Consider the following 72,089-nt stretch of genomic DNA (forward strand, 5'->3'; position numbering starts at 1 on the left):
CCTTGTTATATCACCACATTAAATGCTGTTTAATTCAATGCACCTATATACTTGGTAAAAGGTGGAAGGCTGATATGTCTCCAACGTATCTATAATTTTTGATGGTTTCATGCTATTATCTTGTCAAACTTTGGATGTTTTGCATGCCTTTTATATCTTTTTTGGGACTAACTTATTAACTCAGTGCCAAGTGCCAGTTCCTGCTTTTCCATGTTTTTGACCCCTTTCAGAGGAGATTTTGAAACAGAGTCCAAACGGAATAAAATCCTCGAAAAGAATTTTTCCGTAACGGAAGAAGATCAGGAGACTTGAGAGCCAAGGCAGGGGGCCCAGGGGCCCCACAAGCCCTCACCCCGCGGCCAGGGGGGGAGGCCACGGCCCACATGCTTGTGGGCCCCCTGGACGCCCTCTGCCCTAGGGGTTGCGCCTATATATTCCCTAAAAATCCCTAAAAAATCAGGAGATCATCGAAAATACTTTTCCGCCACCGCAAGCTTCTGTCTCCGCAAGATCCCATCTGGGGCACGTTCTGGTGCCCTGCGGGAGGGGGGATTCATACACGGAGGGCTTCTTCATCAACACCATGACCTCTCCGATGATGCGTGAGTAGTTCACCATAGACCTACGGGTCCATAGCTAGTAACTAGATGGCTTCTTCTCTCTCTTGGATCTTCAATACAAAGTTCTCCATGATATTCATGGAGATCTATCCGATGTAATCTTCTTTTGCGGTGTGTTTGTCGAGATCTGATGAATTGTGGATTTATGATCAGATTATCTATGAATCTTATTTGAGTTTCTTCTGATCTCTCTTATGCATGATTTCATATCCTTGTAATTCTCTTCGAGTTGTGGGTTTTGTCTGGGCAACTAGCTCTATGATTCTTGCAATGGAAGAAGTGCTTGGTTTTGGGTTCATACCGTGCGGTGACCTCATCCAGTGACAGAAGGGGTAGTGAGGCAGGCTTCGTGTTGTTGCCATCAAGGGTAAAAAGATGAGGTTTTAATCATTGGTTTGAGATTATCCCTCTACATCATGTCATCTTGCTTAAGGCGTTACTCTGTTTGTCATGAACTCAATACACTAGATGTGTGGAGTAATAGTAGTAGATGCAAAAAGTATCGGTCTACTTGTCTCGGACGTGATGCCTATATGTATGATCATTGCCTTAGATATCGTCATGACTTTGCGCGGTTCTATCAATTGCTCGACACTAATTTGTTCACCCACCGTGATATTTGCTATTTTGAGAGAAGCCTCTAGTGAAAACTATGGCCCCCAGGGTCTACTCCACACCATATTTTCAGCCTTACACTTTTTACTTCGTTGCACTTTCCGCCTTCAGATCTCACTTTTCAAACAATCTTGAAGGGATTGACAACCCCTTTTAAGCGTTGGGTGCAAGCTTGTTTGTGTTTGCGCAGGTACTCTGGACTTGACGAGACCCTCCTTCTGGATCGATACCTTGGTTCTCAAACTAAGGGAAATACTTATTGCTCGTGTGCTGCATCACCCTTTCCTCTTCAAGGGAAAAACCGACGCAAGCCCAATCTCTATCAACGTGTCAACTTCTGGCGCTGTTTTCTGGGGCAGTAGCAGAAGAATTTCTAGCGCCGTTGCCGAGGAGGAAGATCAAGTCAAGAACTCATCCAAGTAGAACTCATCTCTTGCATTTACTTTGTTTTCCAGTTGCCTCTCATTTTCCTCTCCCCCACTTCACAATTTGTCTTTTTCGTTTGCCTTTTCGTTCGCCCTTTTTCCTCGCTTGCTCTTTGTTTGCTTGTGTGCTTGCTTGCTTGCTGAAGTCACCATGAATGAAAACACCAAACTTTGTGACTTCTCGAATACTAATAATAATGATTTTATTAGTACTCCGATTGCTCCCACCACTAGTGCGGAGTCGTACGAAATCAATGCCGCTTTGCTGAATCTTGTTATGAAAGAGCAATTCTCCGGCCTTCCTAGTGAAGATGCCGCATCCCATCTCAATACCTTCATTGAGCTTTGCGATATGCAAAAGCAAAGTGATGTGGATAATGACGTGATTAAATTGAAGCCTTTTTCCTGTCTCGTTGCGAGATCGCGCAAAAACTTGGTTTTCTTCTTTGCCCAAAAATAGTATCGATTCTTGGGATAAGTGCAAAGATGCTTATATATCCAAGTATTTTCCGCCGGCTAAGATTATCTCTCTCCGTAATGATATCATGAATTTCAAGCAACTTGACAATGAACATGGTGCACAATCTTGGGAGAGAATGAAATTACTGATTAGAAATTGTCCCGCTCATGGCTTGAGTCTTTGGATGATTATTCAAATCTTTTACGCTGGCTTGAATTTCGCTTCTAGAAATATCTTGGACTCCGCCTCAGGTGGAACGTTCGTGGAAATCACGTTAGGGGAAACCATAAAGCTCCTAGACAACATCATGACAAACTATTCTTAGTGGCACACTGAAAGGTCACCTACTAGTAAGAAGGTACACGCTATAGAAGAAATTAACTCGTTGAGTGCTAAGATGGATGGGTTAATGAATTTGGTTGCTAGTAGAAGTGCTCCTTTGGATCCTAAGGATATGCCCTTGTCTTCTTTGATTGAGAGTAGCAACGCTAGCTTGGACGTTAATTTTGTTGGTAGGAATAACTTTGGCAACAACAATGCTTTTAGAGGAAACTACGTCCCTAGGCTTTTTCCTAGTAACTCCTCTAATAATTTTGGCAACTCCTACAACAATACTCATGGAAATTACAATAAATTACCCTCTGATCTAGAGAGTAATATCAAAGAGTTCATCAACTCTCAAAAGATTTTCAATGCGTCCATAGAGGAAAAGCTACTCAAAATTGACGATTTGGCTAAGAGCGTTGATAGAATGTCTAGTGATGTTGATGCTTTGAAAGTTAGATGTGCTCCTCCCAAAATTAACATGGATGAAACTTTGAAAGCTATGCGTGTTTTCATGATTGAGAGCCAAGAAAGAACCGCCCAAATTCGTGATAGACATGAATGGCTTAAAAAGGCGTGTTCTCGTGATGAGAATCACGAAGATCTTAAAGTGCTTGGTGTGACTCCCATTGAATCTTTGTTTTCTTGTGTCAAACCTAATGATTATGGGGCTGGATATGAATCCACTTTGGTTGAAAAGTGCCCCAATGATTCGGAGTCCATCTATCTTGATGCTAAAAGCATTGAAAGTGGAGTAGAAGATGTTAAAACTTTGAGTAGTAATGAAATTACTACCGTGGATTTCAAGGAATTCAATTATGATAGTTGCTCCTTGATTGAATGCATTTCTTTGATGCAATCCATGTTAAACTCTCCACACGCTTATAGCCAAAACAAGGCCTTTACCGATCATATCGTCGAAGCTATGATAAAATCTCTTGAAGAGAAACTTGAATTGGAAGTCTCTATCCCTAGAAAGCTTCATGATGAGTGGGAACCTACCATCAAGATCAAAATCAAAAACTATGAGTGCAATGCTTTGTGTGATTTGGGCGCTATTGTTTCTGTGATTCCAAAGTCTTTATGTGATGTTCTGGGTTTTAATGAGATTGAAGAGTGTTCTCTTAATTTGCATCTTGTTGATTATACTGTCAAGAAACCCATGGGAAGGATCAGTGATGTTCTTATTATTGCAAATAGGAACTATGCACCCGTGGATTTTATTGTGCTTGACATTGATTGCAATCCTACATGCTCTATTATTCTTGGTAGACCTTTCCTAAGGACTATCGGTGCTATCATCGATATGAAGGAAGGGAATATTAGATTTCAATTTCCTTTAAGGAAGGGCACGGAACACTTTCCTAGAAATAAAATAAGATTGCCTTATGAATCCATGATGAGGGCCACTTATGGTTTGAGCACCAAAGACGACGATACGTGATTCTATCGCTTTTATGCCTAGTTAAGGGCGTTAAACAATAGCGCTTGTTGGGAGGCAACCCAATGAATTTATCTTTTTCTTTCTGTTTTGTTGCGTCCACAACTTCACAGTTCTGTTGTGATTGTGTTTTTTGTGTTTGAGCCAAGAAAAACCTTTATGACTAGTCTTCGTAATTGTTGTTTGATCCTGCTAAAAAAAGACAGAAACTTTTCGCTCACGAGATAATTTTTCATTTTTATTCAGAAAGAGCTTTTGAGTTTATTCTTTTTGCTGCTGGTTGATATGCCTGTTGCCCAGGCCGTCGTAATTGTTCAGATTTTTTGAGGTACCAGAAGTATACGAAGTATACAGATTGCTACAGACTGGTCTGTTTTTGACAGATTCTGTTTTTTTTGTTGAGTTGGTTGCTTGTTTTGATGAAACTATGGTTACTATCGGGGGGTACTAGCCATGGAAAAGTGAGAATATAGTATCCCAACACAAATATAGATAGAATTAAAGTTTTCTACAGTACCAAAACAAGTGGTAGTTTGTTTTCTTGTGCTAATGTTATCACGAGTTTCTGTTTAAGTTTTGTGTTGTGAAGTTTTCAAGTTTTGGGTGATGTTCTCATGGACAAAGAGATAAGGAGTGGAAAGAGCTCAAGCTTGGGAATGCCAAAGGCATCCCAAGCCAACTTCAAGGACACCAAAAAGCCTAAGCTTGGGGATGCCTCGGGAAGGCATCCCCTCTTTCGTCTTCAATCCATCGGTAACATTACTTGGAGCTATATTTCTATTCACCACATGATATGTGTTTTGCTTGGAGCGTCTTATATCTTAGGAGTCTTTTCTTTTTGTTGTGTCGCAATCATCCTTGCTGCACACCTTTTTGAGAGAGAGAGACATGCACTCATCGTGATATTGCTAGAATTCTCATAGTGCTTCACTTATATCTTTTGAGCTAGATACTTTTGCTCTATGTTCTTCACTTATATCTTTTAGAGCACGGCGGTGCGTGACTTGGTAGTTGGCTTATGCTATGAAAGTAGTCCCAAAGGTGCTAGGTACCCAAAGAGGATACAAAAACCTCCATCTTCATGTGCATTGAGTAGAAAGAGAAGTCTTGATTCCTCTCAATTAAGTTTTGAGACGTGGATTCGGTAATATTAAGAGTTATGTTAGTAAGGTGTTGTGAATCTAGAAATACTTGTGTTGAAGTTAGTGATTCCCGTAGCATGCACGTATGGTGAACCGCTATGTTAGGAAGTCGGAGCATAATTGATCTATTGATTGTCATCCTTTGTCTTGAGGTCGGGATCGCGTGATGGTTAACACCTACCAACCCTTCCCCTAGGAGTATGCGTTTAGCACTTTGTTTCGATTACTAATAAAAACTTTCGCAACAAGTATGTGAGTTCTTCATGACTAATGTGAGTCCATGGTATAGATGCACTTTCACCTTCCACCATTGCTAGCCTCTCTAGTGCCGCGCAATTCTCGCCGGTGCACAAACCCACCATATGCCTTCCTCAAAACAACCACCATACCTACCTACTATGGCATTTTCATAGCCATTCCAAGATATATTGCCATGCAACTCCCACCGTTCCGTCTCATGACTTGTGCCATCACTCTCATATTGCCATTGCATGATCGTAAGATAGCTAGCGAGATGTTTCAACGTCATACGCCATGCTAGATCGTTGCACATCCCGGTACATTACCGAAGGCATTTCCTATAGAGTCGTCATCATTTTGAGCTGTGAGTAAATAAAAGTGTGATGATCGTCATTATTAGAGCATTGTCCCATGTGAGGAAATAAAATAAAAAAAGAGGCCAAAGAGCCCAAAAATAAAAAAAGAGAAAAAAAGATGCCTTAGAGCCCAATTGAAAAAAAGAAGAGAGATAAAGAGAGAAGGGACAATGCTACTATCTTCTTCCACACTTGTCCTCCATAATAGCACCTTGTTCTTCATGATTGAGAGCTTCTTGCTTTGTCACTACCATATGCTAGTGGGAATTTTCATTATATAACTTGGCTTGTATATTCCAATGATGGGCTTCCTCAAAATTGCCCTAGGTCTTCGTGAGCAAGCAAGTTGGATGCACACCCACTAGTTTTCCTTTTGAGCTTTCACATACTTATAGCTCTAGTGCATCTCTTGTATGGCAATCCCTACTCATTCACATTGATATCTATTAATGGGCATCTCCATAGCCTTTTGATATGCCGAGTCAATGTGACCATCTCTTCCTTTTTGTCTCACAACCACCACCACACTCTATTCCACCTATAGTGCTATATCCATGGATCACGCTCATGTATTGCGTGATAGTTATAAAAAGTTTGAGAAAGTAAGAGTGCTAAAACAATTACTTGGCCAATACCGGGGTTGTGCATGATTTACATTAGTTGTGTGAGGATGATGGGGCATAGCCAGACTATATGATTTTGTAGGGATAACTTTCCTTGGCCATGTTATTTTGAAAGTTCATGATTACTTTGCTAGTTTGCTTGAAGTATTATCACTTTCATGTCAATAGCAAACTATTGTTTTGAATCTTACGGATCTGAACATTCATGTCACGTGAAAGAAGTTGCAAAGGACAACTATGCTAGGTAGCATTCCACATCAAAAATTCATTCTTTATCACTTCCCTACTCGAGGACGAGCATGAGTTAAGCTTGGCGATGCTTGATACGTTTCCAACGTACCTATAATTTTTGATGATTTCATGCTATTATCTTGTCAAACTTTGGATGTTTTGCATGCCTTTTATATATTTTTTGGGACTAACTTATTAACTCAGTGCCAAGTGCTAGTTCTTGATTTTTCCATGTTTTTGACCCCTTTCAGAGGAGATTTTGAAATGGAGTCCAAACGAAATAAAATTCCCGAAAAGAATTTTTCCGTAATGGAAGAAGATCAGGAGACTTGAGAGCCAAGGCAGGGGGCCCCAGGGGCCCCACAAGCCCTCACCCCACGGCCAGGGGGGAGGCCGCGGCCCACAGGTTTGTGTGCCCCCTGGACGCCCTCTGTCCTAGGGGTTGCGCCTATATATTCCCTAAAAATCCCAAAAAAATCAGGAGATCATCGAAAGTACTTTTCCGCCGCCGCAAGCTTCTGTCTCCGCAAGATCCCATCAGGGGCACGTTCTGGTGCCCTGCCGGAGGGGGGATTCGGACACGGAGGGCTTCTTCATCAACACCATGACCTCTCTTTGATGCGTGAGTAGTTCACCATAGACCTACGGGTCCATAGCTAAGAACTAGATGGCTTCTTCTCTCTATTGGATCTTCAATACAAAGTTCTCCATGATCTTCATGGAGATCTATCCGATGTAATCTTCTTTTGCGGTGTGTTTGTCGAGATCCTATGAATTGTGGATTTATGATCAGATTATCTATGAATCTTATTTGAGTTTCTTCTGATCTCTCTTATGCATGATTTCATATCCTTGTAATTCTCTTCGAGTTGTGGGTTTTGTCTGGCCAACTAGATCTATGATTCTTACAATGGGGGAAGTGCTTGGTTTTGGGTTCATACCGTGCAGTGACCTCACCCAGTGCCAGAAGGGGTAGCAAGACACGCATCGTGTTGTTGCCATCAAGGGTAAAACGATGGGGTTTTCATCATTGGTTTGAGATTATCCCTCTACATCATGTCATCTTGCTTAAGGTGTTACTCAATTCATCATGAACTCAATACACTAGATGCATGCTGGATAGCGATCAAGGTGTGGAGTAATATAGTAGATGCAGAAAGTATCGGTCTACTTGTCTCGGACGTGATGCCTATATGTATGATCATTGCCTTAGATATTGTCATGACTTTGCGCGGTTCTATCAATTGCTCGATAGTAATTTGTTCACCCACCGTGATATTTACTATTTTGAGAGAAGCCTCTAGTGAAAACTATGTCCCCAGGGTCTACTCCACACCATATTTTTAGCCTTACACTTTTTACTTCGTTGCACTTTCCGCCTTGAGATCTCACTTTGCAAACAATCTTGAAGGGATTGACAACCCCTTTTAAGCGTTGGGTGCAAGCTTGTTTGTGTTTGCGCAGTTACTCTGGACTTGACGAGACCCTTCTTCTGGATCGATACCTTGGTTCTCAAACCGAGGGAAATACTTACTGCTCCTATGCTGCATCACCCTTTTCTCTTCGAGGGAAAAACCAACGCAAGCCGAGTCTCGATCAACGGGTCAACTTCTGGCGCCGTTGTCTGGGGCCGTAGCAAAGGCTCGGCCTTTCTAGCCTAGTGTTTTGTTCCACCTTTGCCCCCTTAGTTTCAGCTACCGGTGTTATGTTCCATAATTGAGCGCTCCTAACACAATCAGGGTTGTTATGGGGACCCCCTTGATAATTCGTTTTAGATTAAGGCTGGTCTGGCAAGGCCCAACTTGGTTCTATATTTTCCCAACATAATAATTCTGTTAATACTGAAATGCATATGGAGTTAGCGCTATCCGAGGAGTAATTCAACATAATACATGGGGGGCCAGTGCTGATGGTGTTGGTCCCAAATGGTCTGCCTGTGAGGCCACCGCGAGGAAACTCGAGGTCTGGTTCTTGTAGCTAGTACCATCCGGTCGTGTCCTGAGAATGAGATACGCGGCTCCTATTGGGTTCGTCGACACGTCGGGTGGCCTTGCTGGATTAGTATTACCTTTGACGAAATATCTTGTGCATCGGAATTCTGGTGATGCTTTGGGTAATCTCAGAGTGGAGGTTTTCCACTAAGGAGTCTGACGAGATTGTGATGACGCACAAGTGTAGGGGATCTATCGTAGTCCTTTCGATAAGTAAGAGTGTCGAACCCAATGAGGAGCAGAAGGAACTGACAAGTGGTTTTCCGCAAGGTATTCTCTGCAGGCACTTAAATTATCGGTAACTGATAGTTGTGTGATAAGATAATTCATAGCGAGTAGCAAGTAACAGTAGTAACAAAGGTGCAGCAAAGTGGCCCAATCCCTTTTGTTTCAAGGGACAAGCCTGGACGAACTCTTATATGAGGTGAAGCGCTCCCGAGGACACATAGGAATTTCTGTCAAGCTAGTTTTCATCATGTTCATATGATTCGCGTTCGCTACTTTGATAGTTTGATATGTGGGTGGACCGGTGCTTGGGTGCTTCCCTTACTTGGACAAACATCACACTTATGATTAACCCCTCTCGCAAGCATCCGCAACTACGAAAGAAGAATTAAGACAAGGTCTAACCATAGCATTAAACTAGTGGATCCAAATCAGCCCCTTACGAAGCAACACATAAACTAGGGTTTAAGCTTCTGTCACTCTAGCAACCCATCATCTACTTATTACTTCCCAATGCCTTCTTCTAGGCCCAAATAATGGTGAAGTGTTATGTAGTCGACGTTCACATGACACCACTAGAGGAAAGACAATATACACCCATCAAAATATCAACGAATACCAAATTCACATTACTACTTATAGCAAGACTTATCCCATGTCCTCAGGAACAAACGTAACTACTCACAAAGCAAAATTATGTTAATGACCAGAGAGGTATTGAATAGCATTAAGGATCTGAACATATGATCTTCCACCGAGTAATCCGACTAGCATCAACTACAAAGAGTAATTAACACTACTAGCAACCTTACAAGTACCAATCGGAGTCGCGAGACGGAGATTGGTTACAAGAGATGAACTAGGGTTTGGAGATGAGATGGTGCCGATGAAGATGTTGATGGAGATGAGTCCCCTCCGATGAGAGGAGTGTTGGTGATCACGATGGCGATGATTTCCCCCTCCGGGAGGGATGTTTCCCGGCAGGACGGCCCTGCCGGAGCTCTAGATTGGTTCTGCTCAAGTTCCGCCTCGTGGCGGCGGTGATTCCTCCTGAAAGCCTTCTCCTTATTTTTTCTAGGACGAAACCCTCCTTATAACAGAAGATGGGAGCCAAAGGGGTAACAGGGAGCCCACAAGTCACCCAGGCGCGACCAGGGGGGGTAGGCCGCGCGAGGCAGGCTTGTGGCCTCCTGGTGGCTCCCCTCCAGTACTTCTTCCGCCCATTATTTTTTATATATTCCAAAAAAAATTCCTCGTTGATTGTCACGGCTTTGGGAGTTGTGCAGAATAGGTATCTCAAACTTGCTCCTTTTCCAGCCCAGAATTCCAGCTGCCGGCATTCTCCCTCTTCATGTAAACCTTATAAAATAAGAGACAAAATGCATAAGTATTGTAGCAAAATGTGTAATAACAGCCCATAATGCGATAACTATCAACATAAAAGCATGATGCAAAATGGACGTATCAGATCGCGAGTTTCGTGATCGAGGATTTCTATGCGGCTTGTGGTAATTAGTGATGGACTAGTTGGAGCACCCCTGCAGGGTTAAATCTTTCGGAAAGCCGTGCCCGCGGTTATGTGGCAACGTGGAAACTTTGTTTAACACTGGTTCTGGATAACTTGAAGTTAACTTAATTAAAATATGCCAGCTGAGTGCGTAACCGTGACTGTCTCTTTCGTGAGCTCCTTCTCCGATCGAGGACACGGTGGGGTTATGTTGACGTAAGTAGGTGTTCAGGCTCATTCATTTGATCATCAGTAGTCCACGTCCGCTATGCGTAGATCTTCCCCCGCTTTATTCTTGTACTCGTAAGTTAGCCACCTCATATTATGCTTAGTCGCTTGCTGCAGCCTCACCACTTAACCATACCTCACCTATTAAGCTTTGCTAGTCTTGATACCTTTGGAAATGAGATTGCTGAGTCCCCTGTGGCTCACAGATTACTACAACACCAGTTGCAGGTACAGGTAAAGGTTACTTGACGCGAGCGCGTTGATTGTTCATTTGGAGTTGCTTCTTCTTCTTCTTCTTCATCGATCTAGGATGGGTTCGAGGCCGGCAACCTGGGATAGCAAGGATGGACGTCGTTTTCTTTTCTTGTTTGTTTTCGTCCGTAGTCGGACCCTGCTCTTCTCCGTGATATTTATGTATTGTACTGATGTGACTCTGATGTAGCTTGTGGCAAGTGTAAGCCAATTCCATATATCTCATCTTTTCAGTACATGTACTTGTAACGATATCCATTCTTGCGAAAGACGAGATGCGCTTCTATCCCTCACGAGGCCCTCGTGCCAAATTGAGGATAGGATCGCATCTTGGGCATTACATGCTATGTGGGTGAAATGATGATACCATGCTAACTTTCAACATTTTCAGAGTTCATTTGTAGTACTTTTCAATTTCAGGGTCAATTAGCTCAAAAAAATAAGTTAATGCACAAAAATACCAAATGAAGTTAGAAATTGTTGAAAATTTATGATGTGCCTTTGAATGGTGGATTTTCAACACACAAAAAGTATGGAGTTCAAATAAGTTCAAAAAATGAAATCCCTTTGTAACAGATGAGTTCTCGTTCGAAATTGTGATACTTCGAAAGAGATTGTCCGTTTCGTACACGAAGTGCATCCAGTTTTTGTCGTAACCCTCTCAACTTTATAGCACATGATATGTGGGTGAAATGATGATACCATGCCAACTTTCAACATTTTCAGAGTTCATTTGTAGTACTTTTCAATTTCACGGTCAATTAGCTCAAAAAACAAGAAAAAGTAAATGCACGAAAAATATCAAATGAAGTGAGAAATTGTTGAAAATTTATGATGTCAACTAAAAAGAATCAACTAAAACATTAACTTAAAAGAATGAACTAAAATTATCAAAGTGTTTTATTTGTTAAAAAGAATGAACTAAAACATTAACAAAAAGAAACAAAAAAATATCAACTAAAAATAATCTTCATAAAGTTTTTTTGTTAAAATCTTTATAGAAAACTAAAATAAAAGAGAGAAAAAAAACTTTAATAGCAAAGAATTAAAATATAAACTGGGACGAAAAATTATTAAAGTAAAAAATGCAGCCTATTGGGCCATCACGGCGTGCATACGACTAGAAACCCTACACGAAAGGTGGGCGAGGATGCAGGCCCGCGGGCCCAATAGGCCCAACAGGCAGAGAGAGGAGAGTTAGGCCCATAGGCATGCTTTAGAGAGGAGCTCAAATGAGCTGCCGCGACGGTGCTTATAAACAACAGCGAGCGCCCCTCACTTGGCGAGGTGGGACTAATGTTTGCCCTGCCCCGCGCCGCAGCTAGCCCACGTCTTTAGTCTCGGGTTGGGGCTAGAATTGGTACTAAAGACCCCCCTTTAGCCCCGGGTCTAGCCCCAACCCAGTACTAAAGGCCCTTTTTAGTCCCGGTTCTAGCCCCAACCGGGACTAAAGGTCCTACTATATAAGCGGGAGTTACGATTTTCATGAATCCATCGCCTTCTTCCTCTGCCCCCGACGCCTCCAGGCTCTGCTCTCGTCGTCGTCGTTGTCGCCACCTACAGGCTGCTTGTCATCGTCGTCGTTGCCGTCGCAACCTGCAGGCCGCCCTTCGATGCAATCACCGATGCGCCCCCTGACGCCCTCCTACGCAAGCATCCCCTGCGCCCCCTCCCCCACAACTTCGATCGTCCCTTCCCCATCGCCGGCGCCACCACCGCGCCGCCCCAACCCACCGTGGCGCCACCCCCTCCCCCATCGTAAGTTATTTTTAGCCTTTTTTCATTTCATTGCATATACATATATATATTAATTAGGTTAATTTAGTTAGTTTAGTGCTAAATATATGTGTTAGTTAGTGTTAAATAGGTTAGTTTAGGGCTCTTTTGTTAATTAGTGTTAGTTTAGGTCAAATAGGTTAGTTTAGGGCTCTGTTAATTAGTTTAGGTCATTTGATTAATTTAGTTAGTTAGGTCATTAGGTTAATTTAATTAGTTAGTTTAGTGCTAAATAGGTTATTGTTAGTTTAGGTTAAGTAAGTTATTAGTGCAAAAAAGAAGATTTTGGTTAGGTTTTGATTTTGGTTAGGTTATTGTTAGTTTAGGTTAAGTAGGTATTAGTGAAAAAGTTTGTTATGTATTTGCAATCAATTAGTATATATATGTAGACAATAGATTCTCTTCGTTCTTCAATAAGAATTGGATTTATCAAGAATGCCACATTATGTATGTGCACAAGTTGATTCAATTTTTTTGTATCTCATCTATGTAACCTAGCTAGCTAGCTAGCTTCTATATGTCACGTTGTGTGTCAAAGTATTGAAGAAATCCATGGCTTCATTATTACCTGGTGGTAACAAACACATGACGCTATGAAGCTCTCGAAAGTTGTTTTGGAACCGAGTTCCTGATAGAATAGTTCGTTTTTTGGTACGAAGTTCAGCAAAGTCCTTCCAAATAGCGATATTTGGATGACTCTTTCTGAACAGCGTACCAAAAAGCTAATTATCCTATTCGGTATTCCGTTACAAAACAACTTTGTAAAGCTTCATAGCATCATGCGCCTATTACTACTAGGTAATGATGAAGTAATGCTTTTCTTGAATCCTTTGACAGTAGACAATGTGACATATAGAAGAGTTGATGAGATCAGGAAAAATATGGATCATTTCTACACATCCAGAATGTCACCATTTTCTTAAACCCCTTAAATGTTAAGAGAATCCGTTAGACATATTTTAGAGTATAGATTCACTCATTTTGCTCCATATGTAAAGTTTAGAAAAGTTTATTAAATAGTAGGACATACGTTGCCCGGCCCGCATCCTCGTCGTTGACTCGGTGGCGACCACCTGCTTGATAGGCGCCAGCATGTGCGGGACTAGGCTCCGCCGGGCTGGCACTGAGAGGAGTTACCTTCTGGGGCGCGCAGCTTGGTGAGGAAGCGGGCTCCCGTTGTCGACCCGGAGCTTCTTTGGTGGCGGTCGCGTGGGCCACTTTTGGTGCTTAGGGTGCCGACCCCCGAGGAGGAGGTACGTCGCCGTGTTAGGGAGGAGGACGAGCACGTCCGTCGCTACATGGAGGCGTTGGATGCCAGGTTCTCTAGTACCTGACAGGTTCTTTAGGGATCTCACCCGAGCTATGATCTGGTGATGGTCCCTGCTCTTTGGGTGTCCACCGCCCGCGCATCAGTACAACGACGGCTTTTTTTGGTTGATAAGTTATATATTATTCGATGTATTACTGTATTCGAGAGATGTATTATTTATGTATTCCAGATTATATATTCGATAATATTAAGTGGATTATTCGATGATGCATTAATTAAGTGGACTATTCGGTGTATATAAGCGGGAGTTTTAGTTGTTAGTTAATTTAGTTTTTTATGTTTAATTCATTTGTAGATACTATGGATCCAATACATGGCAGAGACGAATATCAGGAAGACGTGATGCATGGTGTCATCCGTGGGGATGATATTTTAGTTGGCGATCTCGATGTTACCAATCAGTTTCTGAACGAGTCCGGCGAGGGAGATGAGTCTCTCAACACACGAGGTAGACGCCCACGCCTCGGGCGAGGGAGGAATCGGCGGCTCCAATGAGGAAGAAGCTGACCGCTCCGTCGACGTGCATATATATATATATATATATATATATATATATATATATATATATATATATATATATATATATATATATATAATGAATTAATCCTCTGCTATATAGATATATTAACACTCTTTCTTTTAGCCCTCCGGATCAAGCAAAACTTCAGTACGGACGAAATGAGGCCCAACCAAGAAGCTGGATGACAGTGAGAGATACATGATCGAAACAATCTCAAATGTCGGGCAACCAATTGCTCCCACAAATGTAAAGCAGAAGTTTGCTAAAGCATGCAGAGTTGTTGTTAGGGACCACATCCCTATCACCACTCAAGAATGGATTAAGCCAAGGGAGGAAGAAGTCTCATATGTCGGCACAGCAGCCAAAGAAAACCTTTGGAGAAAGCTCATACTTAATTTCACCCTGCCGGCGTGAGAGGTGGATCCAGATGAGGAGGAGCCAAATGAGGAGGAAATGAAGAGGCGAAAAGAGGCCCTAGAGAAAAAAGTCAAGGAGTGGGATCTTAAGAAGATGGCCGATCTATTTAGGGGATGGAAAAAAAGATTGCACCAGGAATTTATCTTGAAAGATAAGACTCCAGATTTCGATCACGGCTATGAGAAGATAAAAGAGTACTCGACCGAATTTGTGGCATACAAGAAATCGGAGGACGCCTTGAAAAATTCTGCAATAAATAAGATGAATGCAGTTAAGAAGAAGTACCACCATATTATGGGGCCTGGTGGCTACGGTGGTAACATGGCTAAGTGGGAAGCACTTGAGGCATCATTTCTGGAAAAAAATCACTCCAGAGCCCTTAATATGGCTCGAACGGGGAAGAAACTGGTTTTACGGGCTTGGGGGCTTGTTGGACAAAGAAGGGAAGACAATATATAACCAAAGACAGAAGGATAATCCCCTGGCCATGGAGGACATTAGACGTGCAGTACAGGATGTTGAAGAGGGACGGTTCGTTCCCGATAGAGAGAATGACGAGCTCACATGCGCCCTTGGGAATGATGACCACAAAGGGTGAGCACGAGGCTTACCAGGCTCCCCGCCGTGGATGCTTGCGTTTTCCGAGGAAAGGAAGATATTTCCCGATAGAAGCCATCAGAGGAGAAAGGAAAAGGAGGTAGCTGAGAAAGCGGTTGAGGCAGACCGGCTGCGTAATCTAGAATAAGTAGTAAAGCGGCTGTAGCAGGATCAAATCGACAGACAACAAGGTAGCGGCCAATCTCAGCGGCTCATGATAGAAGCTGCATCGAATCTGAAAAGCAGTGTCGCTTCCACGCAACTCCAGGATGATGGTGATGATGCACTGATGACGGATCCTCCTCGTCGCTACCCAGTGGATGATGTCACAGAGAGCACACCTTGTGAGCTAAAGGTGAAAGTTGCTAACTTAAGGTTGACGGTGGCAGTTGGCATGGCCGTACCAATTGGACATAATCCAACTTGACATTGCTCTCCGGTTCCAGAAGAGTACGTTGTCATCGCGGTGGATAAAGTGATGAAAGATGGAGAAATTGCTCTCCCGACTTGATATTGCTCTCCTCGTCGCGGTGGATGAAGTGATGAAAGATGGACATAATCCAACTTGACATTACTCTCCCGACGCTCCCGATCTCGGAAGCGCTGCGGCGGCGGAACAATGGAGAAATTCGCGATTCTAGAAGTTTTTTAAGGGTTTCCTCTCGGGACTCTAAATATAGGGCAAAGAAGGGCACCGGAGGAGGTGGGACCCACCCAGACGGCCTCCCGGCACGGCCTAGGGCCTGGTCGCGCCATCAGGTCGCCTGGGAGGCCCCTGGCCCATCTTCCGTGATCCGAAGCTTCTTTTTCACTGATTTTTTGTATATTTTTTCTGGAATTTTTCGGGCTTCGAAAAATTGGGTGAAAGCCCCTGCAAAATAGACATCAGCAGACAGAAACTGGCACTGGGTGCACTGAGTTAGTAGGTTAGTCCAAATATGTGTAAAATGATATAGAAGTGTAGCAAAACATATAACAATGTCACCTAAAAGATCATGGAACAAGCAGAAATTATAGATACGTTTGGGATGTATCACATAACAAGTTCTACCTAGCACTATGATAACCCACAAGTATAGGGGATCGCAATAGTTTTCGAGGGTAGAGTATTCAACCCAAATTTGTTGATTCGACAAAAGGGGAAGCCAAAGAATATTCTCGAGTATTAGCAGCTGAGTTGTCAATTCAACCACACCTGAAAGACTTAGTATCTGCAGCAAAGTTTCAGTAGCAAAGTAGTGTGATAGTAACGGTAGCAGCGGTAACAGTATCAGTAGTGACAACAGTAGCGGTAACAGTAGCAGTAGTGACAACAGTAGCGGTAACAGTAACTTAGCAAGGACCAGTAGGAAAAGACTCGTAGGCATTGGATCGGTGATGGATAATTATGTTGGATGACATTCATCATGTAACAGTTATGTAACTAGCTCCAGTTCGTCAATGAAATGTAGGCATGTATTCCGTATATAGTCATACATGCTTATGGAAAAGAACTTGCATGACATCTATTGTCCATCCCTCCCGTGGCAGCGGGGTCCTAATGGAAACTAAGGGATATTAAGGTCTCCTTTTAATAGAGAACTAGGACAAAGCATTAGCACATAGTGAATACATGAACTCCTCATACTATGGTCATCTTCGGGAGTGGTTCCGGCTATTGTCACTCCAGGGTTGCCAGGTCATAAAACATAGTAGGTGGCTACAACTTGTAAGATAGGATCAAGAACACACATATATTGATGGAAACATAATAGGTTCAGATCTGAAATCATGGCACTCGGGCCCTAGTGACAAGCATTAAGCATAGCAAAGTAGTAGCAACATCAATCTTAGAACATAGTGGATACTAGGGATCAAACCCCATCAAAACTAACTCGATTACATGATAGATCTCATCCAGCCCATCACCGTCCAGCAAGCCTACGATGAGATTACTCACGAACGGTGAAGAGCATCATGGAATTGGCGATGACGACGGCGTCAATTTCCCCTCTTCGGAGCCCAGAACGGACTCCAGATTTACCCTCCAGAGGAAGAGCAGGTGGTGGCGGCGGCTCCGTATCGTAAAACATGATGAACTCTTCTCTCTTAATTTTTTCCGGGCGAGAGAGAATATATAGAGCTGGAGTTGGAGGCTGTGGAGCCACGAGGGCCTCACAAGCCTGCTAGGCGCGGCCACGGGGGGGGGGGGGGGGGGAGGGGGGGCGCCTCCTGGGCTCTTAGGCTCCTTGCTTCGTCCTTCGAGGTAATTCTTGCGCCAGTATTTTTTATATATTCCACAAAAAATGCTCGTAAATTTCCAGGTCATTTCGAGAACTTTTATTTCTGTGCAAAAACAACACCATGGCAATTCTGCTGAAAATAGCGTCAGTCCGGGTTAGTTCCATTCAAATCATGCAAATTAGAGTCCAAAACAAGGGCAAAAGAGTTTGGAAAAGTAGATACGATGGAGACATATCAACTCCCCCAAGCTTAAAGCCTTGCTTGTCCCCAAGAAATTCAGTTGACAAACTGAAAGAGACAAAAGAAAAACTTTTACGACCTCTGTTTGATCTTGTTGTTGTAATTATGTCTAACTCATATTCAGATTTTCAGCAAGATCATAAGCTAACCACATAAGCAATGACATTTAGGTCTCATGACGTACTCATAGCAATGGCATAATCAACTAGCGAGCAATAATAATAAGTTTCAAACGTCAACACTTCAATCAAAACAATCATGAAACAATATGAACATATGGTATCTCGCTAGCTCTTTCTGAGACCGCAAAACATAAATGCAGAGCATCTTCAAAGACCAAGGGCTGACTGAACATTGTAATTTATGGCAAAGAAGATCCAGTCACAGTCATACTCAATATCAATTAATAGCAAAGCATAAAAATGGCAGAGGTGCTCTCTAACTGGTGCTTTTAATAAGAAGAGGATGACTCAACAGAAATGTAAATAGATAGGCCCTTCGCAGAGGGAAGCATTGATTTGCAGAGGTGCCAGAGCTCAAGCTTTTAAAACAGAGATAAATAATTTTGGGTGGTATGATTTTATTGTCAACGGGATGACCAAGAGTTTTCAACATCTTCCATGCTACGCACATTATAGGCGGTTCCCAAACAGAAAAGTAAAGTTTTGACTCCCCACCACCGATCAATCACACTCCACGACTAGCCAAATCCTCGGGTGCCGTCCATACTAACAACAATCCAGGGGGAGTTTTGTTTGCAATTATATTTTTGATTTGAGCATGGAACTGGGCATTCCAATTACCGACCCCTTTCTCGTGAGTGATAGTGAATAAACATGCATCGAGGATAAGACGCCTCGCATGGAAGATACTGACCGCCCCTTGTCACCACATGAGCGGTTCGGGCATACAAAACAAATTATTACTTGAAGATTTAGAGAGTGGCACATGCAAATTTACTTGGAACGGCAGGTAGATACCGCATATAGGTAGGTATGGTGGACTCATATGGAAAACTTTGGGTTTATGGAAGTGGATGCACAAGCAGTATTCCCACTTAGTACAAGTGACGGCTAGCACAATACTGGGAAGCGACCAACTAGAGAGCGACAACAGTCATCATTATTGAGTGTAAGCATGAGTAGGATATAAATCACCATAAACATGAATATCGTAGAGGCTATGTTGATCTTGTTTCAACTACATGCGTGAACATGTGCCAAGTCAAGCCACTTGAATCATTCTAAGGAGGATACCATCCGATCATACTACATCATAATCATCTTGAAATTCATGTTGGCAATCAAGACAAACCATTACAAGCTCCTAGCTAACTAAGCATGGCATCATAAACTATGTTCTCTAAGTTGTCATTGCAAACATGTTTCTTTCATAACAATGCTGAATTAGGAACGATGAGCTAGCCATATTTACAAAAAAAATAGGTCGAGTTCATACCAACTTTTCCAGGCTCAGTCACTTCATCATATATCGTCATTATTGCCTTTCACTTGCACGACCGAATGATGTGAATAATAATGAGAGTGTTCGTGCATTGGACTAAGCTGGAATCTGCAAGCAAACACAAAGGAGAAGACAAAGTAATGTGGCTCTTTGACGGATAAACAATTATGCATGTGAGAGCCACTAAACATTTTAATCATGGTCTTCTACCTTGACCCAAAGAAAAAGAAAACTATTTACACGGGAAAGCTCCCAACAAGCAAAAGAAGAACGAGAAATCTTTTTGAGTTTTCTTTTTAAAAACCACTAAGCAAGCTGGAAATCAAACTTACAACTAATTTTTTTTGTTTTTTTGTTTTTCACAAACTAGACAAACACACGAGAAGAAAGTGAGAAAAATAAATAAACTAGCATGGATGATACAGTGGCAAAGTGTGAACACCGACTATCAAAGTGAATGTGTGAGCATGAATATAAAGTCGGTGAGAAACACGTACTGCCCCAAGCTTAGGCTTTTGGCCTAAGTTGGTCTACTCCCAAGGCTGGTCCGGGCGATATCCAAAATCATAATGGGGGTTGTATGGGAACGCGGCAGGTACCGCCTGAATAGCTGCCTCACGGAGGCGAGCAGCCTTCGCCTCCCTCTCATACTCCTGTGCCTCTCCTTTGGTTATGTAATATCTCTGTTTTACCTGAAAGTCAAAGAAGGCAGGAGCAGGAAGGGTAATATGGAAAACACGATGTCGGTTAAATATTAACCGGTATAGGAGGGATTCATTATCCCTCTCAAGGAACTGATAACGTGTCATAGCGGCGCGATCAAGGAAAGGTGTATGGAGCGGGGGATCTCCTGTGCGGATGGGTATTCCAAGAAAATTTGCTATGCGAGTGGCATAGATCCAACCAAAGAAATCCCCTTCATTAGCATTATTATTTAGCCTTCTCGCAATTATAGCTCCCATGTTGAAACTTCTATCACCCATTACTACGCTCTTAAGAATAATAAGGTCAGGTGCGCAGAGGTGACAATGCTCGATCTTGCCGTTAATGCATCTACCTATGAAGAGGGCAAAGTAATGTAAGGCAGGGAAATTAATGCTCCCCATGGTAGCCTGCTTAATATCTCTAGTTTCTCCAACAGTTATACTAGAAATAAAATCTCTAACCGAAGACTTAGGAGGATTATTGGGACTACCCCAATCAGGTATCTTGCAAATTCTATTAAAATCGTCTAAATCCATGGTATACGATTTTTCATAAAGATCAAACAGTATGGATGAGTCACGGCCAACTGAAAATTTGAATCTACAAACAAAAGAGGCAGTGAGTGAAGTATACTGTTCACATTTGTTGGAGAGGAATTCTTTGAGCCCGGCGTTGTGAACAAATGTATCAAACTCGTCCTTGAAACCTGCATCAATCATGAATTCATCGGAAGGCCATTCACATGGTTGTACCTGTGCGTTCCTCGGCTGATAAGGATCGGGCTCCCGAATCGAGAGACGGGGACCCCTTTTGCTTGAGGAACCACCATGATAGTTTCTCCTGAACATCTTCTTTTTCTCAAATTTTTAGTGACTCAAAAGAAAAGTGAACAAGTCTCAACAAAACTCATAGCAACTACTCCTACAAGTGCCTAGAGGCCATATCATTCATCAAAACTACTTGGGACCAACTAAAATTAACATGCAAAGCTCAAGAACAGGGTCACCAAGACAGCAAAAGTATGCAACGAATAAAGCACTAGAACAAAAACTAATTGGACCAATGGAGGAGTCACATACCAAGGAACAATAATTCCCCAAAACAGTTTGGTGAATGGGGCTTTGCCCAAGGAGATCAAAAAATACTGCAAGAAGAGCAAGCACACGGGTTTGAGCTGTGGAATGATTTTTTCTAGAGGTAGAAGAAGGAGATGGGAGCTGGAATAAGTGGAGGGGGCCACATGGGGCCCACAAGCCTGCCAGGCGTGGCCAGGGGGGTGGCCTGTTGGGGAACATCGCATGGGAAATAAACATTTTCCTACGCACACACAATTCCTATCATGGTGATGTTCATCTACGAGATGAGATTCAGATCTACATACCCTTGTAGATGACACAACAGGAAGCGTTAGGAAACGCGGTTGATGTAGTGGAACGTCCTCACGTCCCTCGATCGCCCCGCGAACCGTCCCACAAACCGTCCCGCAATCTGTCCCATGATCCGCTCCGATCTGGTGCCGAACGAACGGCACGTCCGCGTTCAGCACACGTACAACTCGACGATGATCTTGGCCTTCTTGATCCAGCAAGAGATATGGAGAGGTAGATGAGTTCTCCGGCAGCGTGATGGCGCTCCGGAGGTTGGTGGTGATCTATCTCAGCAGGGCTCCTCCCGAGCTCCGCAGAAATACGATCTAGAGGAAAAACCGTGGAGGTATGTGGTCGGGCTGCCATGGCAAAGTTGTCTCAAATCAGCCCTAATACCTCAGTATATATAGGAGGTAGGGGGAGGGCCTTGCCTTGAGGCTCAAGAGAGCCCCAAGGGGTCGGCCGAAGGGGGGAGGAGGAGTCCTCCTCCAATCCTAGTCCAACTAGGATTGCAAGGTGGAGTCCTTCCCTTCCTTCCCACTTCCCCCTTTTTTCTTTTTCCTTTGATTTTTCTTCTCCTGCGCATAGGGCCTCTTGGGCTGTCCCACCAGCCCACTAAGGGTTGGTGCGGCACCCCTAAGGCCTATGGGCTTCCCCCGGGTGGGTTGGCCCCCCCGGTGAACATCCGGAACCCATTCGTCACTCCCCGTACATTCCAGGTAATGTCGAAAACTTTCCGGTAATCAAATGAGGTCATCCTATATATCAATCTTCGTCTCCGGACCATTCTTGAAACCCTCGTGAGGTCCGTGATCTCATCCGGGATTCTGAACAACATTTGGCAACCAACCATATGACTCAAATACGCATAAAACAACGCCGAACCTTAAGTGTGCAAACCCTGCGGGTTCGAGAACTATGTAGACATGATCCGAGGGACTCCTCGGTCAACATCCAATAGCGGGACCTGGATGCCCATATTGGATCCTACATATTCTATGAAGATCTTATCGATTGAACCTTAGTGTCAAGGATTCATATAATCCCGTATGTCATTCCCTTTGTCCTTCGGTATGTTACTTGCCCGAGATTCGATCGTCGGTATCCGCATACCTATTTCAATCTCGCTTACCGACAAGTCTCTTTACTCGTTTTGTAATACAAGATCCCGTGACATACACTAAGTCACATTGCTTGCAAGGCTTGTGTGTGATGTTGTATTACCGAGTGGGCCCCGAGATACCTCTCCATCACACGGAGTGACAAATCCCAGTCTTGATCCATACTAACTCAACGGACACCTTCGGAGATACCTGTAGAACATATTTATAGCCACCCAGTTACGTTGTGACGTTTGATACACACAAGGTATTCCTCCGGTGCCAGTGAGTTATATGATCTCATGGTCATAGGAACAAATACTTGACACACAGAAAACTATAGCAATAAAACGACATGATCAATATGCTACGTTCATAGTTTGGGTCTTGTCCATCACATGATTCTCCTAATGATGTGATCCTATTATCAAGTAACAACACTTTCCTATGGTCAGGAAACCTTGACCATCTTTGATCAACGAGCTAGTCAACTAGAGGCTTACTAGGGACAATGTTTTGTCTATGTATCCACATAAGTATTGTGTTTCCAATCAATACAATTATAGCATGGATAATAAACTATTATCATGAACAAGGAAATATAACAATAACTAATTTATTATTGCCTCTAGGGCATATTTCCAACAGTCTCCCACTTGCACTAGATCAATAATCTAGTTCACATCACCATGTGATTTCAACGAATCCAACACCCATATAGTTCTGGGGTCTGATCACGTCTTGCTCGTGAGAGAGGTTTTAGTCAACGGTTCTGAAACTTTCAGATCCGTGTGTGCTTTACAAATCTTTATGTCATCTTATATATGCTGCTACTACGTGCTATTTGGAAATACTCCAAATATCTACTCTACTATACGAATCCTGTTTACTACTCATAGTTATTCGGATTAGTGTCAAAGCTTGCATCGACGTAACCCTTTACGACAAATTTTCAACCACCTCCATAATCAAGATAAATTCCTTAGTCCATTACTTACTAAGGATAACTTTGACCGTTGTTCAGTGATTCAAGCCTGGATCACTCTCTGTACCTCTTAACAGACTTATGGCAAGGCACACACCAGGTGCGGTACACAACATGTCATACTGTAGAGTCTATGGATAAGGCATAGGGGACGACCTTCATACTTTCTCTTTCTTCTGCCGTGGTCGGGCTTTTGAGTCTTACTCATATTCACACCTTACAACACTGCCAAGAACTCTTTCTTTGCTGGTCTATTTTGAACTCCTTCAAAAACTTGTCAAGGCATGTATTTCATTTGAAAGTTATGTTTAGCATTTTGATCTATCTCCATAGATCTTCGTGCTCAATGTTCAAGTATCTCTATCCAGGTCTTCCTTTGAAAAGCTCCTTCAAACAACCTTTTATGCTTCATAGAAATTCTACATTACGTCTGATCAACAATATGTCAACCACATATACTTATCAGAAATTCTATAGTGCTCCCACTCACTTCTTTGGAAATACAGGTTTCTCATAAACCTTGTACAAAACCCAAAATCTTTGATCATCTCATCAAAGTGTATATCCCAACTCCGAGATGCTTGCACGAGTCCATTGAAGGATCACTGGAGCTTGCATACTTGTTAGTATCCTTAGGATCGACAAAACATTCTGATTGTATCACATACAATATTTCCTCAAGGAAACCGTCAAGGAAACAATGTTTTGACTTCCTGTGTGCAATATTTCACAAATAATGCAGCAACTACTAACATAATTCCAACAGACTTTTAGCATTGCTACGAGTGAGAAAGTCACATCATAGTCAACTCTTTGATCTTGTCGAAAACATCTTTGCGACAAGTCGAGCTTTTCTTAATAGTGACTTATCACCATCATCATCTGTCTTCTTTTTAAAGATCCATCTTTACTTAATAGTCTTACTACCATCAAGCAGTTCTTCCAAAGTCTACACTTTGTTTTATACACGGATTCTCTCTCGGATTTTATGGCCTCCAGCCATTTGTCGGCATCCGGGCCCACCATTGCTTCTCCATAACTCGTAGGTTCATTGTTGTTCAACAACATGTCCTCCAAGACAGGGTTACCGTACCACTCAGTAGTAGTACGCGACCTTGTCGACCTACGAGGTCTGTAGTAACTTGATCTGATGCTCAATGATCACTATCATCAGCTTCCACTTCAATTGGTGTAGGTGTCACATGAACAACTTCATGTGCCCTGCTACACACTAGTTGAAGTTATGGTTCAATAACCTCATCAAGTTCTATCACCCTCCCACTCAATTCTTTCGAGAGAAACCTTTCCTCGAGAAAGGACCTGTTTCTAGAAAGAAACACTTTGCTTCCGGATCCGAGATAGGAGATGTACCCAACTGTTTTGGATATCCTATGAAGATGCATTTATCCTCTTTGGGTTCGAGCTTATCAGACTGAAACTTTTTCACATAAGTGTCGCAGCCCCAAACTTTCAAGAAACAACAACTTAGATTTCTCTAAACCTCAGTCTATACTGTGTCATCTCAACGGAATTACGCGGTGCCCTATTTAAAATGAATGCGGTTGTCTCTAATGCATAACCCATAAATGATAGTGGTAATTCGATAAGAGACATCATACCATGTACAATATCAAATAGGTCGCGGCTATGACACCATCACACCATGGTGTTCTAGGTGGCATGAATTGCGAAACAACTTCCACATTTGTCTTAACTGTGTACCAAAACTCGCAACTCAGATATTCATCTCTATGATCATATCATAGACAGTTTATCCTCTTGTTATGACGAACTTCACTCTGAAACATAATTGAACTTTTTCAATATTTCAGACTTGTGATTCATTAAGTAAATACTCCTGTATCTACTCAAATCGTCATTGAAGTAAGAACATAATGATATCCACTGCGTGCCTCAGCACCCATTGGACTGCATATATCAAAATGTATTACTTCCAACAAGTTACTATCTTGTCTCATCTCAATGAAAACAAGGCCTTGCTCATGTGGTATGATTTGCATGTCACAAGTGATTCAAAATCAAGTGAGTATAAAGATCCATCAGTATAGAGCCTCTTCATGCAATTTATACCAACATGACTCAAGCGGCAGTGCCACAAGTAAGTGGTAATATCATCATTACTTTGTATCTTTTGGCACCAATATCATGAACATGTGTAACACTACGATCGAGATTCAATAAACCATTGAAGGTGATTATTCAAGCAAATAGAGTAACCGTTATTCTCTTTAAATGAATAATCGTATTGCAATAAACACGATCCAATCAGGTTCATGCTTAACGCAAGCACCAAATAACCATAATTTAGGTTTAACACCAGTCCCGATGGTAGAGGGAGCGTGCGACGTTTGACCATATCAACCTTGGAAACACTTCCAACACGTATCGTCACCTCGACTTTAGCTAGTCTCCGTTTATTCCGTAGCTTTCATTTCGTGTTACTAATCACTTAGCAACCGAACCGGTATCCAATACCCTCGCGCTAATAGGAGTACTAGCAAAGTACACATCAACATCATGTATATCAAATATACTTCTTTCGACTTTGCCAGCCTTCTTACGTACCAAGCATCTAGGGTAGCTCCGCCTCAGTGACCCTTCCCCTCATAACAGAAGCACTTAGTCTCGGGTTTGGGTTTAATCTTGGGTCTCTTCATTAGTGCAGCAACTGTTTTGCCGTTTCACGAAGTATCCCTTCTAGCCCTTGCCTTTCTTGAAACTTAGTGGTTTTACTAACCATCAACTATTGATGCTCCTTTTGATTTCTACTTTCGCAGTGTCAAACATCGCGAATCGCTCAAGGATCATTGTATCTATCCTTGATATGTTACAATTCATCACGAAGCTCTCACAGCTTGGTGGCAGTGACTTTGGAGAACCATCACTATCTCATCTGGAAGATTAACTCCCACTTGATTCAAGCGATTGTCGTACTCAGACAATCTGAGCACACGCTCAACGATTGAGCTTTCCTCCTTTTCTTCGTGGACAAAGAATCTTGTCGGAGGTCTCATACCTCTTAACAAGGGCACAAGCATGAAATCACAATTTCATCTCTTTAGAACATCTCTTATGTTCCGTGACGTTTTCAAAATGTCTTCGGCGCCTTGCTTCTAAGCCATTAAGTATTTTGCACTGAACTATTGCGTAGTCATTAGAAACGTGTATGTCGGATGTTCACAACATCCACAGACGACGCTCGAGGTGCTGCACACCGAGTGGTGCATTAAGGACATAAGTCTTCTGCGCAGCAATAAGGACAATCCTCAGTTTTACGGACTCAGTCCGCAAAGTTGCTACTATCAACTTTCAACTAAATTTTCTCTAGGAACATCTAAAAGTAGTAGAGCTATAGCGCAAGCTACATCGTAATTCGCAAAGACCATTAGACTATGTTCATGATAATTAGTTCAATTAATCATATTACTTAAGAACTCCCACTCAAAAAGTACATCTCTCTAGTCATTTGAGTGGTACATGATCCAAATCCACTATCTCAAGTCCGATCATCATGTGAGTCGAGAATAGTTTCAGTGGTAAGCATCTCTATGATAATCATATGAACTATATGATTATTCTCGACCTTTCGGTCTCTTGTGTTCCGAAGCCATGTCTATACATGCTAGGCTCGTCAAGTTTAACCCGAGTGTTCAGCGTGTGCAACTGTTTTGCACCCGTTGTATGTGAACGTTGAGTCTATCACACCCGATCATCACGTGGTGTCTCGAAATGATGAACTATAGCAATGGTGCACAGTCGGGGAGAACACAATTTCGTCTTGAAATTTTAGTGAGAGATCACCTCATAATGCTACCGTCGTTCTAAGCAAAATAAGGTGCATAAAAGGATTAACATCACATGCAATTCATAAGTGACATGATATGGCCATCATTATGTGCTTCTTGATCTCCATCACCAAAGCACCGGCATGATCTTCTTGTCACTGGCGCCACACCATGATCTCCATCAACGTGTCGCCATCGGGGTTGTCGTGCTACTTATGCTATTACTACTAAAGCTACTTCCTAGCAATATAGTAAACGCATCTGCAAACACAAACATTAGTTTAAAGACAACCCTATGGCTCCTGCCGGTTGCCGTACCATCGACGTGCAAGTCGATATTAACTATTACAACATGATCATATCATACATCCAATATGTCACATCACGTCATTGGCCATATCACATCACAAGCATACCCTGCAAAAACAAGTTAGACATCCTCTAATTGTTGTTGCATGTTTTACGTGGTTGCCATGGGTATCTAGTTGGATCGCATCTTACTTACGCAAACACCACAACGGAGATGTATGAATTTCTATTTAACCTCTCTCCAAGGACCTCTTCGGTTAAATCTGATTCAACTAAAGTTGGGGAAACCGACACTCGCCAGTCATCTTTGAGCAACGGGGTTGCTCGTAGCGATGAAACCAGTCTCTCGTAAGCGTACGAGTAATGTCGGTCCGAGCCGCTTCGATCCAACAATACCGCGGAATCAAGAAAATACTAAGGAGGGCAGCAAATCGCACATCACCGCAAACAAAAACCTTTGTGTTCTACTCGAGATAACATCTACACATGAACCTAGCTCATGATGCCATTGTTGAGGAACGTCGCATGGGAAACAAAAATTTTCCTACGCACACGCAATTCCTATCATGGTGATGTTCATCTACGAGAGGAGATTCAGATCTACATACCCTTGTAGATCGCACAGAAGGAAGTGTTAAGAAACGTGGTTGATGTAGTGGAACGTCCTCACATCCCTCGATCCGCCCCGCAAACCGTCCCACGAACCGTCCCGTGATCCGTCCCACGATCCGCTCCGATCTAGTGCCGAACGGACGGCACCTCCGCGTTCAGCACACGTACAACTCGACGATGATCTCGGCCTTCTTGATCCAGGAAGAGAGACGGAGAGGTAGATGAGTTCTCCGGCAGCGTGACGGCGCTCCAGAGGTTGGTGGTGATCTATCTCACCAGGGCTCCGCCCGAGCTCCGTAGAAATACGATCTAGAGGAAAAACCGTGGACGTATGTGGTCGGGCTGCCGTGGCAAAGTTGTCTCAAATCAGCCCTAATACCTCAGGATATATAGGAGGGAGGGGGAGGGCCTTGCCTTGAGGCTCAAGAGAGCCCCAAGGGGTCGGCCGAAGGGGGGGGGGGAGAACGAGTCCTCCTCCAATCCTAGTCCAACTAGGATTGGAAGGTGGAGTCCTTCCCTTCCTTCCCACTTCCCCCTTTTTTTCTTTTTCCTTTGATTTTTTCTTCTCCTGCGCATAGGGCCTCTTGGGCTGTCCCACCAGCCCACTAAGGGTTGGTGCGGCACCCCTAAGGCCTATGGGCTTCCCCCGGGTGGGTTGGCCCCCCCGGTGAACATCCGGAACCCATTCGTCACTCCCGGTACATTCCCGGTAATGCCGAAAACTTTCCGGTGATCAATTGAGGTCATCCTATATATCAATCTTCGTCTCCGGACCATTCCGGAAAACCTCGTGACGTCCGTGATCTCATCCGGGACTCCGAACAACATTCGGTAACCAACCATATAACTCAAATACGCATAAAACAACACTGAACCTTAAGTGTGCAAACCCTGCGGCTTTGAGAACTATGTAGACATGACCCGAGTGACTCCTCGGTCAATATCCAATAGCGGGACCTGGATGCCCATATTGGATCCTACATATTCTACGAAGATCTTATCGATTGAACCTTAGTGTCAAGGATTCATATAATCCCGTATGTCATTCCCTTTGTCCTTCGGTATATTACTTGCCCGAGATTCGATCGTCGGTATCCGCATACCTATTTCAATCTCGTTTACCAGCAAGTCTCTTTACTCGTTTCGTAATACAAGATCCCATGACATACACTAAGTCACATTGCTTGCAAGGCTTGTGTGTGATGTTGCATTACCGAGTGGGCCTCGAGATACCTCTCCGTCACACGGAGTGACAAATCCCAGTCTTGATCCATACTAACTCAACGGACTCCTTCGAAGATACCTGTAGAGCATCTTTAGAGCCACCCAGTTATTTTGTGACGTTTGATACGCACAAGGTATTCCTCCGGTGCCAGTGAGTTATATGATCTCATGGTCATAGGAACAAATACTTGACACGCAGAAAACTATAGCAACAAAACAACACGATCAATATGCTACGTTCATAGTTTGGGTCTTGTCCATCACATGATTCTCCTAATGATGTGATCCCGTTATCAAGTAACAACACTTGCCTATGGTCAGGAAACCTTGACCATCTTTGATCAACGAGCTAGTCAACTAGAGGCTTACTAGGGACAGTGTTTTGTCTATGTATCCACACAAGTATTGTGTTTCCAATCAATACAATTATAGCATGGATAATAAACGATTATCATGAACAAGGCAATAGAATAATAACTAATTTATTATTGCCTCTAGGGCATATTTTCAACATGGCCGCGCCTCCTGGGATTGTGGCCCACTAGTGCATCCCCCTGACTAGCTCTCTATCTCAGAATTTTTCAAAAATTCCAGAAAATTCAAACTTGAATTTCAAGGCCTTTGAAGAGATTTTATTTTCGGAACACTTTTCTAAGGGACGGAAAAAGTAGAAAACAGGAAAAATAAAGCTAAATTAATCATCTTTCTTCTAAACAATAGAAAGTAAAAGTTTGGAACAGAAGGTTGTGACTCCTAGATTCATCCATCTCATGGACATCAAAAGAAATCTGTCAATGAGGTTGATCAAGTCTCCTTCACAACTTTTTTTGAATCACATAGAACCGGAGAATTTTCGAATAATCACTAGGTTACCTCAACGGGGATGTGCATATCCCCAACAAGTAAATCATACTTCATCTTGATAGTAGGTATAGGGCATTCAAAGCTTCCAATAAGAATTTATGAAGTTTTTTCAATAGCATTGATGCAATGTACTCGATATTGTTTCTTCGGAAAGTGCACCTTGTGCTCATTACCATTAACATGGAAAGTGACATTGCCTTTGTTGCAATCAATAACATCCCCTACAGTGTTTAAAAAGGGTCTTCCAACGATGACCACCATGGCATCATCCTCGGGAATATCCAGAATAACAAAGTCCGTTAAGATAGTAACGTTAGCAACCACAACAGGCACATCCTCACAAATGCCGATAAGAAAAGCAGTTGATTTGTCGGCCATTTGCAAAGACATTTCAGTGGGTGTCAACTTATCCAATTCAAGTCTATGATAAAGAGAGAGAGGCATAACACTAACACCAGCTCCAAGATCGCATAAAGCGGTTCTAACATAATTTCCTTTCATGGAGCAAGGTAGAGTGGGCACTCCGGGATCACCTAGTTTCTTAGGAGTCCCACCCTTGAAGGTGTAATTGGCAAGCATGGTGGAAATCTCAACCTCAGGTATCTTCCTTTTATTAGTCACAATATCTTTCATGTACTTAGCATAAGGAGACATTTTGAGCATATCTGTCAAACGCATTTGCAGAAAGACATGTCTAATCATTTCAACAAAGCGCTCAAAATCCTCATCATCCTTTTTCTTGGATGGTTTGGGAGGAAAGGGCATGGGTTTCTGAACCCATGGTTCTCTTTCTTTACCATGCTTCCTAGCAATAAAGTCGTTCTTATCATATCTCCTGTTCTTAGGTTGTGGGTTATCAAGATCAACAACAAGTTCAATCTCCACATCCTTATCATTACTAGGTTGAGCATCATCCTGAACACCACTATCAATATTGTGTTCCGGCATCAGAAACAGAGACATCATTTGGATTCTCAGGTGTAACAGCAACAGGTTTGCTAGCATGCAAGTTCCTATCATCTTTGTTTTTCTTCCTATTACCAGGATGAATAGGTGCCTTAGTGTTAACTCCTTGAGAATCTTGTTCAATTCTCTTAGGATGGCCCTCGGGATACAAAGGTTCCTGAGTCATTCTACCACCTCTAGTGACGACTCTAACAGAATTGTCATTCAACTCATTGAGCAAGTCATTTTGAGCCTTAAGTACTTGTTCTACTTGAGTAGTGACCATAGATGCGTGTTTACTCAAAATCTTAAGATCATTGACATTTCTATCCACACAAGCACTTATATGATTAATCATGCGAGCATTTTGTTCAAATTCTCTTCTAACATAATCATTGAAACTTTGTTGTTTGGCAACGAAGTTATCAAATTCATCTAAGCATAAGCTAGCAGGTTTATCATAAGGAATATCACTCTCATTGAATCTACGAAGAGAATTTACCTCTACTACCTGTGTCGGGTTATCAAGACCATGTATTTCTTCAATAGGTGGTAGATTCTTAACATCTTCAGATTTAATACCTTTCTCTTGCATAGATTTCTTGGCTTCTTGCGTAACTTCAGGACTGAGGAATAGAATACCTCTTTTCTTCAGAGTTGGCTTCGGAGGTGGTTCGGGAATAGTCCAAGCATTATCATTGCTCAAGATATTATTCAATAGAATCTCAGCTTGTTGCATAGTTCGTTCCCTGAAAACACAACCAACACAACTATCTAGGTGGTCCCTAGAAGCATCGGTTAGTCCATTATAAAAGGTATCAAGGATTTCATTTTTCTCAAGAGGGTGATCAGGCAAAGCATTCAGTAACTGGACAAGCCTCCCCCAAGCTTGTGGGAGACTCTCTTCTTCAACTTGCACAAAGTTATATATATCGTGCAAGGCAACTTGTTTCTTATGTGCAGGAAAATATTTCTCAAAGAGGTAGTATATCATATCCCGGGGACTACGCACACAACGAGGAGCAAGAGAAGTAAACCAAGTCTTAGCATCACCCTTTAGTGAGAAAGGAAACAACTTAAGGATATAGTAATGGCGAATTTTTTCCTCATTCGTGAATAGAGTGGCTATATCATTCAGCTTAGTAAGATGTGCTACAACCGTTTCAGACTCATAACCATGAAAAGGATCAGATTCAACCAAAGTGATCAACTCAGGATCAATAGAGAATTCATGATCCTTATCGGTGACAAAGATGGGTGAAGTAGCAAACTTAGGATCGTATTTCATTCTAGCATTCAGAGATTTTTTGTTTCCACTTGCGTAATAAATTCTCAAGATCATAGCTATCCTTACAAGCAAGAAAGTCTTCAGCTACCTCTCCCTCCATAACATAACCCTCAGGTATATTAGGCAATTCATATCTAGGAGAGCTAGTTCTAACAGGTGGAACAACAGGTTCTACTTCAATAATTTCATCAGTTTCAGAAGTATCATCACATTCAGCAGCAACTCTAGCAATTTGTGCATCAAGAAATTCACCAAGTGGCAAAGCAGTATCAAGCAAAGCATCATCATAAGCATCATGGATAGCAGAAGTAGCATCATCAAGTACATGCGACATATCAGAATTTCTAGTAGGTGGTGGTGTTGCAAACTTACTCATAACTGAAGGTGAATCAACAAACAGCTATGCTGGATGGCAGTTCCTTACCTGTCCTCGTAGTTGGAGGAAAGACTTTAGTTTTTGGATCTCTTGGATTCCTCATAGTGATCAACAAACATAAATCCCAAGTGACTCAGAGAATAGAGCTATGCTTCCCCGGCAACGGCGCCAGAAAATAGTCTTGATAACCCACAAGTATAGGGGATCGCAACAGTTTTCGAGGGTAGAGTATTCAACCCAAATTTGTTGATTCGACACAAGGGGAAGCCAAAGAATATTCTCGAGTATTAGCAGTTGAGTTGTCAATTCAACCACACCAGAAAGACATAGTATCTGCAGCAAAGTTTCAGTAGCAAAGTAGTGTGATAGTAACGGCAGCAGCGGTAACAGTAGCAGTAGTGACAACAGTAGCGATAACAGTAGCAGTAGTGACAGCAATAGCGATAACAGTAACATAGCAAGGACCAGTAAGAAAATACTCGTAGGCATTGGATCGGTGATGGATAATTATGTCAGATGACAATCATCATGTAACAGTTATAACATGGGGAGATATGTAACTAGCTCTAGTTCGTCAATGTAATGTAGGCATGTATTCCATATATAGTCATACGTGCTTATGGAAAAGAACTTGCATGACATCTATTGTCCATCCCTCTCGTGGCAGCGGGGTCCTAATGGAAACTAAGGGATATTAAGGTCTCCTTTTAATAGAGAACCGGAACAAAGCATTAGCACATAGTGAATACATGAACTCCTCATACTATGGTCATCTCCGGGAATGGTTCCGGCTATTGTCACTCCGGGGTTGCCAGGTCATAACACATAGTAGGTGACTACAACTTGCAAGATAGGATCAAGAACACACATATATTGATGAAAACATAATAGGTCAAGATCTGAAATCATGGCACTCGGTCCCTAGTGACAAGCAATAAGCATATCAAAGTAGTAGGAACATCAATCTTAGAACATAATGGATACTAGGGATCAAACCCCATCAAAACTAACTCAATTACATGATAGGTCTCATCCAAACCATCACTGTACAGCAAGCCTACAATGAGATTACTCATGAACGGTGAAGAGCATCATGGAATTGGCGATGAAGGATGGTTGGTGATGACAACAGCGTCGATTTCCCCTCTCCGGAGCCCAGAACGGACTCCAGATCTGCCCTCTAGAGGAAGAACGGGTGGTGGCGGCGGCTCCGTATCGTAAAACGCGATGAACTCTTCTCTCTTAAATTTTTCCGGGCGAGAGAGAATATATAGAGCTGGAGTTGGAGGCTGCGGAGCTGATACGTCTCCCTCGTATCTATAATGTTTGATTGTTTCATGCCAATATTCTACAACTTTCATATACTCTTGGCAACTTTTTATACTATTTTTCGGACTAACATATTGATGTAGTGACCAGTGCCAGTTCCTATTTGTTGCATGATTTTTTGTTTCGCAGAATATCCATACCAAACGAAGTCCAAACGCAATAAAAAACCTACGGGTTTTTTTTGGAATATTTATGATTTTTGGGAAGAAGAATCAACGCGAAATGATGCCCGAGGGGGTCACAAGCCGAGGAGGCGCCCCCCTAGGGCGCGGCTGGCAGTCTTGTGACCAATCCCTAAGGAGGTTGGGGCCCTTATTTCACCGCAAGAAAGCTAATATCCGGAAGAAAACCGTGTTAATATTTAAGCCCAATCGGAGTTACGGATCTCCGGGAATTTAAGAAACGGTGAAAGGCAGAATCTGGGAGCGCAGAAACAGAAGGACACAGAGAGGGAGATCCAATCTCGGAGGGGCTCTCGCCCCTCCGCTGCCATGGAGACCATGGACCAGAGGGGAAACCCTTCTCCCATCTATGGAGGAGGTCAAGGAAGAAGAATAAGAAGGGGGGCTCTCTCCCGCTCTCTCCCGACGGCGCCGAAACGCCGCCCAGGACATCATCGTGTGACGCTGATCTACACCAACACCTCCGTCATCTTCACCAACACCTCCATCACCTTCCCCCATCTATATTCAGCGGTCCACTCTCCCGCAACCCGTTGTACCCTCTACTTGAACATGGTGCTTTATGCTTCATATTTTTATCCAATGATGTGTTGCCATCCTATGATGTCTGAGTAGATTTTCATTGTCCTATCGGTGATTGATGAATTGCTATGATTGGTTTAATTTGCTTGTGGTTATGTTGCTGTCCTTTGGTGCCCATCATATGAGCGTGTGCGTGGATCACACCATAGGGTTAGTAATATGTTGATAGGAATATGTATTGGAGGGCAAGGGTGGCAGAAGCTTCAGCCTAGCATAGAAATTGATGCATACGAGATTGAAGGGGGACCAATATATCTTATTGCTATGGTTGGGTTTTACCTTAATGAACGATAGTAGTTGCAGATGCTTGCTAATAGTTACAATCATAAGTGCATAGAATTCCAAGTAAGGGATGACATGCTAGCAGTGGCCTCTCCCACATAAAACTTGCTATCGGTCTAGTAACGTAGCCAATTGCTTAGGGACAATTCCGCAACTCCTACCACCACTTTTCCACACTCGTCAAAATAACATAATTGTTTCTTTATCTAACCAGCCTCTAGTTTTTAGTTACGTGTTCTTTCTTATCTTGCAAACCTATCCTATCACTCCTATAAAGTACTTCTAGTTTCATACTTGTTCTAAGTAAAGCGAACGTAAAGTGTGCGTAGAGTTGTATCAGTGGTTGATGACCCACAAGTATAGTGGATCTATCGTAGTCCTTTCGATAAGTAAGAGTGTCGAACCCAACGAGGAGCAGAAGGATCTGACAAGTGGTTTTCAGCAAAGTAATATCTGCAAGCACTGAAATTATCGGTAACAAGTAGTTGTGTGATAAGATGATTCGTAGCAAGTAGCAAGTAAGAAAAGTAACAACGGTGCAGCAAAGTGGCCCGATCCCTTTTGTAGCAAGGGACAAGCCTGGACAAAGTCTTATAGGAGGTAAAGCGCTCCCGAGGACACATGGGAAATTCTGTCAAGCTAGTTTTCATCATGTTCATATGATTCGCGTTCGCTACTTTGATAGTTTGATATGTGGGTGGACCGACGCTTGGGTACTGCCCTTACTTGGACAAGCATCCCACTTATGAACCATAGCATTAAACTAGTGGATCCAAATCAGCCCCTTACGAAGCAACGGATAAACTAGGGTTTAAGCTTCTGTCACTCTAGCAACCCATCATCTACTTACTACTTCCCAATGCCTTCCTCTAGGCCCAAATAATGGTGAAGTGTTATGTAGTCGACGTTCACATAACACCACTAGAGGAAAAACAACATACAACACATCAAAATATCGAACGAATACCAAATTCACATGACTGCTTATAGGAAGACTTATCCCATGTCCTTGCTACTGCGACAACAGACCTTCCCTGGTACGGCGCCAGGACTCCTGCTGCTACGGCTACGCCTTTAGGGACTTCCTTGGAAAATATGCAAAGGATTTCCCCGCGGCCTTGGAGCCTTGCGTTGGTGTTACCTTGAAGAGGAAAGGGTGATGTAGCACAGCGGCGGTAAGTATTTCCCTCAGTTTTGAGAACCAAGGTATCGAACCAATGGAAGATCTCGTCAAGTCTCAAGTACCTGCACAAACACAAAGAGCTTCCACCCAACGCTATGAAGGGGTTGTCAATCCCTTATAGATTGTTTGCAAAGTGAGAACTGAAAGCAACAAAGTAAACAAGCAAAGTAAAATTGAAAGTTGAAATGATAGTTGTGAATAGACCCGGGGGCCGTAGTGTTCACTAGTGGCTTCTCTCATGAAAGCAAGTAGACGGTGGGTGAACGAATTACTGTCGAGCAATTGATAGAACCGCGCAAAGTCGTGACTTTATCTAAGGGAATGATTATATCTATAGGCATCACGTCCAAAACAAGTAGACCGATACTTTCTGCATCTACTACTATTACTCCACACGTCGACCGCTATCCAACATCCATCTAGTGTATTAAGTCCAAAAGAACAGAGTAACGCCTTAAGCAAGATGACATGATGTAGATGGACAATCTCATATCTACGATAAAAGCCCATCTTGTTACCCTTGATGGCAACAACACGATGCGTGCCTTGCTGCCCCTTCTGTCACTGGGAAAGGTCACCACACGGTATGAACCCAAAACCAAGCACTTCTCCCATTGCAAGAATCATAGATCTAGTTGGCCAAACAAAACACAAGACTCGGAGAGACTTACAAGGATATCAAATCATGCATATAAGAAATCAACAAAGACTCAAATATAATTCATAGACAATATGATCACAAATCCACAATTCATCGTATCTCGACAAACACACCGCCAAAGAGGATTACATCGGATAGATCTCCATGAAGATCATGGATAACTTTGTATTGAAGATCCAAGAGAGAGAAGAAGCCATCTAGATACTAACTACGGACCCGTAGGTCTGAAGTGGACTACTCACGAGTCATTGGAGAGGCGATGATGTTGATGTACAAGCCCTCCAACTCCAAAGTCCCCTCCGGCAGGGCACCGGGAAGGGTCTCCAGATGAGATCTCGCGGAAACGGAAGCTTGCGGCGGCGGAAAAGTGTTTTTGTGGATGCCCTGATTTTTTCTGGATTTTTATGGAATTTATAGGCCAAAGTCCTTGGGCAGGGGAGCGCCAGGGGGGCCACAAGTTTGGTTGCCGCGACCTCCCCCCTGGCTGCGACAACAGTGCTTGTGTGCTCCCTGAGAGCCCACTGCCTTGGCCCTCAAGCCTCCCGATCTTCTTCCGTTCTGGAAAATATTATTTCAGGGATTTTATTCCGTTTGGACTCCGTTCCAAAATCAGATCTGAAAAGAGTAAAAAACACAGAAAAACAGGAACTGGCGCTTGTCACTGAATTAATAAGTTAGTCCCAAAAAAGATATTAAAGGTAAACAAAACATCCAAAGATGACAAGATAACAACGTGAAACCATCAAAAATTATAGATACGTTTGAGACGTATCAAGCATCCCCAAGCTTAACTCCTGCTCGTCCTCGAGTAGGGAAGTGATAAAGAATGCATTTTTGATGCTTTCATCCTACCTAGCATAGATGTCCTTTGTAACTCCTCTTATGTGACATGAATGTTCAGATCCATTAGATTCGAAACAATAGTTGCTATCGACGTGGAGACAATGATAATTTAACCAAACTAGCAAGGTAATCATGAACTTTCAAAATAAGAAGGCCAAAAGAAAGTTATCCCTACAAAATCATATAGTCTCGCTATGCTCTATCATCCTGGCACAACGAATTTAAATCATGCACAACCCCGGTATTGGCCAAGTAATTGTTTTCACACCTTTACTTTCTCAAACTTTTTCAACTCTCACGCAATACATGAGCGTGAGCCATGGTTTTAGCACTATAAGTGGTGTGGAGTGTGGTGAGGTTGCAAGACAAACAAGGAGAAGATGGTCACATTGACTAGGCATATCAATGAGCTATGGAGATGCTCATCAATAGATATCAACGTGAATGAGTAGGGATTGCCATACAAATGATGCACTAGAGCTAAGAGTATGTGAAAGCTCTTAAAGAAAACTAGTGGGTGTGCATCCAACTTGCTTGCTCACGAAGACCTAAGGCAAATTTGAGGAAGCCTATCATTGAAATATACATGCCAAGTTATATAATGAGAATTTCCCACTAGCTATATGGTGGTGAGAAAACGAGAGACTCTCAATCATGAAGATCATGGTGCTTAATATGCACAAGTGTGGAAATGTGGTAGCATTGTCCCTTCTCTCTTTTTCTCTCATTTTTTTGGTGGGCTCTTTGGCCTCTTTTTTTGGCGGGCATCTTTGGCCTCTTTTTCTACATGGGCTTTGCTGGCCTCTTTTATTTCCTCACATGGGACAATGCTCCATCAATGATGATCATCACACTTACAACTCAAAACTTAGAGCAATGATGACTATATATGGAATGCCTTCGGTAGTGTACCGTGACAATGATCTAGCATGGCATAGACATCAATGGGAACATCATGCTAGCTATCTTACGATCATGCAATGGCAATGTAGAAGTGGTGGCACATGTCATGGTGGTAGTCGTATGGCAATATATCTCGGAATAGCTTTGAAAAAGCCATAGTATGTAGGTATGGTAGCTGTTTTGAGGGAGGCTAATGGTGGGTTTTGTGCACCGGCGAAAATTGCACGACACTAAAGAAGATAGTGATGGTGGAAGGTGAAAGTGCATATAAACCATGGACTCAACATTAGTCAAGAAGAACTCATATACTTGTTGCAAAAGTTTTAGTTGTAATCGAAACAAAGCAATCAACGCATACTCCTAGGGGAAGGGTTGGTAGGTATAAACCATCGCGCGATCCCGACCGCCACACAAAGGATGACAATCAATAGACTAATCATGCTCAGACTTCATCGCATAGCGGTTCACCATACATGCATGATACGGGAATCACTAACTTCAACAGAAGTATTTCTAGATCCACAACACCTTACTAATATAACTTCAAATATTACCATAACCACAACTCAAAACTAATTGAGATGAATCAAACTTCTCTAACTATTCAATGCACATGAAGGTGGAAGTTTTCATATCCCTTTGGATAACTACCCCTTTTGAGACTACTTTCATAGCATAGATCAACTACCAAGCCACGCACCGCCGTGCTCTAAAATATATAAGTGAAGCACATAGAGCAAAAGCAACTAGCTCAAAATATATAAGTGAAGCACATGTGAGCTGAATTGTCTAACCAAAGGATATAGGTGAAGCTCGACAAAATCACGGTGAGTGCATGTCTCTCTCTCTAGGTGTGCAGCAAGGATGATTGTGACATAACAAAAATAAAAGACTCCTACGATACAAGACGCTCCAAGGAAAACTCATAACATGTGGTGAATAAAAATATAGCCCCCAGTAACGTTACCGATGGATTGAAGACGAAAAAGAGGGGATGCCTTCCCGGGGCATCCCCAAGCTTAGGCTTTTACGGCGTCCTTGAATCAACTTGGGGTGCCTTGGGCATCCCCAAGCTTGAGCTCTTTCCACTCTTTATCTTTTTGTCCATAAGAACTTCACCCAGAACTTGAAAACTTCACAACACGAAACTTAAACAGAAACTCATGATAACATTAGTATAAGAAAGCAAACCACCACTTCCTTAGGTACTGTAGCAAACTTAAATTCTACTTATGTTGATGTTGGGTTACTGTATTTTCAATCTTCCATGGCTAATACCCCCCGATACTATCCATAGTTTCATCAAAATAAGCAACCAACTCAACAAAAACAGAATCTGTTAACAGCAGACCAGTCTGTAGCAATCTGTATACTTCGTATAATTATGGTACTTCACAAATTATGAAAAATTACGACAGTCTGAATAATTTGCGTAGCAATTATCAGAAAAAATAATCAACTCAAAAGCTCTTACAGAAAAAAAAATGAAAATTCTTTTCGTGAGCAGAAATTTTCTGTCTTTTCCAGCATGACCAAACGATCATCCCCAAGACTAATCATAACGGTTTTGCTTGGCACAAACGCAAAAAGAAACACAAAAAATCACAATCATAACAGAATTATGAAAGTGTGGAAAACACAAAACAGAAAGAAAAAGGATATATTCGTTGGGTTGCCTCCCAACAAGCGCTATTGTTTAACGCCCTTACCTAGGCATAATGTGATATAATCTAAGTCTAACATACTTCCTATGCATAGGCATTTTATAGGGAAACAAATTGTCAAGACAAGCAATAGTTTCCAAATGCAAGGAAGAAGAAAGAGACAATAGCAATCTCAACATAACGAGAGATAATTTGGTAACAAGAAAGTTTCTACCAAAATATTTTCCTCTCTCATGGCAATTACATGTGGGATCATAATCAAATTCAACAATGTAACTATCACAAAGGATATTCTTTTCATGATCCACATGCATGCAAAGTTGACGCTCTTCAAAATAGTGGGATTGTCATCAACCAAAGTCATGACTTCTCCAATCCCACTTTCAATATTTTTGCAAATATCATAATCATCATGAGGCTTGAACAAATTTTCAAGATCATAAGAAAGATCATCACCCCAATCATGATTATTGCAACAACTAGGGGACATAGCAAAACTAGCATCTCCAAGCTTAGGGTTTTGCATATTTTTAGCATGATTGTCACTAATAGGATTTATAGTGAAACCATTGCAATCATGCTTTTCATTCAAGGTTCCCTCGTGAATCACTTCATAAATTTCTTCCTCACAATTTTCAGATTCACGCATCTCAAGCAAAACTCCATAAAGATATTCAAGTGCACTCAACTAACTAGCAATTGTATCAACATAATTGGATCTTTTGAAGAGATTAGCAAGTGGATGAGGATCCATATCACTAGATTTTCAGCAAGCGAAGATGCAAGCATATTGAAGGTACATGGCACACAAGCTAACAGAAAGCAAGCGAGAGAAAAGGGCGAACGAAAAAGGCAAATGAAAAAAGGCAAAGGAGAAAGGCAAAAAGGCAAAAGAAAAAGGCAAGGGAGAAAGGAAAATGAAAACGACAAATGTGAAGTGGGGGAGAGGAAAACGAGAGGCAAGTGGCAAAAAAGGTAAATGCAAGAGATGAGTTTGTGACACCTACTTGGATAGATCTCCTCCCCGCGCAAAAAATAAGCATGTTGACGAGACACTATTCTTGACTTGATCCTCCCCGGCCACGGCGCAAGAAATCCTTCTGCTACTGCGACAACAGACCTTCCCTGGTACGGCGCCAGGACTCCTGCTGCTACGGCTACGCCTTTAGGGACTTCCTTGGAAAATATGCAAAGGATTTCCCCGCGGCCTTGGAGCCTTGCGTTGGTGTTACCTTGAAGAGGAAAGGGTGATGTAGCACAGCGGCGGTAAGTATTTCCCTCAGTTTTAAGAACCAACGTATCGAACCAATGGAAGATCTCGTCAAGTCACAAGTACCTGCACAAACACAAAGAGCTTGCACCCAACGCTATGAAGGGGTTGTCAATCCCATATAGATTGTTTGCAAAGTGAGAACTGAAAGCAACAAAGTAAACAAGCAAAGTAAAAGTGAAAGTTGAAACGATAGTTGTGAATAGACCCGGGGGCCGTAGTGTTCACTAGTGGCTTCTCTCATGAAAGCAAGTAGACGGTGGGTGAACGAATTACTGTCGAGCAATTCATAGAACCGCGCAAAGTCGTGACGTTATCTAAGGCAATGATTATATCTATAGGCATCACGTCCAAAACAAGTAGATCGATACTTTCTGCATCTACTACTATTACTCCGCACGTCGACCGCTATCTAGCATGCATCTAGTGTATTAAGTCCAAAAGAACAGAGTAACGCCTTAAGCAAGATGACATGATGTAGATGGACAATCTCATATCTACGATAAAAGCCCATCTTGTTACCCTTGATGGCAACAACACGATGCGTGCCTTGCTGCCCCTTCTGTCACTGGGAAAGGTCACCACACGGTATGAACCCAAAACCAAGCACTTCTCCCATTGCAAGAATCATAGATCTAGTTGGCCAAACAAAACCCAAGACTCGGAGAGACTTACAAGATATCAAATCATGCATATAAGAAATTAGCAAAGACTCAAATATAATTCATAGATAATATGATCACAAATCCACGATTCATCGGATCTCGACAAACACACCGCCAAAGAGGATTACATCTGATAGATCTCCTTGAAGATCATGGAGAACTTTGTATTGAAGATCCAAGAGAGAGAAGAAGCCATCTAGCTACTAACTACCGACCCGTAGGTCTGAAGTGGACTACTCACGAGTCATTGGAGAGGCGATGATGTTGATGTAGAAGCTCTCCAACTCCAAAGTCCCCTCCGACAGGGCACCGGGAAGGGTCTCCAGATGAGATCTCGCAGAAACGGAAGCTTGCAGCGGCGGAAAAGTGTTTTCGTTGATGCCCTGATTTTTTCTGGATTTTTAGGGAATTTATAGGCAAAAGACATAGGGCAGGGGAGCGCCAGGGGGCCACAAGCTTGGTTGCCGCGGCCTCCCCCCTGGCCGCGGCAACAAGACTTGTGGGCTCCCTAAGAGCCCACTGCCTTGGCCCTCAAGCCTCCCGATCTTCTTCCGTTCCGGAAAATTTTATTTCGGGGATTTTATTCCGTTTGGACTCCGTTCCAAAATCAGATCTAAAAAGAGTCAAAAACATAGAAAAAACAGGAACTGGCGCTTGGCACTGAATTAATAAGTTAGTCTCAAAAAAGATATACAAGGTAAACAAAACATCCAAAGATTACAAGATAACAGCGTGAAACCATAAAAAATTATAGATACGTTTGAGACGTATCAGTCCTCAGGAACAAAAGTAACTACTCACAAAGTATAATCATATTCATGACCAGAGAGGTAATGAGTAGCATCAAAGATCTGAACATATAATCTTCCACCAAGTAATCCAACTAGCATCAACTACAAAGAGTAATTAACACTACTAGCAACCTTACAAGTACCAATCGGAGTCGCGAGACGGAGATTGGTTACAAGAGATGAACTAGGGTTTGGAGAGGAGATGGTGCTGATGAAGATGTTGATGGTGACGAGTCCCCTCCGATGAGAGGAGTGTTGGTGATGACGATGGCGACGATTTCCCCCTCCGGGAGGGAAATTTCCTCGGCAGGACAGCCCTGCGGGAACTCTAGATTGGTTCTGCTCAAGTTCCGCCTCGTGGCGGCGGCGAATCCTCCCGAAAGCTTTCTTCTGATTTTTTCTGGAACGAAACCCTTCATATAGCAAAAGATGAGCGCCGGAGGGGCAACAGGGGGCCCACAAGCCACCCAGGCCCGGCCACGGGGGTAGGCCGGGCGTGGCAGGCTTGTGGCCTCCTGGTGGCGCCCCTCTCGTACTTCTTCCACCCAGTATTTTTCATAAAATCCAAAATAATTCCCTGTTGATTTTCACGTCTTTTGGAGTTGCGCAGAATAGGTATCTCAAACTTGCTCCCTTTTTAGACCAGAATTCCAGCTGCCCGCATTCTCCTTCTTCATGTAAACCTTATAAAATAAGAGAGAAAAGACATAAGTATTGTACCGTGAAGTGTAATAACAGCCCATAAAGCGATAAATATCAACATAAAAGCATGATGCAAAATGGACGTATCAACTCCCCCAAGCTTAGACCTCGCTTGTCCTCAAGCGAAAGCCGAGATCAATAAATATGCCGACATGTTTAGAGAGAGAGGTGTCGACAAAACAAGATACATACATGCATGCATCATGATCATAATTAGAACAACAATACCAACATATAATCCCTCATGCTAGAGTGATAATTCCTTCACAGAGTAAAGTATGGATCAAGACCCTTACTGAGAATTAACAACCGATAGCCTTTAGTCATTGAAGCAATTGCAATTTATCATAACATCGGAAAGAGTCAAATAAGAGCTTGTAAAGCAAATCCACATACTCAATCATCTTTTCGTTCTCTACAATTTCTACAACTCACGTGGTACTCATGAGATCAAAGTTTCAGTTGGACACAGAGAAAGATAGGGGCTTATAGTTTCGCCTCCCAACCATTTACCTCAAGGGTAATGTAAACAATAATAATTCATGAATACTTACTTCCAAGTTGACATATGAATATAGATCTTTCCCTAGCATATGACGTTAGCCAAGATAAAGACAGAATGAGGAATTGGTGTAGATCACCATGACTCTTTCAAGGGCAAAAGGTAAAGGTACAAGTGTTGGGGAACGTCGCATGGGAAAGAAAAAATTTCCTACGCGCACGAAGACCTATCATGGTGATGTCCATCTACGAGAGGGGATTTCCAATCTACGTACCCTTGTAGATCGCACAGCAGAAGCGTTAAGAAACGCGGTTGATGTAGTGGAACGTCCTCACGTCCCTCGACCCGCCCCGCGAACCATCCCACGAACCGTCCCGCGATCCGTCCCACGATCCGCTTTGATCTAGTGCCGAACGGACGGCACCTCCACATTCAGCACACGTACAGCTCGACGATGATCTCGGCCTTGTTGATCCAGCAAGAGAGACGGAGAGGTAGATGAGTTCTCCGGCAGCGTGACGGCGCTCCGGAGGATGGTGGTGATCTAATCTCAGCAAGGCTCCGCCCGAGCTCCGTAGAAACACGATCTAGAGGTAAAACCGTGGAGGTATGTGGTCGGGCTGCCGTGGCAAAAGTTGTCTCAAATCAGCCCTAATTGCTCCATATATATATGAGGAGGGAGGGGAGGCTTGCCTTGAGGCTCAAGGAGCCCCAAGAGCTGCGCCACCAAGGGAGGAGGAGTCCTCCTCCAATCCTAGTCCAACTAGGATTGGAAAGTGGAGTCCTTCTCTCCTTTCCCACCTCTTTTTTTTTCTTTCTCTTTGATTTTCTATCCTTGGCGCATAGGGCCTTCTTGGGCTGTCCCACCAGCCCACCAAGGGCTGGTGCGCCACCCCCAAGGCCTATGGGCTTCCCCGGGGTGGGTTGCCCCCCCCCCCCCGGTGAACACCCGGAACCCATTCGTCATTCCCGGTACATTCCCGGTAACTCCAAAAACCTTCCGGTAATCAAATGAGGTCATCCTATATATCAATCTTCGTTTCCGGACCATTCCAGAAACCCTCGTGACGTCCGTGATCTCATCCGGGACTCCGAACAACATTCGGTAACCAACCATATAACTCAAATATGCATAAAACAACGTCGAACCTTAAGTGTGCAGACCCTGCGGGTTCGAGAACTATGTAGACATGACCCGAGTGACTCCTCGATCAATATCCAATAGCGGGACCTGGATGCCCATATTGGATCCCACATATTCTACGAAGATCTTATCGTTTGAACCTCAGTGCCAGGGATTCATATAATCCCGTATGTCATTCCCTTTGTCCTTCGGTATTTTACTTGCCCGAGATTCGATCGTCAGTATCCGTATACCTATTTCAATCTCGTTTACCGGCAAGTCTCTTTACTCGTTCCGTAATACAAGATCCCGCAAATTACACTAAGTCACATTGCTTGCAAGGCTTGTGTGTGATGTTGTATTACCGAGTGGGCCCCGAGATACCTCTCCGTCATACGGAGTGACAAATCCCAGTCTCGATCCATACTAACTCAACGAACACCTTCGGAGATACCTGTAGAGCATCTTTATAGTCACCCAGTTATGTTGCGACGTTTGATACACACAAAGCATTCCTCCGGTGTCAGTGAGTTATATGATCTCATGGTCATAGGAACAAATACTTGACATGCAGAAAATAGTAGCAACAAAATGACACGATCAACATGCTACGTATATTAGTTTGGGTCTAGTCCATCACATGATTCTCCTAATGATGTGATCCCGTTATCAAGTAATAACACTTGCCTATGGCCAGGAAACCTTGACCATCTTTGATCAACGAGCTAGTCAACTAGAGGCTTACTAGGGATAGTGTTTTGTCTATGTATCCACACAAGTATTGTGTTTCCAACCAATACAATTATAGCATGGATAATAAACGATTATTATGAACAAAGAAATATAATAATAACTAATTATTATTGCCTCTAGGGCATATTTCCAACAGTCTCCCACTTGCACTAGAGTCAATAATCTAGTTCACATCACCATGTGATTCCAACGAATCCAACACCCATATAGTTCTGGGGTCTGATCACGTCTTGCTCGTGAGAGAGGTTTTAGTCAACGGTTCTGAAACTTTCAGATCCGTGCGTTCTTTGCAAATCTTTATGCCATCTTATAGATGCTGCTACTACGTGCTATTCGGAAATGCTCCAAATATCTACTCTACTATACGAATCTGTTTCACTACTCATAGTTATTCGGATTAGTGTCAAAGCTTGCATCGACGTAAACCTTTACGACGAACTCTTTAACCACCTCCATAATCGAGAAAAATTCCTTAGTCTATTTAGTTACTAAGGATAACTTTGACCGCTGATCAGTGATTCAATCCTGGATCACTCTGTGTACCTCTTAATAGACTTGCTGCAAGGCACACATCAGGTGCGGTACTCAGCATGGCATACTTTAGAGTCTACGGCTAAGGCACAAAAGACGACCTTCGTCTATTCTCTTTATTCTGCCGTGGTCGAGTTTTGAGTCTTACTCAAATTCACACCTTACAACGCAACCAAGAACTCCTTATTTGCTGATCTATTTTGAACTCCTTCAAAATTTTGTCAAGGCATGCATCTTGTTGAAACTTCCATTAAGCGCTTTCGATCTATCTCCATAGATCTTTGATGCTCAACGTTCAAGTAGCGCAATCCAGGTATTCCTTTGAAAAACTCCTTTCAAACAACCTTGTATGCTTTACAGAAATTCTATATTATTTCTGATCCACAATATGTCAACCACATATACTTATCAGAAATTCTATAGTGCTCCCACTCACTTCTTTGGAAATACAAGTTTCTCATAAACCTTGTACAAACCCAAAATATTTGATCATCTCATCAAAGTGTATATTCCAACTCCAGATGCTTGCACCAGTCCATTGAAGGATCGCTGGAGCTTGCATACTTGCTAGTATCTTTAGGATCGACAAAACCTCCTGGTTGTATCACATAAAATGTTTGCTCAAGGAAACCATCGAGGAAACAATGTTTTGACATCCTATGTGCAATATTTCATAAATAATGCAGCAACTACTAACATAATTCTAACAGACTTTCAGCATTGCTACGAGTGAGAAAGTCTCATCATAGTCAACTGTTTGATCTTGTCGGAAACATCTTTGCGACAAGTCGAGCTTTTCTTAATAGTGACTTATCACCATCATCGTCTGTCTTCCTTTTAAAGATCCATCTTTACTCAATGGTCCTATGACCATCAAGTAGTTCTTCCAAAGTCTACACTTTGTTTTCATACATGGATCCTCTCTCAGATTTCATGGCTTCCAACCATTTTTCGGAATCCGGGCCCACCATTGCTTTCTCCATAACTCGTAGGTTCACTGCTGCTCAACAACATGACCTGCAAGACAGGGTTACCGTACCACTCTGCAGTAGTACGCGACCTTGTCAACCTACGAGGCTTGTAGTAACTTGATCCGATGCTCGATGATCACCATCATCAGCTTTCACTTCAATTGGTGTAGGCGCCACATGAACAACTTCATGCGCCCTGCTACACACTGGTCGAAGTGATGGTTCAATAACCTCATCAAGTTCTACCACCCTCCCACTCAATTCTTTCGAGAGAAACCTTTCCTCGAGAAAGGATCCGTTTCTAGAAACAAACACTTTGCTTTCGGATCTGAGATAGGAGATGTACCCAACTCTTTTGGATATCCTATGAAGATGCATTTATCCGCTTTGGGTTCGAGCTTGTCAGACTAATTTTTTTCACATGAGTGTCGAAGCCCCAAACTTTCAAGAAACGACAGTTTAGATTTCTCTAAACCTCAGTCTATACTGTGTCATCTCAACGGAAATACGCGGTGCCCTATTTAAAGTGAATGTGGTTGTCTCTAATGCATAACCCATAAACGATAGTGGTAATTCGATAAGAGACATCATAGCATGCACCATACCAAATAGTGAGTGGCTATGACGTTCAGACACATCATCACACTATGATGTTCGAGGTGGCATGAACTGCAAAACAATTTCCACATTGTCTTAACTGCGTACCAAAACTCGTAACTCACATATTCATTTCTATGATCATATCATAGACATTTTATCCTCTTGTTACGACGAACTTCACTCCTGAAACAGAATTGAACCTTTCAATATTTCAGACTTGTGATTCATTAAGTAAATACTCTTGTATCTGCTCAAATCGTCATTGAAGTAAGAACATAATGATATCCACTGCGTGCCTCAGCACCCATTGGACTGCATACATCAAAATGTATCACTTCCAACAAGTTACTATCTTGTTTCATCTCAATGAAAACAAGGCCTTGCTCATGTGGTATGATTTGCATGTCACCAGTGATTCAAAATCAAGTGAGTATAAAGATCCATCGGCATGGAGCCTCTTCATGCAATTTATACCAACATGACTCAAGCGGCAATGCCACAAGTAAGTGGTACTATCATCATTACCTCGTATCTTTTGGCACCAATATCATGAACATGTGTAACACTACGATCGAGATTCAATAAACCATTGAAGGTGATTATTCAAGCAAATAGAGTAACCGTTATTCTTTTAAATGAATAATAGTATTGCAATAAACACGATCCAATCATGTTCATGCTTAACGCAAGCACCAAATAAAAATTCTTTCGGTTTAACCCCAATCCCGATGGTAGACGGAGCGTGCGACGTTTTTGATCATATCAACCTTGGAAACACTTCCAACACGTATCGTCACCTCGCCTTTAGCTAGTCTTCGTTTATGCCGTAGCTATCATTTCGTGTTACTAATCACTTAGCAACCAAACCGGTATCCAATACCCTCGTGCTACTAGGAGTACTAGTAAAGTACACATCAACATCATGTATATCAAATATACTTCTTTCGACTTTTGCCACCCTTCTTATCTACCAAGTATCTAGAGTTGCTCCGCCTCGGTGACTGTTCCCCTCATTACAGAAGCACTTAGTCTCGGGTTTGGGTTTAATCTTGGGTCTCTTCATTAGTGCAACAACTGTTTTGCCATTTCACGAAGTATCCCTTCTAGCCCTTGCCTTTCTTGAAACTTAGTGGTTTTACTAACCATCAACTATTGATGCTCCTTCTTGATTTCTATTTTTGCAGTGTCAAACATCACGAATCGCTCAAGGATCATTGTATTTATCCTTGATATGTTATAGTTCATCACGAAGCTCTTACATCTTGGTGGAAGTGACTTTGGAGGACCATCACTATCTCATCTGGAAGATTAACTCCCACTTGATTCAAGCGATTGTCGTACTCACACAATCTGAGCACACGCTAAACGATTGAGCTTTTCTCCTTTACTTTGTGGACAAAGAATCTTGTCGAAGGTCTCGTACCTCTTAACAAGGGCACAAGCATGAAATCAAAATTTCATCTCTTTAGAATATCACTTATGTTCCGTGACGTTTCAAAACATCTTCGGCGCCTAGCTTCTAAGCCATTAAGTATTTTGCACTGAACTATCGTGTAGTCATCAGAAACGTGTATGTCGGATGTTCACAGCATCCACAAACGACGCTCGAGGTGCAGCACACCGGGTGGTGCATTAAGGACATAAGCCTTCTGCGCAGCAACGAGGACAATCCTCTGCAAAGTTTGCTACTATCAACTTTCAACTAAATTTTCTCTAGGAACATATAAAAACAGTAGAGCTATAGCGCAAGCTACATCGTAATTCAAAAAGACCATTAGACTATGTTCATGACAATTAGTTCAATTAATCATATTACTTAAGAACTCCCACTCAAAAAGTACATCTCTCTAGTCATTTGAGTGGTACATGATCCAAATCCACTATCTCAAGTCCGATCACACGTGAGTTGAGAATAGTTTCAGCGGTAAGCATCTCTATGCTAATCATATCAACTATACGATTCATGCTCGACCTTTCGGTCTCATGTGTTCCGAGGCCATGTCTGCACATGCTAGGCTCGTCAAGCTTAACCCGAGTGTTCCGCGGGTGCAACTGTTTTGCACCCGTTGTATTTGAACGTTGAGTCTATCACACCCGATCATCACGTGCTGTCTCGAAACAAAGAACTATCGCAACGGTCCACAGTCGGGGAGAACACAATTTCGTCTTGAAATTTTAGTGAGAGATCACCTAATAATGCTACCGTTGTTCTAAGCAAGATAAGGTGCATAAAGGATTAACATCACATGCAATTCATAAGTGACATGATATGGCCATCATCATGTGCTTCTTGATCTCCATCACCAAAGCACCGGCACGATCTTCTTGTCACCGGCGTCACACCATGATCTCCATCAACGTGTTGCCATCGGGGTTGTTGTGCTACTCATGCTATTACTACTAAATCTACGTCCTAGCAATATAGTAAACACATCTGCAAGCACAAACGTTAGTTTAAAGACAACCCTATGGCTCGTGCCGGTTGCCGTACCATCGACGTGCAAGTCGATATTAACTATTACAACATGATCATCTCATATATCCAATATATCACATCACATCGTTGGCCATATCACATCACAAGCATACCCTGCAAAAACAAGTTAGACGTCCTCTAATTGTTGTTGCATGTTTTACGTGGTGACCATGGGTATCTAGTAGGATCGCATCTTACTTACGCAAACACCACAACGGAGATATATGAATTGCTATTTAACCTCATCCAAGGACCGCCTCGGTCAAATCCGTTTCAACTAAAGTTGGAGAAACCGACACTCGCCGGTCATCTTTGAGCAACGGAGTTACTCGTAGCGATGAAACCAGTCTCTCGTAAGCGTACGAGTAATGTCGGTCCGAGCCGCTTCGATCCAACAATACCGCGGAATCAAGAAAAGACTAAGGAGGGCAGCAAAACGCACATCACCGCCCACAAAAACTTTTGTGTCCTACTCGAGAAGACATCTACGCATGAACCTAGCTCATGATGCCACCGTTGGGGAACGTCTTATGGGAAAGAAAAAATTTCCTACGCACACGAAGACCTATCATGGTGATGTCCATCTACGAGAAGGGATTTCCGATCTACGTACCCTTGTAGATCGCACAGCAGAACCGTTAAGAAACGCGGTTGATGTAGTGGAACGTCCTCACGTCCCTCGATCCGCCCCGCGAACCGTCCCACGAACCATCCTGCGACCCGTCCCACGATCCGCTCCGATCTAGTGCCGAACGGACGGCACCTCCGCGTTCAGCACACGTACAGCTCGACGATGATCTCAGCCTTCTTGATCCAGCAAGAGAGACGGAGAAGTAGATGAGTTCTCCGGCAGCGTGACGGCACTCCGGAGGTTGGTGGTGATCTAATCTCAGCAGGGCTCCGCCCGAGCTCCGCAGAAATGCGATCTAGAGGTAAAACCATGGAGGTATGTGGTCGGGCTGCCGTGGCAAAAGTTGTCTCAAATCAGCACTAATTGCTCCATATATATAGGAGGAGGGAGGGGAGGCTTGCCTTGAGGCTCAAAGAGCCCCAAGGGTTGCGCCACCAAGGGAGGAGGAGTGCTCCTCCAATCCTAGTCCAACTAGGATTGGAAAGTGGAGTCCTTCTCTCCTTTCCCACCTCTTTTTTTTTCTTTCTCTTTGATTTTCTAAACTTGGCGCATAGGGCCTTCTTGGGCTGTCCCACCAGCCCACCAAGGGCTGGTGCGCCACCCCCAAGGCCTATGGGCTTCCCCGGGGTGGGTTGCCCCCCCCCCCCGGTGAACACCCGGAACCCATTCGTCATTCCCGGTACATTCCCGGTAACTCCGAAAACCTTCCGGTAATCAAATGAGGTCATCCTATATATCAATCTTCGTTTCCGGACCATTCCGGAAACCCTCGTGATGTCCGTGATCTCATCCGGGACTCCGAACAACATTCAGTAACCAACCATATAACTCAAATACGCATAAAACAACGTCGAACCTTAAGTGTGCACACCCTGCGGGTTCGAGAACTATGTAGACATGACCGAGTGACTCCTCGGTCAATATCCAATAGCGGGACCTGGATGCCCATATTGGATCCCACATATTCTACGAAGATCTTATCGTTTGAACCTCAGTGCCAGGGATTCATATAATCCCGTATGTCATTCCCTTTGTCCTTTGGTATGTTACTTGCCCGAGATTCGATCGTTAGTATCCGTATACCTATTTCAATCTCGTTTACCGGCAAGTCTCTTTACTCGTTCCGTAATTCAAGATCCCGCAACTTACACTAAGTCACATTGCTTGCAAGGCTTGTGTGTGATGTTGTATTACCGAGTTGGCCCCGAGATACCTCTCCGTCATACGGAGTGACAAATCCCAGTCTCGATCCATACTAACTCAACGAACACCTTTGGAGATACCTGTAGAGCATCTTTATAGTCACCCAGTTACGTTGCGACGTTTGATACACACAAAGCATTCCTCCGGTGTCAGTGAGTTATATGATCTCATGGTCATAGGAACAAATACTTGACACGCAGAAAAGAGTAGCAACAAAATGACACGATCAACATGCTACGTCTATTAGTTTGGGTCTAGTCCATCACATGATTCTCCTAATGATGTGATCGCGTTATCAAGTAACAACACTTGCCTATGGCCAAGAAACCTTGACCATCTTTGATCAACGAGCTAGTCAACTAGAGGCTTACTAGGGATAGTGTTTTGTCTATGTATCCACACAAGTATTGTGTTTCTAATCAATACAATTATAGCATGGATAATAAACGATTATCATGAACAAAGAAATATAATAATAACTAATTATTATTGCCTCTAGGGCATATTTCCAACAACAAGATATGCCCTTCACAGAGGGAAGGAGAGGTTGTCATGCACTTTTGAGGTTTGGATGTGTGTCCTCTTAGTGTGAAGGAATGCCACTTTATATTGCCTCCTGTGATAAAGAACTTTATTATGCAGTCTGTCGCTTTTATGTCTTCCTCATCACAGGTTCGTATAAAGCTTATTTTCCACATACTAATAGGTCATACATATTAGGGAGCAATTTTTATTGCTTGTACCGATGACAACTTACTTGAGGGGTCTTATTCAATCCATAGGTAGGTATGGTGGACTCTCATGGCAAAACTTGGTTGAAGGTTTATGGATGCACAAGTAGTATCTCTACTTGGTGCGGAAGTTTTGGCTGATATGAGGTGGAAGCAATCGTCACATGCTAAGGGATCCCTAGTCATATAACATTGTTTGGAACCAAGCAAACACAATTCATTATGTTGTCTTCCTTGTCCAACATCGACTTCTAAGCATGCAATAGTTTAGTGAGTGTTCACAATCATAGATGGTGTTAAAGATGAAATATTTATATGTGAACCTCTCCTTCTTTATCACTTCCTATTAATTGCAACAATGACCAAGGTCTACGTTTGTCTACCCTCAACAAGTTTCAATCAACATTCTTTTTATATGTGAAGCCATCACTTCCCATAAGATCATTACATGATCTTTCATGCTTTTGTTCTTTTCTCATTCTCTTGATCATGGCATGAGGCAAGACCCTTAAATAAGACACTCTTTATTATATGACTCATGAACTCGAATACATCGAGGGTGACACAAAGCAAAACTCAAGCCTAAAACACTAAGAACTTTACTCTACTCGAGAAAGATAAAACTGAAAAGGAACGAACTAAAACAAAGGTAAAGGCAAAAGATGTGATGGTGATACGATACCGGGGCAATTCCCCCAAGCTTGTCACAAGCCAAGGGGATTGCCCATACCCATGCTTAGTTGTCTTGCTTTGTAGGTGATGGTGGTGGAGTTGTTTTGTCCTTTGATTCCAAGAGGGCCATCAATCTTTGATTTATACCTTGGAGCTCTGTGATATGTTTCTCCAGCAAAACAACTTCTTGAGTGAGAAATGTATTGCGAACACGAGTTGTTTCACAAAACCTTAAGAGTTCAATCCAGGATGGAGACAGTAGGTGGAGGTAGGGTTGAAGAAAATCCACTTGTTCAACTTCTTCCTCGTTGAACACAGATTTCCCTTCGTCCCACGCCTGATTCTCCTCCTTAGTTTTGCCCTTGGTTTCTTTAGGTAGCCTTTCCTTGGCCTCCATGACTTCCATTCTTTTCAGATCAGCATTTACTTCTCCATAGACTTGAGGGAGATTGTTCTCCCCCACAGATTCCTGAGACGACATCTTGCTCTAAATCTAAGACAGAAAACAGACTCGAAACGAAAATAGAGGAAAATTGCGTGATACGAGGGTCAGACCTTTCGGGAGAAAATATAATGATTTTTTCCGACCAAAAGGAGTACTACGCAAGAAAACAGAGTCCGGGAGGCACACGAGGTGCCCACAAGCCACCCAGGCCCGACCAGGGGGGTAGGACGGGCCTGGCAGGCTTGTCGCCTCCTCGTGCGCTTTCCGGACTACTTTAAATTTATCTATTTTTTCCAAAATTCCAAAACGGAGAAAAATTCCTACTGGAAAAGTTTTGGAGTCTATTTACTTACCGAATCACATACCTCTTTGTTTTCGGAGACTGAAACAGGCTAATAAATATCCCTTATGTACTCCTCTGGAGTTATGGTATTGATAATATTGCTTTCAACATTTATGGGACTACCTGAGATACAGTGCTTGATTCTTTGCCCATTCACCACTCTCGGAAAATTACCTTCCGTGTTGTTGATCTTGATGGCACCAGAACGATATACTTCCTCAACAATGTAAGGACCTTCCCACTTGGAGAAAAGCTTGCCTGCAAAAAATCTTAAACGAAAATTATATAGCAAGACATAATCACCTACATTGAACTCACGTTTCTGTATCCTTTTATCATGCCACCTCTTAACCTTTTCTTTGAACAACTTGGCATTTTCGTATGCTTGAGTTCTCCATTCATCAAGCGAGCTAATATCAAATAACCTCTTCTCACCAGCAAATTTGAAATCAAAGTTGAGCTCTAATACGTCTCCAACGTATCTATAATTTTTGGTGGTTTCATGCTATTATCTTGTCAAACTTTGGATGTTTTGCATGCCTTTTATTTATTTTCTGGGACTAACTTATTAATCCAGTGCCAAGTGCCAGTTCCTGTTTTTCCATGTTTTTGACCCCTTTCAGAGGAGGATTTTGAACGGAGTCCAAACGGAATAAAACTTCCAAAAAGATTTTTTCCGGAACGGAAGAAGACCGGGAGACTTGAGAACCAAGGCAGGGGGTCCTCAGGGACCCCACAAGCCCTCATGGCGCGGCCAGGGGGGCCCGCGCCGTCCAGGCTTGTGGGCTCCCTGGGCCACGTCTGTCCTAGGGATTGCGCCTATATATCGCCAAAAATTCCACAAAAAATCACGGGAGCATCGTAATCACTTTTCCGCCGCCGCAAGCTTCTGTCTCCGCAAGATCCCATATGGGGCACGTCCTGGTGCCCTGCCGGAGGGGCGATTCGGACACGGAAGGCTTCTCCATCAACACCATGACCTCTCCGATGATGCGTGAGTAGTTCACCATAGACCTACGGGTCCATAGCAAGTAACTAGATGGCTTCTTCTCTCTCTTGGATCTTCAATACAAAGTTCTCCATGATCTTCATGGAGATATATCCCATGTAATCTTCTTTTGCGGTGTGTTTGTCGAGATCCGATGAATTGTGGATTTATGATCAGATTATCTATGAATCTTATTTGAGTTTCTTCTGATCTCTCTTATTTATGATTTCATATCCTTATAATTCTCTTCGAGTTGTGGGTTTTGTTTGGCCAACTAGATCTATGATTCTTGCATTGGGAGAAGTGCTTGGTTTTGGGTTCATACCGTGCGGTGACCTCACCCAGTGACAGAAGGGGTAGCGAGGCACGTATCGTGTTGTTGCCATCAAGGGTGAAAAGATGGGGTTTTCATCATTGGTTTGAGATTATCCCTCTACATCATGTCATCTTGCTTAAAGCGTTACTCTGTTCATCATGAACTCAATACACTAGATGCATGCTGGATAGCGGTCGATGTGTGGAGTAATAGTAGTAGATGCAGAAAGTATCTACTTGTCTCGGACGGGATGCGTATATGCTAGATCATTGCCTTAGATATCGTCATGACTTTGCGCAGTTCTATCAATTGCTCGACAGTAATTTGTTCACCCACCGTGATATTTGCTATTGTGAGAGAAGCCTCTAGTGAACACTATGGCCCCCACGGTCTACTCCACACCATATTTTAAGCCTTATACTTTTACTTCGTTGCACTTTCCGCCTTCAGATATCACTTCTGCAAACAATCTTGAAGGGATTGACAACCCCTTTGAAGCGTTGGGTGCAAGTTGTTTGTTTTTGCGCAGGTACTTTGGACTTGACGAGGCCCTCCTTCTGGATTGATACCTTGGTTCTCAAACTGAGGGAAATACTTACTGCTCCTGTGCTGCATCACCCTTTCCTCTTCAAGGGAAAAACCAACGCAAATCAGAGAAGTAACAGGAGGAATTCCTACGTGCCAGGGAAGGACTTTTGTTGCCGCAGTAGAAGAATTTCTCGCGCCGTTGCCGAGGAGGAAGATCAAGTCAAGAACTCATCCACGTAAGTGTTGCGAACTCATCTCTTGCATTTACTTTGTTTGCCAGTTTCCTCTCGTTTTCCTCTCCCCCACTTCACCAATTTGCCTTTTTTCGTTTGCCTTTTTCGTTCGCCCTTTTCTCTTGCTTGCTTTCTGTTCGCTTGTGTGCCATGTTCCTTCAATATGCTTGCATCTTCGCTTGCTGAAAATATAGTGATATGGATCCTCATCCACTTGCTAATCTCTTTAAGAGATCTAATTATGTTGATCCAATTGCTAGTTTGTTGAGTGCACTTTACTATCATTATGGAGTTTTGCTTGAGATGCGTGAATCTGAAAATTGTGAGGAAGAAATTTATGAAGTGATTCACGAGGGCTCATTGGATGAAAACCATGATTACAATGGTTTCACTATAAATTCTATTAGTGACAATCATGCTAAGAATATGCAAAACCCTAAGCTTGGGGATGCTAGTTTTGCTATGTCCACTACTTGTTGCAATGATCATGAGTGGGGCGATGATTTTTCTTATGATCTTGAAAATTTGTTTAAGCCTCATGATGAATATGATTTTTGCAATATTATTGAAAGTGGGTTTGGAGAAGTCATGACTTTAGTTGATGATAATCCCACTATTTTTGAAGAGCGTCAACTTTGCATGCATGTGGATCATGAAAAGAATATCCTATGTGATAGTTACATTGTTGAATTCGAATATGATCCCACATGTAATTGCTATGAGAGAGGAAAATATTGTGGTAGAAACTTTCATGTTACCAAATTACTTCTCGTTATGTTGAGATTGCTATTGTCTCTTTCTTCTTCCTTGCATTTGGTAACTATTGGTTGTCTTGACAATCTGTTTTCCTATAAAATGCCTATGCATAGGAAGTATGTTAGACTTAGATGTGATTTTCACATGCTTTATGATGCTCTCTTCGTGTCCGATTTCTATATTTTATGTGAGCATCATCGAATTACCAATGCCTAGCTAAGGGCGTTAAACAATAGCGCTTGTTGGGAGGCAACCCAGTTTATTTATCATTTTCTTTCAGTTTTGTTGTGTCCACACTTTCATAATTCTGTTATGATTGTGTTCTTTGTGTTTCTTTTTGTGTTTGAGCCAAGCAAAGCCTTTATGATCAGTCTTGGTAATGGTTGTTTGATCATGCTGGAAAAAGAAAGAAACTTTCTGCTCACGAGATGATTTTTCATTTTTATTAAAAAAAATATTTTGAGTTCATTCTTTTTGCTGCTGATTCATATACTTTTTACCCAGACCGTCGTAAGTTTTCAGATTTTTTCAGGTACCAGAAGTATACGAAGTATACACATTGCTACAGAGTGGTATGTTTTTGACAGATTCTGTTTTTGTTGAGTTGGTTGCTTGTTTTGATGAAACTATGGTTAGTATCGGGGGGTACTAGCCATGGAAAAGTGAGAATACAGTAGCCCATCATCAATATAGATGGAATTCAAGTTTGCTACAGTACCAAAAGAAGTGGTAGTTTGTTTTCTTGTACTAATGTTATCACAAGTTTCTGTTTAAGTTTTGTGTTGTGAAGTTTTCAAGTTTTGGGTGACGTTCTCATGGTCAAAGAGACAAGGAGTGGAAAGAGCTCAAGCTTGGGGATTCCCAAGGCACCCCAAGCCAAATTCAAGGACACCAAAAAGCCTAAGCTTGGGGATGCCCCGAGAAGGCATCCCCTCTTTCGTCTTCAATCCATCGGTAACATTACTTGGGGCTATATTTTTATTCACCACATGATATGTGTTTTGCTTGGAGCGTCTTGTATCTTATGAGTCTTTCCTTTTTGTTGTGACAAAATCATCCTTGCTGCACACCTTTTTGGGAGAGAGACACGCACTCATCGTGATTTTGCTAGTATGCTCATAGTGCTTCACTTATATCTTTTGAGCTAGATACTTTTGCTCTAGTGCTTCACTTATATCTTTTGAGCTAGATACTTTTGCTCTAGTGCTTCACTTATATCTTTTGAGCTAGATACTTTTGCTCTTGTTCTTCACTTATATCTTTAGAGAACGGCGGTGCGTGATTTGGTAGTTGGCTTATGCTATGACAGTAGTCCCATGTGCTAGATACCCAAAGAGGATGCAAAAACTTCCATCTTCATGTGCATTGAGTAGAAAGAAAAGTTTCGATTCCTCTCAATTAGTTTTGAGACATGGATTTGGGAATATTAAAATCTATGTTAGTAGGGTGTTGTGAATCTAGAAATACTTGTGTTGAGGTTAGTGGTTCCCATAGCATGCACGTATGGTGAACCGCTATGTTAGGAAGTCGGAGCATAATTGATCTATTGATTGTCATCCTTTGTGTTGAGGTCGGGATCGCGCGATGGTTTACACCTACCAACCCTTCCCTTCGGAGTATGCGTTTAGCACTTTGTTTCGATTACTAATAAAAACTTTTGCAACAAGTATGTGAGTTCTTTATGACTAATGTTGAGTCCATGGATTAGATGCACTTTCACCTTCCACCATTGCTAGCCTCTCTAGTGCCGCACAATTCTCGCCGGTGCACAAACCCACCAAATTCCTTCCTCAAAAAAGCCACCATACCTACCTACTATGGCATTTTCATAGCCATTCCGAGATATATTGTCGTGCAACTATCACCGTTCTGTCTCATGACTTGTGCCGCCACTCTCATATTACCATTGCATGATCATACTAGATCGTTGCACATCCCTGTACACTGCCGGAGGCATTCCCTATGGAGTCATCATCATTGTGATCTTTGAGCTTTGAGTAATTAAAAAGTGTGATGACCATTATTAGAGCATTGTCTCATGTGAGGAAAAAAAAGAGGCCAAAGAGCCAAAAAACAAAAAAAGGGAGAAAATAAAAAAGAGGCCTAAGAGCCCAAATAAAAAAATGAGAGAAAAAGAGAGAAGCACTACTGAAATTCAGAAATTTGCCGTCTGCCAAAGCGGACGGCAAAGGGTGCAACCACGGACGGCAAAGGCTTTGCCGTCGGTCAGCAGACGGCAAAGTAGACGGTAAAAAAATTCGGTGAAGAGGTTCTTTGCCGTCTGCTTTCCCAAAGCGGACGGCAAAGAATCTTTGCCATGAGGGGGCAAACGGCAAATTAACTGGGACGGCAAAGGGTGCAACGTCCCCGTTAAGTGTTAACGGCAGGCCTCCTCCCTTTGCCGTCTGCCTCCCCCCTTTGCCATGTGGGGGCAGACGGCAAAGAGGGGAGAGAGAGGGGGCAGATTCCCCCCTTTGCCGTCTGCCTCCCCCCCTTTGCCATGTGGGGGCAGACGGCAAAGAGGGGAGAGAGAGGGGGCAAATTCCCCCCTTTGCCGTCTGCCTCCCCCCCTTTGCCATGTGGGGGCAGACGGCAAAGAGGGGAGAGAGAGGGGGCAGACTCGCCCTTTTGCCGTCTGCCTCCCCCTCTTTGCCATGTGGGGGCAGACGGCAAAGAGGGGAACCAACCCCTTTTTTATTTACTTTTTGTTATGTCCAGCATTTTTAACAATAATCAGGATATATATATATATTTGACATAAATAATTTTTTTTTCCGTACTCATAACCATATTAAAATAACCTCTTATATCCAGTTTTCAAGTTGCATCCACGTGCATACAAAGTTTCATATATTACACCAGTTTCATCCACGTGCATACAAAGTTTCATATATTCATATACTACAATAGTTTCAATACAACCCATGGTACAAGAAATCATCTTCAAGCATTCCATCAATATTTTCCAAGCTTCCCGTGAAGTGAAGGTAATCTGCAAAATGACAAATAGGAAAGTTAGAAGAATAATACTAGATGAAGTAGTGTATATATAGGTTATTTCGAAGAGAAATTAGCTAAGTATAGACCATTTAGGAGCTAACTAAGCAAATTATGTCATTTAGGTGGAACCCTAGCTAACTATAGGTCGTTTCGGAGCTAACTTGGGTAAAATAGGTCATTCCGGAGCAAACTATGCTTATTAAGCCATTTTTGATCTAGCAAGGCTAATTATAGGCCATTTAATACCTAAGTTAGGGGGAATAGGTCATGTTGCAGCTATGTAAGCCTTATTATGTCATTTAGGAGAGAACTTAGCTAAGTATAGGTCATTTTTTATTAAATAGACCATTTAGGAGCTAACTAAGCTAATTATGTCATTTAGATGGATAATTAGCCAATTTAGGCTTTGTTGGATGAGTCTAAGCTACGTAGAAGAAGAGAAAGAGAAGAAGAAGTAAAAGAAGGAGGAGGAGGAGGAGGAGAAGGAGAAGAAAGAGGAGAAGAAGAACAAAAGAAGAAGGAGAAGTAGAAGGAGGAAGAAGGAGGAAGAAGAAGGAGAAGGAGGAGCTCCTTCTCCTTCTTCTCCTCCTTCTTCTCCTTCTTCTTATCCTCCTCCCTCTCCTTCTTCTTCTTCTCCTCTTCTTCTTCCTTCCTTCCTTTCATTTTTCCTCTTTCTTCTCCTCCCGTCCCCTTCTTCGGGCTAAATTGGCTAAGAATGTCTTTTTGGAGCTAATTATGTCATTTCGAGGATAATTAGCTAAGTATAGGTCATTTTTTATTAAATAGACCATTTAGGAGCTAACTAAGCTAATTATGTCATTTAGATGGATAATTAGCCAATTTAGGCTTTGTTGGATGAGTCTAAGCTACGTAGAAGAAGAGAAAGAGAAGAAGAAGTAAAAGAAGGAGGAGGAGGAGAAGGAGAAGGAAGAGGAGAAGAAGAAGAAAAGAAGAAGGAGAAGGAGAAGGAGGAAGAAGGATGAAGAAGAAGGAGAAGGAGGAGCTCCTTCTCCTTCTTCTCCTCCTTTTTCTCCTTCTTCTTATCCTCCCCCCTCTCCTTCTTCTTCTTCTCCTCTTCTTCTTCTTCTTCCTTCCTTTGATTTTTCCTCTTTCTTCTCCTCTCGTCCCCTTCTTCTGGCTAAATTGGCTAAGAATGCCTTTTTGGAGCTAATTATGTCATTTCGAGGATAATTAGCTAAGTATAGGTCATTTTTTATTAAATAGACCATTTAGGAGCTAACTAAGCTAATTATGTCATTTAGATGGATAATTAGCCAATTTAGGCTTTGTTGGATGAGTCTAAGCTACGTAGAAGAAGAGAAAGAGAAGAAGAAGTAAAAGAAGGAGGAGGAGGAGGAGGAGGAGAAGGAGAAGGAAGAGGAGAAGAAGAAGAAAAGAAGAAGGAGAAGGAGAAGGAGGAAGAAGGAGGAAGAAGAAGGAGAAGGAGCTCCTCCTTCTCCTTCTTCTCCTCCTTCTTCTCCTTCTTCTTATCCTCCTCCCTCTCCTTCTTCTTCTTCTCCTCTTCTTCTTCTTCCTTCCTTTAATTTTCCCTCTTTCTTCTCTCATCCCCTTCTTCAGGCTAAATTGGCTAAGAATGTCTTTTTGGAGCTAATTATTTCATTTCGAGGATAATTAGCTAAGTATAGGTCATTTTTTATTAAATAGGTCATTTTGGAGCTAACTAAGCTAATTATGTCATTTATATGGATAATTAGCCAATTTAGGCTTTGTTGGATGAGTCTAAGCTACGTAGAAGAAGAGAAACAGAAGAAGAAGTAAAAGAAGGAGGAGGAGGAGGAGGAGGAGGAGAAGGAGAAGGAAGAGGAGAAGAAGAAGAAAAGAAGAAGGAGAAGGAGAAGGAGGCAGAAGGAGGAAGAAGAAGGAGAAGGAGGAGCTCCTTCTCCTTCTTCTCCTCCTTCTTCTCCTTCTTCTTATCCTCCTCCCTCTCCTTCTTCTTCTTCTCCTCTTCTTCTTCTTCCTTCCTTTCATTTTTCCTCTTTCTTCTCCTCTCGTCCCCTTCTTCGGGCTAAATTGGCTAAGAATGCCTTTTTGGAGCTAATTATGTCATTTCGAGGATAATTAGCTAAGTATAGGTCATTTTTTATTAAATAGACCATTTAGGAGCTAACTAAGCTAATTATGTCATTTAGATGGATAATTAGCCAATTTAGGCTTTGTTGGATGAGTCTAAGCTACGTAGAAGAAGAGAAAGAGAAGAAGAAGTAAAAGAAGGAGGAGGAGGAGAAGGAGAAGGAAGAGGAGAAGAAGAAGAAAAGAAGAAGGAGAAGGAGAAGGAGGAAGAAGGAGGAAGAAAAAGGAGAAGGAGGAGCTCCTTCTCCTTCTTCTCCTCCTTCTTCTCCTTCTTCTTATCCTCCTCCCTCTCCATCTTCTTCTTCTCTTCTTCTTCTTCTTCCTTCCTTTCATTTTTCTCTTTCTTCTCCTCTTGTCCCCTTCTTCGGGCTAAATTGGCTAAGAATGCCTTTTTGGAGCTAATTATGTCATTTCGAGGATAATTAGCTAAGTATAGGTCATTTTTTATTAAATAGGTCATTTTGGAGCTAACTAAGCTAATTATGTCATTTTGAGGATAATTAGCTAAGTATAGGTCATTTTTTATTAAATAGGTCATTTTGGAGCTAACTAAGCTAATTATGTCATCTAGCTATCTTTTATTAAAACACTAGAAATAACATACCTAAGTTAGGGTCAAGCACGATGGCTCTGGCTTGTTTCACCTGGAGAAGGCTGCCCTGGAGAAGGCTCGACTATAGAAGGGTCGTGCGATGCGTTTCGGGACATATCCTACACCAAACATCATTTGCAATGTGTAGTTAGCATGAGGACACTCTTAAGATCACTCCACTGAAATGAAACTCACCGTCCCCGCCACGATAACGACTGGCATCGGCGGAGGGACTTGGCCGTTCTTCTCGCACATAGACTGTACATTTGGTTTCGACAAGTCAAAAATTTTATTTATTGATGAAACGGACATTCAAATGCAAGATTTGAAATAACATGAAGAAGAAACTTACCACGAAGAGCTCGTATATGGCCCTGGTAGACGCATCATTCCGTGCCCTCTCCGCCTCCACCAATGCAGTCGTCCTCTCCTCCAGCTCCCTAGTTTCCTTATCCTTCTCCGCCATAGCCGCCTGCATTGCCTCTCTCTCTTTCTGAATAGCAGCCTACAACACAACTCATTGTTAGCAATGTAATCATATTGGTTCCAACGCACAACATAATGCGGAAAGATATTTGAGTCCATTAAACTAACCTCGATGGCTGGGTAAAGATAGGTCCTAATCCCACCCGAGTATGTGTAGACTGGGTTCGTTTTCCCATGCTTTGCTCCAGATGCGACGCAAAATTTCGGCAGCACCTCCCCACTGTTCTCCTGATACACGTCTCGGCAATAAGCAGAGAGGATGTGTACCCGGAGAACAACATGGGAGGCACTGACAAAATTCCGCATCGGATCCGGAGCACAGCATATGGGAAAACAAACCCAATCTACACATACTCGGGCTGTCCATGGATAATGTTGGACAATTCGAAAGGATGGCGGTTATAAATATGCAAAGAAATGCATATTTATAGATGTCGCCCTTTCGAACGGTAGACGCATACTGGTCATGCATACTCATGATTGAAGAAACCTATAGCTAGCAAGTTTCATCGGCACGAAGACCGGGACAGAGCAAATTAAGGGGGTAGGAGGAGAAGTCATTTGTGGTCACCAACAAACACAAGGGCGGAGCTCGTCCAACGCACATGGAGGTCGTCGAACAACTGCACATTGAAATTCACCCGATTAACACAAATATGATGTTTTTATAATTAACATAATCGGAAAATATGTGACCTAACTCATAATTTACAAAATTATGACCCCGTCGGCTTAGTGGCGTCGATGGTCGGTGGTGTCGGGTGTCGGTGGCGTTGATGGTCGGTGGTGTCGGGTGTCGGTGGCGTCGGCGGTCGGGGGTTAGTTGTGTCGGTGGTCTGGGTTTAGTGTTGTCGGGGGTCGAGGATCACTGGCGTCACGGGTTGGGGTCTCTTTGGTCAACAAGAGGCCGAAGAGGTGTCGAGGGTCGGGGGTAGGGGGCCGGGGGTCGAGGGTCAGGGGCGTCGGGGGTCGGGGGTCGAGGGTCAGTGGCGTCGGGAGTCGAGGGTCAGTGGCGTCGGGCGTCGGGGGTCGAGGGTCGAGGGTCAGTGGCTTCTGTAGTCGAGGGTCAATGGCGTCGGGCATCGGGGGTCGGGGGTTAGTTAAGTCGGGGGTCGGGAGTCGGGGGTCGGGGGTCAGTGGTGTCGGGCGTCGGGGGTCGGGAGTCGGGTCTCAGTGGCGTCGGAGGTCGGGGGTCGAGGGTCGGGGGTTGGTGGCGTCGGGCATCGGGGGTCGTGGGCCGGGGGTCGGGGGTCGGGGAACTTTTCTTTCTTCTTCTCCTCTCTCCTCTTCTTCTTCTTCTTCTTCTTCTTGATCATCATATTATTATTCTTCTTCTTCTTTCTCCTCCTCCTCCTCCTCCTCCTCTTCTTCTTCTTTCTTTTATCTTTCTCCTCCTTTCCTCTTTCTTCTTCTTCTTCTTCTTCTTCTTCTTCTTCCTTTTTCTTCTAGTTTATTATTCTCTTATTTTCTTCTATAATATATACTATATGTCTATACTATATACTATATGTCTATACAGGGCCGGGCCCATGGGTGTGCAACCTGTGCATCCGCACAGGACCCCCAGTTTTGGGGGCCCCAGATTTTTTGAACAAAGTATTGGCTTATAGCCCATTTTTTTGTAGAAGGCCCAACTTGGTAGCACGCAGCCCATTAAATGGATCCATCGCTGGCTCCTATCTCTAGCCCACAACAGATCAATCTGGTGCTGGTCCAAGAAGCGCAGTGTGTGGGCACCGGCATACATGCAGCTGCCGCCGCGCACACGCTACATGTCCAGCACACAAGTACGATCCCCGTCGCACGCGCCGCTCCATCCGAGGAGGACGTGTTGTGCGAAGCCACCGGGAACGTCGGGGACCTAGCCTGATTCACCGGGTTGTCTTTCCTCTGGGGCTGGTGGTGCCGCCCACGAGTCTAGGACATCGTCAAGCTCGATCTACATGGCGCAGCTTAAGTCCTGGAAGCCAAACGCTAGGCCACTTGGATCCCCTCCTCCCGGTGAGCTCATTCTTGACACTGATAAAGTCTTGTTGATGTGATGTTGTCCATAATCCCTTTTATTTTCTGTCAGAATTTCATTCATCTTGCTATATGTAAATTTCAGTGTATGTGATGTCCCAATTTCAGTATTTTGTTGTACAAAATTCAGTGTTGGTGTTGTCCAATATTCACTGTATAGGCTCTCTAAATTTTATTTTATACATTGTCTAAATTTCTGTGTACTTCCTCTGCTATTTGACTGCCATTTATCAAATGTTTTGCCGCCTTTTATTAAAGTGCACAAGAGTTGGATATAACCCTCAGTTCTTTTTTTTCCTCGGCCCGCACGAGCTGGCCTTATTGTTTCAAGGATGAACTTGCCGATATAATAATCAATGTGAACAAAATGTATCAAGTGTGTATTATTTTCACTAAAACACTACTACATATGGTTTGGAATTTACACCTTTTATGTGATCTTCTTTAGACTACTCCGCTAAAGAAAAGTGTAGCTCGGTCAGCGGAAGATAGGCCTCATTTTAGAGTTTGCACAGGGCCTTGAATTTTGTCGGCTCAGCCTTGTGTCTATACTATATACACTATATGTCTATATACTATATGTCTATAATATTCTCTTATTTTCTTCTATACTATATACTATATACACTATATGTCTATACTATTCTCTTATTTTCTTCTATACTATATACTATATACACTATATGTCTATACTATATACACTATATGTCCTCCTCTTCTTCTACACACTATATGTCTATACTATATACTATCTACTACTTTAAAAGAAAAACAGGAAATAAAGAAAAAAAGAAAAAAAAACTTACCTGCAGTGGGAGGAGGGCAGTGGGAGGAGGGGAGGGCGAGCTCCGGCCCTGGGCGGCGGGGAGGAGGGGTGTGGGGAGGACGTGCGCGGGGAGGAGGGGCGGGCGAGCTCCGGCCGTGGGGGTGGCGCCCCTTTGCGGGGAGGAGGGGAGCGGGGAGCTCCGGTCATGGGCGGCGGGGAGGAGGGCCGCAGGGAGGAGGGACGCGGGGAGGAGGGGAGCGGGGAGCTCCGGTCGTGGGCGGCGGCGGTGGGCCAGAGCAGTGAAGGGGGTCGTGGCGGCGGCGCTATAGTGGGCAGGAGATCGAGGGGAGCGGGGGTGCAGCGTGCCGTTAGGGGAGCGGGGTGGGGGCTGGGTGCCATTAGGGGGAGCCCCCCTTTGCCATCTGCAGAAGCTGGGAGGTGGACGGCAAAGGGGTGGCTGGGGTGGGGTGGGCTTCGGCCGTTAGGGTGGCGCCCCTTTGCCGTCTGGGTTCTCTTTGTCGTCCGCCTCTAGGGCCTTCGCCATGCGTCAGCAGATGGCAAAGAGATGGCCGACGGCAAATAAAATCTTTGCCATCAGCAACCTCTTTGTCGTCTCCTTTGTGCCAGCTGACGGCAAAGAGGATCTTTGCCATGCGTCAGCAGACGGCAAAGGCATGGCAGATGGCAAATTTCTCAATTCCAGTAGTGAAGGGACAATGCTACTATCTTTTTCCACACTTGTGCTTCATATTAGCACCATGTTCTTCATGACTGAGAGCTTCTTGATTTGTCACTACCATATGCTAGTGGGAACCTTTTTTATAACTTGGCTTGTATATTCCAATGATGGGCTTCCTCAAAATTGCCCTAGGTCTTCATGAGCAAACAAGTTGGATGCACACCCACTAGTTTACCTTTTGAGCTTTCACATACTTATAGCTCTAGTGCATCTCTTGTATGGCAATCCCTACTCATTCCCGTTGATATCTATTAATGGGCATCTCCATAACCTATTGATACACCGAGTCAATGTGACCATCTCCTCCTTTTTGTCTCACAACCACCACCACACTCTATTCCACTTATAGTGCTATATCCATGGCTCGTGCTCATGTATTGCGTGATAGTTATAAAAAGTTTGAGAAAGTAAGAGTGCGAAAACAATTACTTGGCCAATTCCGGGGTTGTGCATGATTTACATTGGTTGTGTGAGGATGATGGAGCATAGCCAGACTATATGATTTTGTAGGGATAACTTTCTTTGGCCTTGTTATTTTGAAAGTTCATGACTACTTTGCTAGTTTGATTGAAGTATTACTGTTTACATGTCAATAGCAAACTATTGTTTTGAATCGTACTGATCTGAATATTCATGCCACGTGAAAGAAGTTGCAAAGGACAACTATGTTAGGTAGCATTCCACATCAAAAATTCATTCTTTATCACTTCCCTACTCGAGGACGAGCAGGAGTTAAGCTTGGGGATGCTTGATACGTCTCCAACGTATCTATAATTTTTGATGGTTTCATGCTATTATCTTGTCAAACTTTGGATGTTTTGCATGCCTTTTATTTATTTTCTGGGACTAACTTATTAATACAGTGCCAAGTGCGAGTTCCTGTTTTTTCCATGTTTTTGACCCCTTTCACAGGAGGATTTTGAACGGAGTCCAAACAGAATAAAACTTCCGAAAAGATTTTTTCCGGAACGGAAGAAGATCGGGAGACTTGAGAACCAAGGCAGGGGGTCCTCAGGGACCCCACAAGCCCTCATGACGCAACCAGGGGGCCCGTGCCGTCCAGGCTTGTGGGCTCCCTGGGCCACGTCTGCCATAGGGTTTGCGCCTATATATCCCCAAAAATTCCAGAAAAAAACAGGGGAGCATCGTAATCACTTTTCCGCCGCCGCAAGCTTCTGTCTCCGCAAGATACCATCTGGGGCACGTCCTGGTGCCCTGCCGGAGGGGGGATTCGGACACGGAAGGGTTCTCCATCAACATCATGACCTCTCCGATGATGCATGAGTAGTTCACCATAGACCTACGGGTCCATAACTAGTAACTAGATGGCTTCTTCTCTCTCTTGGATCTTCAATACAAAGTTCTCCATGATCTTCATGGAGATCTATCCGATGTAATCTTCTTTTGTGGTGTGTTTGTCGAGATCCGATGAATTGTGGATTTATGATCAGATTATCTATGAATCTTATTTGAGTTTATTCTCATCTCTCTTATGCATGATTTCATATCCTTGTAATACTCTTCGAGTTGTGGGTTTTGTTTGGCCAACTAGATCTATGATTCTTGCATTGGGAGAAGTGCTTGGTTTTGGGTTCACACCGTGCGATGACCTCACCCAGTGACAGAAGGGGTAGCGAGGCACGTATCGTGTTGTTGCCATCAAGGGTAAAAAGATGGGGTTTTCATCATTGGTTTGAGATTATCCCTCTACATCATGTCATCTTGCTTAAAGCGTTACTCTGTTCGTCATGAACTCAATACACTAGATGCATGCTCGATAGCGCTCGATGTGTGGAGTAATAGTAGTAGATGCAGAAAGTATCGGTCTACTTGTCTCGGACGTGATGCCTATGTGCTAGATCATTGCCTTAGATATCGTCATGACTTTGCGCGGTTCTATCAATTGCTCGACAGTAATTTGTTCACCCACCGTGATATTTGCTATTATGAGAGAAGCCTCTAGTGAACACTATGGCCCCCAGGGTCTACTTCACACCATATTTTCAGCCTTACACTTTAATTCGTTGTACTTTCCGCCTTCAGATCTCACTTTTGCAAACAATCTTGAAGGGATTGACAACCCCTTTGAAGCGTTGGGTGCAAGTTGTTTGTTTTTGCGTAGGTACTTTGGACTTGACGAGGCCCTCCTTCTGGATTGATACCTTGGTTCTCAAACTGGTGGAAATACTTACTGCTCCTGTGCTGCATCACCCTTTCCTCTTCAAGGTAAAAACCAACGCAAATCAGAGAAGTAACAAGAGGAATTCCTACACGCCAGGGAAGGACTTTTGTTGCCGCAGCAAGCTCTTTGATTGCCCAATAAGTCTTATGCTCTAGCTCGAGAGGTAAATGACATGCTTTACCGTAAACCATTTTGTACGGAGACATGCCCATAGGATTCTTATAGGCAGTTCTATAAGCCCACAGTGCATCATCGAGCTTCTTAGACCAATTATTTCTAAACCTATTGACAGTCTTTTGCAGAATTAGTTTAATCTCTCTATTACTTAGCTCTGCTTGACCACTGGACTAAGGGTGATAGGGAGACGCAATTCTATGGTTGACATCATATTTAGCAAGCGTTTTACGGAAAGCACCATGAATGAAATCTGAACCACCGTCGGTCATTAGATATCTAGGGACTCCAAATCTAGGGAAGATAACTTCTTTAAGCATCCTGATAGAGGTGTTGTGATCAACACTACTAGTTGGGATAGCCCCTGATAGTGACGTAATCAACAGCAACTATGATATGAGTATACCCGTTGGATTTTGGAAAAGGTCCCATATAATCAAAGCCCCAAACATCAAATGGTTCAATGACAAGTGAATAATTCATAGGCATTTCCTGACGTTTACCTATATTACCTATTCTTTGACATTCGTCACAAGATAAGACAAACTTACGGGCATCCTTGAAGAGAGTGGGCCAATAGAAACCTGATTGCAATACCTTGTGGGCAGTTCTGTCTCCCGCATGGTGTCCTCCGTAGGCCTCGGAGTGACACTTCTGTAGGATCTGTCCCTGATCATGTTCAGGTACACAACGTCTAATAACTCCATCTACTCCTTCCTTATAAAGGTGAGGATCATCCCAAAAGTAATGTCTCAAATCAAAGAAGAATTTCTTCTTTTGCTGGTATGTGAAACTAGGCGGTATATATTTGACAACGATATAATTTGCATAATCAGCATACCACGGTGCACTACGTGAAGTATTGATGACATTCAATTGCTCATCAGGGAAGCTATCATCAATAGGTTGTGGGTCATCAAGAACATTCTCCAACCTAGACAAGTTATCTGCTACGGGGGTCTCAGCACCCTTCCTATCGACAACATGCAAATCAAATTCTTGTAGCAAGAGATCCCATCTGATAAGTCTAGGTTTAGTGTCTTTCTTTTCCATGAGGTACTTAATAGCAGCGTGATCAGTGTGAATAGTGACTTTGGAATCAACTATGTAAGATCTGAACTTTTCACATGCAAACACGACTGCTAAAAAATCCTTTTTCGTAGTCGCATAGTTTCTTTAGGCACTGTCTAGAGTTTTACTAGCATAGTGAATAACATTCAACTTCTTATCAACTCTTTGTCCTAGGAAAACACCAACATCATAATCACTAGCATCACACATGATTTCAAAAGGTAGGTTCCAATCAGGTGGTTGAACAATAGGTGCAGTTATCAAGGCCTTCTTAAGTATTGCGAAGGCTTCCTCACAATCATCGTCAAAAACAAAAGGAATATCCTTTTGCAAGAGACTGGTAAGAGGCCTAGAAATCTTAGAGAAGTCTTTAATGAACCTTCTATAGAAACCAGCATGACCAAGGAAACTTCTTATACCTTTGATATTTGTGGGGTATGGCATTTTCTCGATTGCATCAACCTTAGCCTTATCGACTTCAATACCTCTTTCAGAAATTTTATGTCCTAAGACAATGCCTTCATTAACCATAAAGTGGCACTTCTCCCAATTCAAGACGAGGTTGGTGTCTTTACATCTCTGGAAGACTCGATCAAGGTTGTTGAGGCAATCATCAAAAGAAGACCCGTAAACGGAGAAGTCATCCAAGAAAACCTCAAAAATCTTTTCACAAAAGTCAGATAATATAGCCATCATACATCTTTGAAAGGTGGCAGGTGTGTTACATAAGCCAAAAGGCATACGTCTGTAATCAAAGGTACCGAAAGGGCAGGTGAAAGTGGTTTTCTCCTGATCAGATTGTGCAATTGGTATTTGGGAGAAACCAGAATAACCATCTAGAAAGCAGAAGTGTGTGTGTTTAGACAGTCTGTGTAGCATTTGGTCGATAAAAGGCAAAGGTAATGATCTTTCCTAGTGGCTTTGTTCAATTTGCTAATATCGATCACCATCCTATAGCCAGTAATAATCCTCTATGGGATCAATTCATCCTTATCATTAGGGACAACGGTAATACATCCCTTCTTAGGGACGCAATGCACCGGACTCACCCAATCATTATGAGCAACGGGATAGATAATACCTGCTTCCCGGAGCTTTAGTATTTCTCTTCTTACTACCTCTTTCATCTTAGGATTTAATCTCCGTTGATGATCAACAACTGGTTTGGAATCAGGATCAGTTTTAATCTTGTGCTGGCATAGAGTGGGACTTCCTCAGAGTATTTACAATAGCAGCATGGTGCTTCCTTAAGATCATCAAGAGTATATCCAATAGCAGC

Source organism: Hordeum vulgare, chromosome 7H (assembly GCF_904849725.1).
Source record: "Hordeum vulgare subsp. vulgare chromosome 7H, MorexV3_pseudomolecules_assembly, whole genome shotgun sequence".
In the NCBI taxonomy this organism is placed as follows: Eukaryota; Viridiplantae; Streptophyta; class Magnoliopsida; order Poales; family Poaceae; genus Hordeum; species Hordeum vulgare.